Here is a 57,984-nt window from a genome sequence, read left to right as displayed (position 1 = left end):
AAGTGCATCCAAGCAGCGTACCTTCAAAGGATGCCGTATGCACCGTCCATGGTGCTGCAAAATCATTTTATGAAAGAACCTCGGGCTATGTGTGGGGCACCCCTGACCTGCAAACCAACCTAGTTGGTGCCCAGGGGTACGCTAGGGCAGGTGCACTGCGCCCAGTTATGTGACCCTGCAGTTGGGCGGCAGCTCACACACAGAGTGCAAACCGCAATGAACCCTGCACGAGCTGATGTGAGAGAAGCTGAGGGAAAGAGTGTGTGTGTATATGTATGTGATAGTGTTAGAGCGAGTCTGTGTTAGTGTATGATGTTTACGCTAATGCTAGTCTATGGCTTTAGCGTAAACATATTATTAATTGTTTTATATAGCGACAGGATTTCGCAGCGCTGTACAATGGGTAGACTAGACAATTAGAATATAACATAACAAGATGACGTACAAAAAATTAACTGGTGAGTAGGCCTGCTTAAATGAGCTTACAATCTAGCATATGATTTTAGTGTGCGTATGGTATGGTGTTGGCAAGTTTGTGTCCGTTACTGTACAGTGTTCGTAAATGATGTAAGCCAGGAGTCAACAAATTTGGTTTGGATCTGGGAGCCAGCCAAATAATTAATGATCTCCCTTTTTCTTCCCCAATAATGCTTTTTTAATTTTCATTTATTACCCCAGCTCTGCAGATAAATTATGATTATTAGGGTATTATGACATAAAACACACATTTCTTCAGTGCTGCACAATTGTGTACAGTACCTAGGTTAATCCCTTCATGATAAGGGGTATTTTAAAGACATAAGTTTGTATATTCAACCATTATTGTTAAAACACACTAACACCATACAGTAATGGGCGTGCTAACATTGTATAGTCACAAACATTAACACCCTACAGTAACACATACCTACTAAAACACACAATACATGCTGACATACACACTCTTGAAAATGCCATGCACACGCTACCCAACAACATACACACACTGTCTAACACTATACATGTATAAAAACATTATACACAAATACACACTGAATCTGGCATTATAATAGAACAGACATATTCTCTCTGGCACTATACATTTATGCGCAAAGTGACTCTAGCACTGTACATATGTACATATACACTCAACGCTCACAGATGGACTCCAGCACTATACATATACATTACTCCCATCAATATATATATACTGAGCCTGAATGTGGTATACCACAGCTTCAATCATCACAACAGTATAACTTCCGTCATTATGTAGTGATCCATACGCTGAGGGTGGTACAGTGTATCTCTTATCTCCACTGTGAAAGGGTTCAGGATTCTACTGATATACAGGCCACCTGGCGATGGGAAGGGATGCAGATCTTGTGACAGGGCTAATCCTGGGGGACTTCAATGCCTGGATTGATGACACAGCTTCCCAATTTGGGAAGGATCTCCTATACTTGATGAGTAGTCTTGGCTTCACACAAACTGTCACGTCTCATAAAAGAGGCCACATACTTGACCTGGTGTTCCAACTTGAACTTGAAATCTCTGCTGTAAAAGTAAACCCAGTAGTATGGTCAGATCATCACTGCCTAAACTTCTCCATCTCCTCAGAGCTAACCAAACTTCCCCCTCCAAGGCTAGCCAAACGTCGCTCATTAAAGGGTTTGACTTCACCAATCTTTTTATCAAACCTCAACCTAACTGAATTACTGGGCACCTGCAATGACCCCAACTTATTAGTCCAACAGTATAATAAGAGGGTGAGCGATACCTTGAACAGCCTCGTTCCGCTTCGCATTGAACCTATAAAAACCATCCGCCATGGTTAGACGACACCATCAGAATGCTGAAGAAAAAGGCCACCTGAAAGAAGGTGGCGTAAAACCCACAACCAGAATGATAGGCGTTCCTTAACCGAGCATATTACTGACTGCCAACTAACAATAACTAAGAAAAAATCTACATTCCTGTCTCGTGAAATCAGCCTTGCACACAACAGACTGTCCCAGCTCTTCTGCGCCGTAGAAAGGCTCTGCAAGCCATCTTTCCTGCATATCTCCACGAATCTTATACAGTCCAAATGTGAAGATTTTGCAGCCTACTTTTCAGATAAGATAGCTTCCATCCGGACCTCTATTGCAGAAGGACAGCCAAAGGCATTACAGATGTACAAAAAAGGGGGTTCAAATTCTCCCACCCTGTGGACAAGTTTCAACATCCTGGACATGGAAAAAATCATCTCAGTCTCACAAAACCTACAGTCAACCACCTGTAACTTATATCCTGCACCTATATATCTCCTCCCTGCATGCTCAGAAACAGTAGGCCCAGTTTCTACAAAAATAGTCCAATGTTCTCTGGACTCCAGAGTTTTTCCAGACCTACTGAAAGAAGCTATCGTGAAACCTCTTCTAAAAAAAAGCCTTCCCTAGGCCCACAATGCTTAATGAACTATAGGCCTGTCTCCAACCTCCCTGGGAAAAATCATTGACAAATGTGTGTTAATGCAACTAGAGGCCCACCTGTCAAGTAATAATATCTTCGATTCATTCCAATCAGGCTTCAGAAAACGTCATAGCACTGAAACTGCCCTGGTTCGCGTTCTGTCAAGTAATAATATCTTCGATTCTTTCCAATCAAGCTTCAGAAAACGTCATAGCACTGAAACTGTCCTGGTTCGTTTTCTGAATGACCTCCTGATGGAAAGAGACAAAGGTGATTATTCAATCCTGATTCTTGTAGATCTGTCAGCGGCATTTGACGCCATTGATCATAACATTCTTACTGAGGGGCTGCAAGACCTATGCGGGCTGGGAGGCACAGTTCTAACATGGTTTAAATCGTTCCTTACAAACAGGTCACTGAGGGTGTCATCAGGAATGTGTTCCTCAGCTCCCACACCACTAACGTGTGGAGTACCACAAGGATCCATTCTATTTCCCACTCTATTTGCCATATGCATGCTGCCGTTAGGGGACATCATCAGACAACATGGATTAAGATACCATGACACGCAGCTCTACCTTTCCTTTACACCAGGAACTAAGGATCCAACATCTCTTTTCAACAGATGCTTAGCAGATCTCTTAGATCAACAGATGCAAGCTAGCTGGTTAAAGGTAAATCCTGATAAAACAGAAGTCCTGGTGATCAGAGGACAAATGATAACTAAAGGAAAATATTAACCAAACTGGCATAGAATTCAGGGGCTCAGAGCTACTCAGGTCAAGTGAGGTGCGAAATCTCTGAGTACTCCTTGACAATGGTTTGTCACTTAAACATCAAATCTCTGCTGCAACAAAATCTGCCTTCTTCCATCTAAGGAATATAGCCAGGATAAAGCACCTAATCCCACCAGAGGATACTGCCACCTTAATCCATGCATTTGTGACATCTCGTCTGGAGTATTGCAATGCACTGTACATAGGCCTCCCAGGAAAAGAATTTCACAAACTGCAGTTGGCTCAGAACGCAGCAGCCAGACTATTAACAAATCAACCCCGCTCATGCCATATTACACCTATTCTACGGTCTCTCTATTGACATTTAAAGCCCTAAAGAACCAGGCGAGCTTCCACTTTAAATGGCCATTGGAGTGAAACTAAAAACCTCCATTTGTCTAAGTAAGCATAGGGATTTGGGATAGCGTGCAGGTAACTATTTTTTGGTGTTTGTTCTATGTATTTTGGGCTGATGAAAACTATAGCCATTGCTGCCGCCCAAGATGGGAGTTTGAGCGCAGGGCTTTCTTCTGTGTGTTTTGGTTAATAAAATTTCCTTTTTATGTCATTCATAAATTAAATGAATCCATTTTTCTTTCAGACTTTATTTTTTCAGCACAAATGATCTAGATATGTTTGCAAGAGTTGTCTCTTACACCTCTAATTTCCTTAAAAAATGTTGTTTTCGTCTCGAGCCAAGATCACTCAATGGACTTGGTGTGATCTCCTGTCCTTGGATCAACATAGTTTTCCTGGTGATTTATATAGAATATATGGAATATAATTTAAGTTGCTGTATGCCAGCCATTCATCTAAATTTGTTACGGATGCTATTGCACACTCCCTTTCAATAATGGGAAACAACGTTACATAGAAGTAGCAGCAGTCTGATCCCTGTTTTAGCCCAAACACCCATGGTTCATCAATTCAAGCTCCATGGTTCCTGTTGTTAATTACCGCATCTTAATTTTCTGAAGAAGGGCCTAATCATCTCTTGAAGTACTCCCACAAGTGTATTCTTGTTGACCAGCAAACCTTGCTTCATCTATTTAAATGGGAAGTTCTTTGTTTCTGGCCATTTGACCTCTTGCTCCAACAGAGGCTATAGCCATACAAACTTAACTGCACATGTTATACCAGTCTGTCATGGATGCAGACTTTCCTGTCAGGTTCATCTTCACATTTTTGGCTACTCCAGGATGAAAAAAATAAACAATATCACATAAACTGAGGTTCCAATGAAGTTTCCATTTAAATCTCTGTAATAGAAACATGCATTACCACTTCTTACTGGGCGTATAGCTTGGCATCCTTTTCAAGACAGTGTAAAAATCATTTTTTTCTGCATGGTAGCTCTACAAAGATGGCACGGCTCCATACCCATCGGCTCTTTCAACAAATGATAGTGTCGGAGAAATGTAACAGCAGTCTCTTCGTTAAATATTATGTCACAATAGAAATCTCTGGTTAACATCGTTTTTGGGGTCACCTGCCACAATAACTAATAACTCCTTCCAACTGTAACATTTCGTAAAAACAATAATAACTGTCAATATCTAAGTAGCACCAAAGCTTCTTCAGTTGGTAGAGCGTGAAACTAACTGCTTAGGTGGTAGAGTGCAAAAGCCGTTAAGGCACACGCTAAAGTGGCACCCTGAGCTTTCTGGTGAAGACCTTCATTGGGGTGCTGGTATTATTAGTGTGTATACCCCTTCATAACAGTGCTTAAACATTTTAGCTTTTATTGCTTAGAAGGGAACTATGACCATCACACCTTTTATCATATTTTAATTAAGTTATTAAAACCACCTATAGTTTGTATTTTTTGTTTGTCAATTAATATAATCGTTTTAAAGGTACCATATTTAGTTTAACCTTTGTTTACCTTATGAACTGCAGCAGAATGTGGAACCAAACCAGGGTGATCTATGTCAAAAGAAACTGGAGAACCAAGAGACTATATATCCTCCTTGTAGAGGTTACTGATTCAAGTCCTCCAGGTCCTGACAAACAGTCAACAACAAGCAGCTTTCAGTGACGATATTCATTAGAGCAGAGGAGCTTTATATATTCTTCCTACTACAAGTAATCACCTTTTAAGTATTTTGCATGTTTAACTCAGGTCTCATAATATATACTGCAAAAAGTCCATACAAAATGGGATCTATTCTGCATTAAAAAGAACAATATAGATTTCATTGTGCAACAGTAATTTAATATGAACGGTATGTGGCCATTGAAGAGCTGGAATACTCAATACTCAATTTGATATTTGGATGATCATTATACATTATTTTATGTACTCTGACATGTCAAAATTAATATAACAGAAACTGGGTTGTTCTTCATTTAAGAATTGTATTTTATAGAGGTGGTATAGATAATGACAACTGTAGACATAGAATACTGCTGCTATGAGGCTGTCATTTGCCTTCCATGGTCTGTCATATTTGCTTAGCAACCAGATACTGATCTGTGTTAGGCCTATTAGAAAAATAAAAATTGTGGCATTTCTCCAGAGACAGTACTAGAAACAATGGAAGCTTCTGATAGATAGATAGATAGATAGATAGATAGATAGATAGATAGATAGATAGATAGATAGATAGATAGATAGATAGATAGATAGATAGATAGATATGCACAAAAGTGGAGCCCTCTGTAGCTCTAAACCATGGTTACTCAGTTTATTGTACCGGACACCCCTTTGGGTTATTCCTAAGGGGTTTAGCAGAAACAGCATTTGGAATACTGATTTACAGGAGGTATTGGATGTTTCACTACAAACGGAGGGTTGCAGATCCAAAAGGATGGAACATCATCAGTGGGATGTGACATCACAACATCCCCACATAACATGGATGGAGCCATTCTATGACATAATGTGGGTTAGACAAGTGTCTAAGCAAAAAAGAAATTGTAAGTCAGTCATGCTAGAAAGCCAACCTGTAGTTATAGAATTGCTGTTGTTTATACATAAAAGGTCAAAATGTACACTTTTAGCAAACTTTAAATGACCACATTAGCTTTTGATAAATAAAGTTGATTGATCTCTGCAGCTAGGGAAGAATAGTGTGTTGCGTGCATACTTCCAATTCCTGTGTATGCAGACGCAGCCTTCTGCGATCATGGGTATCACACAAGGGAACAGTGCCTGCCATAACATGGGCAGCAGCTGCTGGTATAGGAAACAAGCTGCCTTTTTTCTAAGAGTTCAGACATCCTATTTTCCTCATTTTCTGTGGAACACTCTGTATACACAGGTGTGCAAGTCCTTTTCCTTTCATATGATGAGTATTTACTGAAAAAATATGACTGCAGAATATCCAAGTATTGTTATTTTTATAAACCTTTGTCTGTTACTTTGATTACCCTCACGCATTCAGGTTTCTATGCATTTTAACATAACAGGGTGTTTACTGTTATAATCCTCAGTCAGGCCCCATTACGTTAGTGTTGCTTTTTGCACATAGTGGGTGCATTTTTCCAGAACAATACTGAATAAGTTGGGACTTGAATTGGTTCCTTTGTGTTGCTTAGAGCACTAGTGATTCAGTAACCAACAAATGATATCATATGTGCATTCTAATTTAACCCCCACATAGCCAAACACATTTGAAGATGATCTTGGTATCCATTTCTGAATTATCAGAACCATACACATTTAGAATATTATCTGCTGTCATTGTTTATTAACAAAGTGGTAACTGTATAATGTGGAGAACAAACATTTTTGAAATACTGAAACAAATGGATTGAGTTTTGTTATTTAAAGAGCAGGTGAGCTGAAACAATGTTGACTATCCTAAGATCTAACATGGGGTTATACTAACAGGTCCATGCAACTGATTTATGCACAGACTCCCTAGATCAGGGGTGTCCAAGTTTTTTCTGCAGTGGGCCACTTCATCAGAATTGTATACGTGCGCGGGCCGCACTCATTTTTCACTATGACAAAAAATATGGCCTTTAATAAAATATGCAGATTAAAATAAAGTAAAATGACAAAAAACCTTTACTCTTCCTCTCACTGATTTCTGGGCCTAGAAAGTTTTGCGACTACAAATTCAGGATTCCCTAGATTTATTCTAGGGATAAACTAAAATGAAAATTCTGGACCAAAACATTCAGGGTTCACTTAGCCAAAACCGAAAATGACCCCCACCTTTAAAAATAATAATAAAAACTCACATTTTTAATAAAAGTAGGTAACACACAACTGGACAAAATTAGCAATATGACTTGGCAACCAGTAAATGCTGGCAACCCAGGCAACCAGTAAATGCTGGTACCTAGGCATGATGGGACTGTGCTCGCTGTGATTGCTGTTAGCAATCACACTCCTATCATGCCAAGTCAGCCAGTACATGCTGGTACAGGGTGGCTGTAAGTGATGTGCAGACCCCATACTGCTGGCAGCATCACTACACAAGGGGGGCAGCTAGCTAGGTTTCAGCATGTACTGGCTGACTTGGCATGATAGGAGTGTGATTGCTAACAGTAGTCACAGTCCCATCATGCCTAGGTTCCAGCACTTACACATCCATCCAGTAAATGCTGGAACCTAGGCATGATGGGACTGTGATTGCTGTTAGCAATCACACTCCTATCATGCCAAGTCAGCCAGTACATGCTGGTACAGGGTGGTTGTAAGTGCAGACCCCATACTGCTGGCAGCATCAATACACAAGGGGGGCAGCTGGCCAGGTTTCAGCATGTACTGGCTGACTTGGCATGATAGGAGTGTGATTGCTAACAGCAATCACAGTGCCATCATGCCTAGGTTCCAGCACTTACACATCCATGCTATCACACACACTCATTTATTCATATAATCATTCATTCACAGATTCATTCCCTCAATCACACACACTCATTCAAACACCCTCCCCACCCCCTTACCTGCACTGCAGCTCCTCGATGCCGCTTACAGACTTCAGCAGGGGGCCTGGCCTCCCTCTGCCTTCTCTGCTAAAGCACAGAGGAAGTAGGATGTCACGTGAACTCCGCTTCCTCTGTGCAGTCCAGAAGACCCTCCCACAAGTAAGTAGCAGGGCTTGAGGTGCGGCTCGCGTAAGATCGGTTGCCCAGACTGCCGATCTTACGCGGGCCGCACCTCGAGGTCTCGCGGGCCGCATTTGGCCCGCGGGCCGCATGTTGGACGCCCCTGCCCTAGATGGTCTCATCAGAATAGTTTATTGAGGAGCAGCTAAAGATACAAGAAAGTTTTGTGAGCAGTTCAAGAGATAGTAGGGGATTGCAAACAAAAGTTAAAGGCAGAAAGTCTGCCCCAAAAAACTCAGTCCTTGGTTTTGTCTGAGATTCAGGATACCTTTATAGTTATCCAATTCATATTTAAAATTACTGGGGAGGACTGGTAAAGCCAAGTGGTCCCATAAGCCACCGTGCCCACCCCTCTAATATACACATTTGCACACACACAGTTTTGCAGTAACACATACTTACACACACTCTAACACACACTCATGCTAACACAGAGGTACACATATACACTCATGCTACACACTTACACATAGACACTCATACTAACACACACTCCCTCTAACACACTCATGCTAATACACATTTACACATGCACACTCAGGATAACACATACACATTCACTCTATATACAATTAAACACATATTCAGTATATACTTACTCCATTCCTCTGTCATCATCTCTCTCACGCTCGCCTTGCCCTCACCCCTTTACCTTTTTGAAGTCTTCGTTTTGGCTGCTGGAGACACAGAGTGTTCCAGCAGCCAGACTTTCACTGCAAGGTCACCTGTCACATTTCCACCTCTGCAAATCGGTCTGTCCAAAGTCGGATTGGCCCTATTTTTAAGAAATTTATAGTAGCAAGCACACGTCTCTACCTCTACGGCTTCTCGTGGGAGGATAGCCCATGCTTTCTTTACCACTTGCACTATGGGACTAGTGATATATATTAAAATTCGGTACCATCAACAACAAAGGAAGTATATTTTAGATTGGTATTTTTTTTATATAGTTGCTAGCAATTGTTCTTTTCCGACAATTTACAGATAATGTTTTATACCTTTCTTAAATGACATCTGCTTATTCCATTCGACTTAAATAATACAAAACATGAGCAGGACCATCCTTTAACAAAGGTCAAAAAGGGTAGCTCTCTGGGCTCAGGGTAAACTAATGGGTATTGGCACTGGCCAATAATGCATACACTTTCTCCCTCTTGTAAACATACTTCCATAGGCTGAATGCACGACCACAAGCCACAATTTGTTGTTCTTGTAGGCTGCCTACTGAGGTGGCATACAGAGACAGTCCACCATTAACCTAGAATTTTATGCATGTAGTAACACCAGTAACAGGCTATGTGATTCACATAGACTTCCCATGAGACCGTATTCTGTGTTAAGGTAGACATGGAAAACTGAATCAATGTAAGTTACAGACAGAAGAAAATGAAGAAAGCCGTGACCTTTTAGTTCCTGGCACACACTTGCTAAGTAGTTTGCTAGGCATCTGGTAACAAATGTGTATAGATGCAATAAGGTACAGTTAACACAATGCAATGTCCTAGCAGTGAACATTTTGATATCTTGCAAAACACTGTTAATCCAGATATGTTATGTTTATGGTTAAAATACCAACTGTCATGCAAAATTACTATGCTTAAGGGTTAACGAGACATCTTGCATGGATACCAGAAATTGTAAGCTTTTTCTGAGGCCAGATCCTGCCATTAATGTTATCTGGAAACCTGGCCAGACCCCATCATAAAATCAGTGGGGCAGGAAGAGTATTTGGGGTCACACAGGGGACGCAGCACAGAGCATCCTGAGAGTTATGATTTGAGAAATAGGGTTATGTTTCCATAAGTGAATCATAACATGAATATGTTCTGTGTGCTGACAGTGAAAACTCCAGGATATGAAACATGGCAGGAGAGGGTTAAACAAAGACTTAGAAGTAAGAATAGGTCATCTAGCTATCAGGTAAATAGTGGGTTTTGGTACCTGTATGCTTGTAATAACACGGGGGACGTGATCATTCTGTGCTTTATTATACAATACTTAGTGTAACTAAGAATTCGTCTGTATGTAGGTACACTATATGACCAAAAGTGTGTGGACACCTGACCATCACACTTACATGATCTTGTTGGACATCCCATTCCAAAACGACTGGCATTAATATGGATCCCCCCCCCCCCCATTTCACACATAACAGCCTCTACTCTTCTGGGAAGGCTTTCCACAAGATTTTGGCGCCGGGGCGCAGTCAACAGGAAAGGGCCTTCACCACACTGGTGCCACAAAGTTGGAAGCATACGATTGTCTACAGTGTCTTTGTAAGCTGTAGCATTAACATTACTTTTCACTGGAACCCAAACCCTGAAAAACAGCCCCAGACTATTATACTTCCTCCAACTTTACAGAAGGCACTATGCCTTTTGGTAGGTGGTGTTCTCCTGGCATCATGCTTATGTGTTTGATTGTATACATGTTAGCACTTAAACTCAATAATTAGGATTAGTGTCCACATATTTTTGGTCATATAGTGTACATTGTGGCCTTTTTCACTGATCAGAGCTAGCGTTAGCTGTGGTTTATTTGAAGAGGATCCAGACACAGGTTACATGACTTGTAGAAAAGTAGGAAAACGTTTCATAAAAAAAAAACAGTTCAGTAAAACAAATTCATTCATAATATATTATAATATTTAATACCTTTTTTTTTTTTTGGTGACTAAATAGGCATGTCCTGCATGACCTGTGCATAAAGTTATTTGCAACTTTAATTCTAAAAGTAACATGTGGAATGTAAGTAAGTATTATATCCAACATCAGAGAAGATATACTTTTATACATAAACTAAAATGATCTTTTGTGCCTAGTTAAGCACACAATTCTCATTCAGACATGTATCATATTTATTTATTTATTTAGTTGTCTTTTTTTCTCTAGTGACGAATCATTTTGTCACCCACATGAAAAATACCCATGCAGTTGGTGAATCATATTTAACAAATGTGAAAGACCTTGAATGGCCAGTTACTGTATACAATTATTGAATAGAAGCTGAATTAAACCTAACCTATAAAGCCTATGATACCCCAACAGTTCGGAACAACAGTTCCGAATCTTGCACAGCTACATGTGTGTTTATGTGTGTGGACATTCAGTAGGTGGAGGGCAAAGCTTAACCAAGACTTTTTATGTGACATTGTGACATACTTAAAGTCATTTGTGTAACTAAATAAGGCACTTAGAAAATGGAATGATGAATTTTATTTGTATAGACATGTTAGTGTAACTTTTATTATATAACTATTAGGCTGCAACACACTGTGAAACACTCAACCCCTAGCAAACCCCTAGCTCCTGGAAAAGAAGAGCATTGGGGGAGGAAAAGGGACCTAATTATTTGGGTCCCAAAGAGTGACTAACACTCCTAAATAGGGACCCTTGGAAGGTATGAGCATACCTGGGAACTCACTGGTTTTGACCCAGAGAACTCCAGATGAAGCATCGCTTCTCTGTTTCTCTGGGTCAACACACCCACTCCCTGCCCATTTCCACGATGTCAGCGGGAACGCCCTTGACATCATCAGAAATGCCCCCCGATGTCAGCGGGACCGCCCACTGACATCAGTTGGCAGTCCTGGCCGCATCCCGCAAGGGAAGGCTCTGAGTAGCCGGAGCTCAAAATCTCCCAGGTATGGATATGAGCGAACAAGTAAAGTACAATGTTAGTACAGATGGATTCATGATCTCGTATTTAAAGAGGGACTGTCACTCTCACCACATACTTAAATCTGTCAAATCTATAGCTTATCTTTATTGTCAATTAATAGGTCAGCAATGAACACTAGTGATATTTTAGTTGTACAAAATAGGGGTTTACATTGCTGTTGTTTTTATGGTAAAAATCATACGAAAAGTATTAATTAGTAAATATATGGTACAGTACATTTTAAATCCTCTCCAATGAACATTACCTTTTGCAGGGAACTCTTTAACTCGTGAGTAGGGTCTTCTTTATAAAATGTCATTTCTAGTTCTGCCAGATCCTTTGATCCGCTGCATAATTTTTTGGCACTATATAAAACAGCCTAAACATTTTTTTAGAACAAAAAAGAGAGGAGGAAGGTGTCAAAATCAAATATTATACCTTAGTTTTATGTTTAATAATAACAACCATTTAGATGGAGATTTTAATGCATAGTTTAATGTTCTATGATTAATGAACACTGATAAAGCACAAATCCGTAAAGATAACTTGTGGATGCTTTGAATGTTTCACTGTGAATGTTTCAGGCACAACGGAATGTGTCGGTGTCATAGATGTGAAAACGAACACAGGGTTTGTTTGTTATAAAAAAAAAGAGGTAAACACTAAAGAATTTAGGTTTTTTTTCTGATTTTGGTGTAAAGCAATTGGTTAATGAAAGGGCCGAGAGTAGAACTTGTGGATCCTGTGAATGGCGCATTCCAAACTGAGTTTTATAGAATCACAATGCATGTTCCCTGGAGCCTGTGATTGTTTCAAATGCAAAATTTTTACTCAGCACCATGGAGAGGTGACCTCTATAATGAAGCATGCATAGCCCTTTTGTGGCCCCCAGAGTCTAGCATATTGTAATTAATTACTATATAAGATGTTTCAGTAAATATTTAACCATATGAAAGATATACATGTACATGTTAAGATAATGCATATATTTATTTTACATGTGTATATTGACATATAATTTGTATGAACCAGCTTCAAATCTGTAATAAAAATTAAAGAATGAAATACATAAGGACATGGAGTTTTCCTTATAGTTATGTAGCACCATTACTAATACTACCCACTGAACATGATACCTCTGGCATAGTGTACTGTTACCTACGGACACGTCTCGCAGGAGGGGAAAACTCACTATGGTTTGAATATCAGACATAGGCAGATTTTAATAATGTATTCCATGTCACACTTCATCTTTGGATGAGCCTCTGTGCTCACATGCACCTTTGCATTTGTGAACCTCGCTTTACTTGGGCTTCTTTGGCCTTTGCCTCACAAAACTTAACATACATTCATATGTATTTATAGCATACCTACATACTTAAAGGACAACCTTCACACAACCAGGAACTCAACACTTACACACACACACTAGGATACCCAGACACACATCTAACATTACCCAAAATTAAGGGGGTAACAGAAGCATTATTAAAAACTAATCTACACCCACCAGACAAGCCAGTAGGCTTGTTTCTCCCTCAGAAATCTTGTGGTGCTGCCACCTTTCACCTTTATATCACCTTTACCACACCATAACTTTTGTTATGTGTACTAACATACCCACACACACAGTCACACACACTAACATACCTAGACACAAATACTGTCACACACACTAACACACACTAGGATACCCAGACACACACAGTCACACACACACTAATAGACCCAGACACACACAGTCACACAAACTAAAATACCTAGACTCACACACATCTTTACCCCGTAAAGCCTTAGCCTGTATTTATTGCAACCTGCACACAACGTGAGCTGGCTTGCTACTTCTGTGAGATCACGCAACGCAAAGGTTTTTGGCGCCATGAGGTACCTAGTAATGTGTGCTTTGTGGACAGGTGTTAGGTGTATTGGAAACATGTACTTCCCGGTTCCCTCCATGTACACAGCCTGCTGTATCTCCTTTCTTCACAGTTCTTCGGGATCAACTCTCCACGATGGTCTTCAGACTCAATGGGACAGTACTATTCTATGCAGATATCTGATGCCCTGTATGTGAAGCCACGTATCGCCGAAAATAAGGCCGCTTTTTGCAGCTTTTTTGGCAATGCCGTATGGTAAGCTGGACTCCATTTGCTGCGTATATATATATATATATATACCTATATTCGTCTGCGCGATGTACGCCATCAATCTTCCTTGCCGGCACTTCCCACGGCGGAAGTGCCAGCACCGGAAGTTGAATACGTACTGCGTAGCTGTCCCCGCCGGCCCTGCAAGACCCCGGGGAGTCTGCACCGGTAAGTCTGGGGGGGGAACTCTTGGAGGCAGAGTGGCAGTATATCCCAGGGGGGGGATAGAGTGGCAGCATATCTCGGGGGGGCAGAGTGGCAGCATGTCTGGGGAGGGCAGAGTGGCAGCATATCTCAGGGGGGATAGAGCGGCAGCATATCTCGGGGGGGCAGAGTGGCAGCATGTCTGGGGAGGGCAGAGTGGCAGCATGTCTGGGGAGGGCAAAGTGGCAGCATATCTCGCGGGGGCACATATCTGTTCCACTAAGTGTTTTTTTTTTTACTAAGAATTTTTTTTCTTTAAAAAAGCACCTAACTTTTAGGGTGCAGCCTATATTCGGGTGCGGCCTATATCCGAGCCAATACGGTATATATATATATATATGCGATTACATTGCAAGCTACATTGTCTATGATGCAAATACTGCAGTGTCCTGATCTCCAGTAGGTGAGTACTGGAAACATTAAAGTAAGTAAAGTAAATAACTATGTGGGTTTTAGGGTAAAGTATTATGTATGCATTATTTACATTCTTAGTGCTTTATTAAAAACAATTGGACAGGGTGAATGTTAAAGTTCCCCCTTAACATATTTTTAAAACTTCTGTTTGGACACTGTCTTTTTCCTGTATATACTATGTACAATATATAAAAGTCTATACAGGGTTGAGGTAAATTTTAACCAAGGTTGTCAAAAGCACTCTAAATTTAGCTTGAAAAAACAACCCATGAAGGTTACTTTGTTGTGGGATATGTTTTGTTCTGTTGGCATAGGGTGATAAGAAAATGAAATAGAGGGTGGTGCTAGGTGTGCGACCTGGTTCTAAAAATAAACAAAGAAATACAATTAGACAATCTATATTCTCATGCAATGACTAAACTCCTAAATGTTGAGATTTTTGAGACGTTGAAGATCGTCTGGGATTTCCTTTTGGATCAAGAAACAGATACGGTATAATACTCCTAACCATTGGTTAATATGTTTCTGGGGATATCTTCAGCACAGCATTGGCTTTCTATGAACCTAGAGAGCCTCATAGGATACAGACGGGCCTTCTAAATGGAAAATTAGATACATTATTTGTTCAAGTAAGCTGGATAAAGGATTTGGTGTGAGATGGGGTAAATGAGAAGGTTGAAGAGGCCAGTGGGGCACCTCCCCTGGGTTAGCACCCCCCATATTAAGAATTTTAACATTCCATTTGTTAGATCTTTGTTATATCAGGTTAGATCAACTGTTTGTTTGTTTTTAAGATCTACTCTAAAATATGCAATATTAACAATCTTTTTCAGTGGGGGGCAAACCTGTAGCATAGGCCCCCCTGAACAAAAATTTCAAACTGTTAGTGATTATGATAGCTCTCCGAGATAATGAGAGGCTGCCCCCCCTCAACTGAAATTTGGATTTTTTATTGATTTTGGTAGATATTCGGTAGATCCGGTAAGATCAACTGTTTTTTTTGTTAGATCTATCACGCAGGATAAATATGCATTATCTCATTAATTGGACTAGATCTATGCATTATCTCATTAATTAGACTAGATCTTTTGTCTGATCAAACCTGATCTAACAGGGATCTATCATAATCAATAACAGTTTGTTGAATTTTTTTGTTATGGGGGGCTGGCTATGGGTTAGCCCCCCCTGAAAAAGATTGTTAATATTGCATATTTTAGAGTAGATCTAACGAAAAAACTGTTGATCTAACCTGATCTAACAAATGGAATAATCTTTTTTAATTTTTAATATGGGGGGCTAACCCGGGGGAGGTGAGTGGGACTTGTCCTCCTCCTCTAGTCCATAAGATAGTAGTCCCTTAGCAGGCTGTGAATGCGCCTGTGGCAGTCTTTAACTGATTAAACAGGATGGTTGCAGTGTGTTTGCATATTTATTGTACAGCGCTACGGAATTTGATGGCGCTGTATTAAACAATAACTAATAATAATTTAGATTACACAGGATAGGTGCAAGGTGTTTGATGGCTTCTCAGATGGAACCCATGTGCTTCTGCCACTGCACTTTTGATATGAGAAATGGATGGTTACAAATAATGCAGGTTATTCACACATTAACCACCAACATAATTATATACACACCAACAGGGACTTGTGATGACATCACATTCTAAATACATACACATTAATATGTAGTTGGTTCCCCCTTTGTAGCTATAACAGCTTCCACTCTTCTGGGGAAGGATTTTCACAAGATTTTGGAGTTTCTGTGGGAATTTTTGTCCATTCATCCAGTAGAGCATTTGTGAGGTCTGACTCACAATCTCCGTTCCAGTTCACCTCAAAGGTTTTCGATGGGGTTGAGGTCAGGGCTCTGTGAGTACCGTATTTGCTCGATTATAAGACGAGGTTTTTTTCAGAGCAAATGCTCTGAAAAATACCCCTCGTCTTCTAATCGGGGTCGTCTTCTAATCAGACCTCAAATAGAGGTCTGATTAGGAGACTAAGATCCAGATCCCCCGCACCGCTGCAGGGGACCTGGATCCTCCTGTCTCACCCCCCCCCCATCATACACACACTTACCGGTGCTTCCTTGCTTCCTGCTGTGTTGCCGGGGCAGCGGGTTGACGTCTACGCGATCCGCGTAGACAATGTCCGCTGCAGCCGGAAGGAGGTGTGGCTAGCAGCGGGGGTTGTCTGCGTCCGTCGCATAGACCTTCCCCGACTGTCAGAGATCAGAGTTCCCCGCACCGGTGCGGGGAACTTTGATCTCTGACAGCCGGGGAAAGTATACGCCACGGACGCATACAAACCCCCGCTGCTAGCCACACCTCCTTCTGGCTGCAGCAGAAGGCGACGTCAACCCGCTGCCCCGGCTGGAAGCATCGGTAAGAGAGGGGGGAGAGCGGGGGAAGGGGGGTGAGGGAGGGGGAGAGAGATAGAGAGAGGGGGAGAGAGAGAGAGAGGGGGGGGGAGAGAGAGAGAGAGGGGGGAGAGAGAGAGAGAGAGAGGGGGGGGGAGAGAGAGAGAGAGGGGGAGAGAGTGAGTGTGTGTGTGTGTGTGTGTGTGTGTTAGTTAAATGGGGGTATAGGGTGTGTGTGTGTGTGTTAAATGGGGGCATAGGGCATTTCTGGAGTGGCGTTAAGGGGGATTTAATAGAGCACTCTGCCTCCTGAAATGCCTTATACCTCCCTATATGCCACTCTGCCCCATAATATGCCTTTTAACCCCCTAAATGGCAGAGTGGCATATAGGGGTATAAGGCATTTCTGGAGGCAGAGTGCTCTATACAATGCCTTTTAACTCCCTTAATGCCACTCTGCCTCCTGAAATGCCTTATACCTTCCTATATGCCACTCTGCCCCATAATATGCATTTTAACCCCCTAAATGCCAGAATGGGATATAGGGGTATAAGGCATTTCTGGAGGCAGAGTGGCACATAGGGGGTCAAAAGGCATACCATGGGGCACAGTGGCATATAGAGGGTTAAAAGGCATATCATGGGCCACAGTGCCATATTGGAGTGGCAAGCCTGGGGGCAGATGTGCGTAACTGGGGGACAGGTTGGAAAATACAAGAAATAAAAACAAAAAAAATCTTTTTCTCAATCATAGCTTTTATTAAAAAAATAGTTTACATGAATTAACATTTACTGGTAAAACTTTTTTCCTTTGGGGTCGTCTTATATTCAGGCTTTTTCTTTTTTTCCTAAGTTAATATTCAGATTTTGGGGGGTCGTCTTATAATCAGGGTCGTCTTATAATCGAGCAAATACGGTATATGCATGTGTGTTATGGTTTTTCTCAAAGGTGAAAAAACACTGTACTACACCAGGCTTTAGGCACCAACATGCAGTGCTAGCAGTTTGAGGTCTGCAACTTATTTGCATGCAGAAAATGAAGCACTCAGGGCCAAAAATGTTTGCCATCACTGATCTATATCAAGGTTCTCCAAAAATCCTTTCCCCAAAGCCCAGTATGTTGTATTTCTGCCTCTGTCTAACATTAAAAGAACATTGTAATAATGCAGTATACCACACAAAGAATTACTAATGCACCAGGACTGCAGACTTTTTTTTCACAAAAGAACTTAGCGCTTTCAATCATGCTAAAAAGATTTATGAAGGTTCTTGTACTGTGCCCAAGCAGAGCTCTTGTGGTGTGCTAGTCTGCATTTTCTACTTTAAAGGCTAGAAAATGAGGAAGATCAATAATTTATAATGCTAGAATTATACCTTTAGAAATGGAACACGTAAAAGTGATTTGTCATTGAAAGCAGGTGACTGAGAACAGTATTCTTTGTTCGCTGTGCTAATTTCTAGGTGACAAATATCCAAACCAGTGAGTATTCTGTGATACATTTAGGAGTTCAAGTACCAATAGCAATGTTTGGGCTCAGCTGACTAGTTGCCTTTCAAATAGCTGTCTGGAATTGTGTACCTAGCCATGGTAGTGTGTGTGTCCCAAAGGGCTTTATAAATGGACTTATAGCTGTAAGGCTTCCACATAGTAATTACTTGCAAGAAAGTAGCATCCCTGCTGTGACAGAGGATTTTTTATGCCCTGTCTGAGATGGAACAATGACATAAAGCATTTGAATCTAAAATACAAGGGGTGAATTATCGAGCCATGACCATCAACAAGGAATTATCTTCAAACAGATTAAATTGTGTAATCATCAAGAAGAGGAAGAAGCGGACAATAAAGTCACTTGAAGAAGAGACTGTTTAGCAGGAGGCCTTAATGACAGCCTGATGTTTATTCCATCCCTGGTGCCTGACAGGTTACTATTTGGCAATGTAAATAATCATAGTACTATTCTGATCTTTGTATAGATTGTACTAGATCTTCATAACAGAATGTCCTTTTGTCAGGGTTAGAATTAATGGGGGTTTTGCAGGCCACTCTTTGTGGGTCCCACCTCCATGAATGTGTATAAGCCTCTGCTGTGAGACCCATCTCTATGAGGTCCTGGGCTTCCTCTGTATGCAACTTCCCAACACCTTACTTCATCTTAATAAAAGTTCTTTGACCTCCTCACAAATTTCCCTTTTTTTTTTTTTTTTTTTTTTGGGAAATACCTCTTTCTGGCTTGAATTCATAAAACCTTCAATTTTTGTTTGGCAAAAAGCAGAGGATAGTTCATATTGGATATGAGCAACTTACTTCCATTGATGCAAGAGCTATGATTGCAGACACTCCTGAGTACTAAGGGATTATAAAAATAGTGAATAAGACGTCTTCCCTAATCCCAAGAGCATGTTATATTTGGAGCTGAATCTATTAACAACCATAAACATAAATCATTCAAATCTTGAAACACCTCTTTAAGCACATGTGTATTACAAAGGAAGTTCTGTTTTACCTGCCCATTCAAAGGCTAGAAATGTAGTAAGAGAGTCTTGAAACTTTTTAAGACAAAAAATAAATAGATTGTCTAAGACGCTGGTTTGTTTCCTGCATTTGGAATATTTATTCTGTTACACCTGATGATCCTCTGCATATGGAGGCATTACCTCTAGTACAAATCAAAATTATTATACATACAGTTATTAAGGAGAAGGAATTAAAATATGCAATAACATGTTATATTAATTTAATTATACTATCATTCTATTTGAATGTATAAATATGAAAGGTTTGATGTAATTATAAAGCATGAAAATAAAAAGACAAAATTGCAATAAAAGCCATTTGTATCCTAATATTACACTATAAAACATTCATTAATTTTATACTTTCCACGGTTTGAATACAATATAAAGCTGAAAACGTGCTCTTCCTACAGCTTGTGTCTCCCTTCAACAAAACTATCTGTTCCCCCCTCCATGCCACAAACTTCTCCACATCACCCATTCTACAATAACTCATTCTGTCTCATTCCCCTCAACTTTAAAGGGCAGGGTCCTCTGCTCCTTCTCTGCCGGTATTTCTTGTCAACTGTTAATATTATTGTCAGTTTTAATGTTATTATTAATTTTCGCTCTCCCCCTATTGTAATAATGCTAAGGAATCTGCTGACATTGTGTTAATATATGTAATGTAAAGTTGTAGTAGTCAAGGAAATAATTTGTCTAGAGGGGATTTTATGTGAGAAGAGAATTCTCATTCATTGGATTGTCCCCTGAAATTGGCTCATCTGGTCACAATACTCCTTCTGGGTCTTTATAGTCCCTTGAGTTATTCAGTACATATACATTTCCACTTTATAGCATTAATTGTTTTCTGCATTACTTGAAGATTATGTACTTTTCGGTTTAGAAGTTTACTGGTAAACTCATTTTTGTCTGAATCACAGTAGAAAAAGGCTGAGTTGTTTTAAGTAGCATTCTTTATTCCAGATGCCCCCCACGGGTAGCCTATAAAGCAAATTGAGCAATCCTAATTTGCACTAATTAGTTTCCTAAACCCAAGTATGAACTGTTTATCCCATGGCAACATTATACTGTGTTAATAAGATCTGATGTACCCTGAAATTATGGAGTCAATTTATACCATAATAGCAGTACCAGTCTTTCATTAAATACCCCCTAGGATGTTTCATTGTGTCTTGCACTTGAATTTCTTATACATTTATCTGACACCCTTAAGACTCCTCAGTCCCACGATATTCCATAACTTCCCACTGAAGCTTTGAATTTCAAAATGCACACAGCTAAACTTAAAAAAGTGCATAGCTTTGATATCTTTGCTTCCATTTTTCTCTTGTCAGTATCCTTTGTGACATTTTTATTTCCTGATCCACTGAGCTCTAAATGGTGCCTTGGTCCCATTAAAAAGGCCACCAGGAATTTTCCTAGGAACCACAGGAGTCAAACACAGGACCGTTTCAAAGATGCCTTTCGTCTTCAGAAAACTTAGGAAAAGAAAAGGGGATTTTGCTTTCTAGATACGTCTGTAGTCTATTGTGAAGTGTAAAGGCTATGTGGAGCCTGTCTGTTTAAAAGGCCAAAAAGGGGAATGTTGCTGGGGTTCTTTGCTAAATTGTGAAATTGTCCCTTGGCAATATATTATTAACTCTTTTATATAGACATGTACTTTAAAGCCAATATAACAATATCTTTTGATTCAGTAGTTGTTCACATTTATTTTTTTGTTGTTCTTTTACTTCCATCATATGCCTTCTTCTATAAACTTAATTCTATGATTCATGTAATCTCTTAATGGCTGTTTTACGATGTCTCAGCAAGGGATTGTAGTAAGTTTTCAAAATATCAAACACATTAATGCGGATCTAGTGTAGGGTGTGATCTTTGCAAATGTGAAATATGCTAAATAATGTTTATTGTGTATTTTGATATTTTAGTCTGCGCTAGTATGCAGGGCAGCTGAGTGAGGTAACATTATTTTTCTATTCAAGCCACTGTTTGTTAATTTTGGGGAATCTTGTGCTGCCCCAACAGCAGCAGCACCGACAGATATTTTATTCTAGTAGCTTGAAGTCCACAGAACCCCTGAGATTTTAACTTTTATTTCATGTAAGAAAGCTTTAGGTACTGTAAGAAAGATTTACTTTACTGAGAGGGTGGTGGGTATGTAGAACAGCCTCCCAGCAAAAGTAGCTTGAAGGTCCACAGAACCCCTGAGATTTTTTATTTTCATCATCTTTGATTGCGATTTTTAAAGATATAAAGATAAGACTTTTTCAGTATACATATCTCTGGCATTGCAGTGGTTAACTATAGCCTTTTGCTATATGTAACCTCTTGCATCTTGCCCTTGATTGTTTCCTGGGGAGTTTGTATTTCTTAATAAGCAGCACCGCTTAGATTTATTGGACTCATGAATGCTTAACAAGTGTACATTAACCAAATTTTCTGGGAACACTGCCAAAATGCCAATCACATCTTGATTAAGCCTGTCTAGCTCCAACAAAAGTAACATCTTCCAATTAACTGGCAACTGCCCAGAAAATGTGTGAGTAGGAGAGACGACTCAGCTAGGCAAACTAATGAACGAATCTAAGGAATATTCCGAGGTTTTTTCTTTGTTTCATCTGGGACCCTCCTCGTTATTGGAGATTTGCACGAACGCACAAAATTGCCAATGTTTGTTAAAAATAAACTTTACAAAACTGAATGCACCTATTTAGTTATGATTTCATTTTCCAGAGCCAATTTGGCCCATTTTACAGCAGAAACATAATGCTTAAGTTAATTGATGATAAGATGAATTGTTTTCTCTCAGCTCATTTCACCTAAAATGTACAGTTTAGTGAATAAATACCTAGATCTAATCCCACTAAGGCAGGCATGTTGTGGGCAGCTGTAGAGAAGAAGAAGGGCTGAATAGAATGCTATAAGCAATGAAGTTAAAGCAAAAAACAAGTTGAAGACTTCCTGCACAGCCAACACTTATACTGAATCTCTTAATGTCTATGCCTGTTCTTGAAGCTAAAATTCTCCAATGTAGCCCATTTTGGCATATCTACCCTAAAGAATTACCACGTGCACTTTGTACAGATCCTAAGTTATATGTGCATTTAAACCCCAAAGTACAGAAAGCATTCCCCCTGTCTTACCTTAGGCAGATTTAAATCTCAATACAGATGAAAAATGAATTATCTTGAGGTATACAGACAAATTGAACCTTCTTTTAATAAGAAAAAGATGTTCCATCATTCTCTTATAATGGCCTTAATGTACTGCCTATGTACGTTACATCATATTCCGATTTCATGAATCACTGAAGTGGGATTGCAATGAAATCCTGCAATAGATCATCAAGTATGGGGATTACGATACAGGCATTTGCTTTACACTAGTTATATTAAATCATGCATGAGAAAAGGGAGCATATAAGTGTCTTCCTCAGTCGATCACCTGTTCCATTTTATATATATTGAACTATACACTCACTGGCCACTTTATTAGGTACACCTGTTCAATTGCTTGTTAGCACAAATAGCTAATCAACCAATCACATTGCAGTAACTCAATGCATTTAGGCATGTAGACATGGTCAAGACAACTTGCTAAAGTTCAAACCGAGCATCAGAATGGGGAAGAAAGATAGGACAGGTGAAAGAATAACTATGCAGGCTTTGCCATGCCGGGCACGAAAAGGTATGAGGCTAATCAATCTCCTTCATAACAATTTTCCTATAAGAGTTTAAAATTTAGCACTAAAATAGTACTATTGCAGTACCTTTGTAACTATTATATGCTTCGAAAAAGGGGGAATTAGTATATATACCAGGTCTGTCACTGGCTCCCCTGACGGTCGTGAGGTTCGTGGGGACAGCTGTCCCTGCATTTTCATGGTGACAGAGTCCTGACTCTTACCTTCTTTTGCCGGTGCCTCCGGCATCTACTCGTCTCCTCCACGGGGACCCCCTGCATATTCAGGGCAGCGGGCTCTTGGGAGTGATGTGGCACTATTGTCACTAGCAGAGGGCAGAAGTGGATGGAGCTTGCAAACCCAGGCAACCCAAGAGAGAAGGGAGGATCTAAACATATCTCCATCTCATCAGCCGCAGGCCCTCTACAGGTCAATGTCAAGGAGGAGAGGCCACCTTGTTTTGACCCCAGCTGCACTATAAAGAGCCTCAAGACTTCTATACCAGTGCTCAGTAGTTCTGTTGCCTCTGCTACAGTGAGCTTGTTCCTATGCTGTGCTCTAGCTATAGTATTTCTCTTTATTGCTCTGATTTGACCTTGGCTTGTCTGTATTGTTTATGATCCTTGCTGCCTGTCTACTAGCCTGTTTATCGTAGTTGAACCTTGCTGCCTACCTTGGACTTTGGTCTATCCTTCCGGCCCTCGTGCTCCCGTTTCTCCCCACGAGTCTATTCATTTTACTAGTCTCGGTGGTCAGTGGTGCCCCCCTGTCTACCAGCTCCAATTCCAGGCAAATTCTAACAACCCCAAGTAGATTCAATAATCACCTTATGTCTGTGTTAGGATATCATTAAAACTGGCTTAGTTTATAAAAATAAGAGAGTTTATTTTTAAACAAATCTGATATGCGTAACACAGGTGCAGCGCACAAGTAGGTCAAACACACAAAAGGACATGCAAAGTAAACACTTATAAAGGAGAAACTTTGTCTTTTTCAGTTTTGAAGATAAATAAAGAGATGTGCTACAGTACCTACCTGCTTATTGGGCCATATTTAATGCCAATATTATGTGTAATTTAATAGCAATTCCTACATAGATTGCAATGTAAAAAAAAAAATTATAAAAAAGAACAGTGATATCCCAGTTAATGAATCTTTGGCCAGATATCCCTGTTTTTATATCATTTTTTCCCATTGCAGTCTATGTCGATATTCAATTAATTGCGATAGATTCAGTGCCAGAGATAAATCTATCGCATTGTCTCGGACAAATGTGTTATTAAGAAGCTCTCCTTTGTAGTATCTGGTGGCATTGAAGGCATTGAGGAGCCTCTTCCTGCAGAGAAGATTACCTGGTATAATCTCTGCAGGCTGTGAGGATCGTGCCTCTGAACACTGATATCTTCTCTCGAATGACACATTGACAGCCAGACAAATCCAGCTAATGATATCCACTTAACAAAAAGCTGTGAATAGTGCCAGTGAACAAAAATCACTCCTATCCTCTGCACGGCTTGGACATTATTTATCGGCTGCAAAAAGGAATAACAGTGCGTTACTGTATCACATTCCCTTGCATGCTATAATGTGGAAGGAAATAACTAAAGGACGATAAATAGTACAGTAACAATTAATACAATAATGCTAGCACTTCAATATACTGCTACCTGTGTGTCCAGCGTAACAAAGACTTCCTGTAGGATCTGTATGGCGACCAGATCATTTTGTGAGGACAAAATGTCCAAAAATGGACCAAAATGTCCAAAAAAGGTCCAAAATGTACCTGTGAACTCCTTAAGAGGAGGCTCTTAAGGAGTTCACAGGTACATTTTGGACAGGACTGGATAGTACACACTGAGCAGATTTACTGTGCAATTTGGCTGGTTGGTGGAGGAGATATACATTAATGGAAAGGTATGCACAGCCGGAAAACAGTAGGTTAAGATTATTATTGTTATTTTTATTATTATTTATTGTTTTATATAGCGCCATCAAATTCCGTAGCACTGTACAAATGGTAGACAGGACATAACATGTAGTATATAACATAACAATTTGACTTAACAGAAACAACAGGTGAGGTGGGCCCTACTCAAAAGAGCTTACAATCTAGAAGATACCTGCCCCATGGTGCGTAATATTACATATATAAAATGAGTGGGCTATGATATATACATATTGTTCATTTAATATTATATATATAAGATTAGTGGGTTCTGATATATACATATTGTTCATTTTTATTTGTGAACACCATTAAATTTTAATTTGGAGCGCTGAACTGAAAAACTAGGGGTATACTCAAGGCTTTTCTGATGAAGAAATGACTTGTATACTAAAAGGGCTAATAATTAACACAATACACAGACTTTGTTTTAATTCATTACATTAAGTAATTATTACATCTAAGTAACACTGCAATAATTATTTTAATATTATTAAGGGACACGTTGTTACACCTGCTCCGTCTTCTTATTGAAGAAAACGATGGGAAATTTTGCTTACGTTCTAATCACACAGTGTTATTCCCAACAGATCAATAGATTTGCGTATGTGTATTTGCCTTTCTCTCACCCAATATGCACCCCAATCCCATTATATTTCTCAATCAGAAACGAAAGAACCACTCGCAGAGCCAGCCACAAGTGAATAGTGGATAAATAATTTTATTCACACTTGAGACAAAGAAATATTCAGTAAAATTCTTCAAAGCATCCAAAATGATCTAAAAGGGTATATATATATCTATATATATATATATATTTTTTTTTAAATATCCATGATGCATCAGACCAGTTTGTATTGGAAAACTTCCAAACAGTCAGCCCCGGGAATTATTAAGGCAGACACTAGTGTTTGTCTGTCAGAAATAACTCACCCACAGGGAGCTACCGTCTCTATTTGTATCGGAGGGGCTGTGATGTCTCGCAGCCACCAGTGAGTTGCATGGAGCGCAGGACTTAATTAACAAAATGGGCTTTCTGAGACGCACGCATCATCCCAATTGTACTGCAGACGAGGCATTGTCTATTCACTGGTGCCCTGTGAGATCTGTGAAACATTTACTTTCGATAAAAATAGGTTAAATGTCGGGCCAGGGTATTTAGGGGCAAGATGTTAAATGATCTCAGAAGGGCATCTATAATAAAAACAATAGATTTCATTTAGGAGACTAAGGGATTGCAATACAATGAATCTGTGTGTAGACTCTCTCCACCTAATGTATCGGTTTGTCTTAGTCTGTCAATTCTTGTCTTGTCATACCCCTTGAATTTATGTATTGTATTAAGCACTGCGTAAACTGTTGGCCCTATATAAATAAAAGATAATAATAATAATTTCTCCCCTATATCCTCTGATGGGAGCCACGTAGAAATATTCTAACAATCGGCATAAAACCTGTGGTTTTATTAAGTTAATTAATATTAATTTAATAAACTTAAGGAAGGTTTGCCTATTGAGCGATAAAAAGGAGCGTATTGCTATATATATATACTGTTGACAAACCATCTTGTTCAATAACATTTTAGGTTGTAAGAGGAGAGTTTTTGTTAATAAGGCGGAAAACATGATAGACAAAAAAAAAGGCAGCTAGCTAAATCTCCCCCCCTCCCTTCCCGTTTTGTTATTCCAGCTTCATTCATCCAGATAATAAGACATTAATTATTAATGAAGAATCAGCAATGTCAAAAATAAAATGGTAAAAGTGTTTCAAATGACAGATCTGATGTGCAGCCGTGCCCCAAACCTGCCATTTTGGGTGAGACACATGCTGTGCGTAATTATTATCTGAGAGCTGGAACCTGCCTGTCAACTCCCATCCTGATATGAGAGCTCATGATCGTGGAAAAGGAAGAAACAGTACAATCAACAGAACAAGGTATACAGACAGACATTAAAACTACAGCAATATAGAAATGCACATACAATATTTCTAAGACTAAATTCTAATGGGTCTCTCCTATGCCCTAATGTGCCAAAGAAGAGACCAATGCGCTCTTTTTCTTTCCATAGCCAACATATTACTATTCTATACCTTTAAATACATCTAGACCTTTCACTTATAGAAATCTAGACTAATAAAAGCTTTTTCTCACTATCCTTTGGGTGTCAAGTGTTACCCTGTAGTATGTGGGACACCTGTGTTGAGGTGGGTGGACCAGGCAAGGAAGTGGGCATGTTGGATGTTGTGTCAAACAGAAAACATGCTACAACATCCAAAGTGGTTGTATCTGATCTGCAAAAGGTGTATAAAGGCTGGTAATTTATCATTACTCCACAAGTGCAATTATAGGCATTGTTTCTATCATGCACTTGCTACACCCTAATACATTAACCATCTTGTCTTTCTTTTATGTCTTTAGTGTTAATTCACTAAAGCGTGTAAGTTTACTGGAAAGTTGATCCCTCAACTCACATGACATACTAACTCTGTGCATCATACAGGGCCAACCATGCTCTTCTTGTAGATACATCGTACTGGATTTGGCCCTTCATGAAACATAGTGATAGTTCAGATCGCAACTCTAAGGCAGACTCTTTAATAAATAAAAACATTCATAGTCAAGTATCCTTCTAAGATGACTTCAAGATTGTTCTCTTCATTTATTGATTATAATAACCCTTTCACGATGGGGGGAATGTACCAGAAACGTTATCAGAAGATGTCCCTTGAGGACCAGTGACGTACCTGGTGTATCTTTGTCAAATAGTTTTGTTTTTGTATGTATAGTTTTAATAGGTGAAACTGAAAAAAGGGGTTTCTTAATTTTCCCCACTTTTTTTAAATAGATTTCAAAAGAAACTTGTCCTAAAATACAATATATAATTTGAGGGAACACTATATATGGAAATCATGCAAAAAAAAAAATAAAAAAAAATGCTGTAGTTAATTTTGGAAAACATTGTAAAATAACTCTGGTCTTTAAGGGGTTAATATAAATACATTCAGACGTTCTGGATTCTACCACAAATTATTTCTCTTGCCCTCCTATTTCTGATGGGCTTTAAATCACTAACCAGGGTCACTCTTGAGTTACATTGTATAAGCAACAGCTAGAGAAAAACATTGTTATTATGAATATTGTTTGACATACTTTATATAGTGTTATGCTTCAGTCCTGTGTAACAAAAATGTTATATTGCTAGTAATAATAAGGGTAAGAAAACACTTTGACGCACAACCAATGTGCTCGATAATAGCATGTTCATTGTTCGGATTTGTTACTTAACAACAATGACTATTCTACAAAAATGTAAACAATAAATACAAAAATAAATAAATCCTAAATCAGGGTGTTTTATGACAGATTGTTGAGCAGAACATTGATTATAATGACTGCATATTGTGCGCCAAACTTTGGTCTGCTGGGGGGTATCTCACACTGCCAGTAGCTGACCAGCGTTCACGTCCCACCTGTTCTGCTCAGATGTTCAGCATCTCCTCCCCTACCAAAGGATTAAAAAAGGGTTACAAAGACAAATTATTGGCATATGTCTTATATACGGATTTCCTGTATTGTTTGTTTTGTTTTAGTTGTTGTATTTAAAAAAAAAAACAAAAAAAAACAAAGCAGATTAAAAAAGAGAAAAAAAAAAGGTTTAAGGGTTTGTGTATTAATAGTGACTTTGGTGCATAGTATGAAAAGCGGATTTATCACCATAGCAACCAATTGAATGATCCTGGATTCCATTGATTGTTCCAGTGATACACACCTCTTTTCAAACTTTTGCAGCAGAATCACTTTTTTATATTTATAAACTTAACCCCAATTATGCCTTAATGATGAAATCACGTTATATCAAAATTAGTATCTGAATGTCCTCCCTAGTCATTTAGTAGTCTAATGAAACGAAAGGCATGGAGGTTTTTTGTATGACTTTGACAGCAATACAGCATTGACTTAAACCTTTAATATTTAATATTCTTATCGGGCTTATAACATACAGGGAATTCTCCTATAAGGAATGGCTTCATTTGCTCCTGGAAGCTAAATGGATGATAGCTGGCTGTAGGGCAAAAACCCCATGGTCAGGTTGGGAGCAGCAGATGCTGCAACAGAAGTTCAACTCCAGGGGTTTTTATTAACAGAACGTTAAGCAGCTTTTGTGGATAACAGGCGGACGGGTCTGCTCCGGCCACTCATATCTTACGCGTGACAAGCAAATATTACTATAAATGAGAGTAAATATACAGTCAAGTGAATGCAATATATTGCTTTGGCACACAGGTTATGTTAAAGTGGTTATCTATATACTATTTGTTTATTCATAGAAGTATGGGCAAATTTAGGGGTTAATCCACTATAAATTCTCTTGCAATATAGAGGGCCAGCTTGGCCATACATACTCACTGCCCTTTGATAATGTTAGTTAAAGGGACTTTCCAGCCCTTAAATGTACTTATTGCTATGATTGCTGAGAGTTGTCTTTACATTTTTGCAATGCGCCCTAATGAGACCCCCACCAATACATGTGCACAAAGTGCTCCCATTGGCGAGAATCATCAGAACATGGGTTTTGCTTTTTCATCTTTAAAGAATACAAATCAAAGTACCCACCAAGTAATTTAATGTACATTTACTTTTGTTTGATCATCATGGACAGTAAACTGTTCCTTTAAGTAAAAATGTTTAAGTATTTAAAGATACCCTCCAGCAATCATATGCACCTATTGTGTGATAGCTAAGCATCACCTAATAACCTATAATCTTCATCGGAGTTCACTATATACATTTGTTATTCTGCCCCTTTCCTTTGGCCAAAGACACACATGTACTGGTGAATTCACCTCCCTGAAATGATTTTTTTCAGGTTGGGATGCCTGTGCATGTGTAATTGTGTGTGTTTGTGTAAGCATGCATGTGTAATTGTGTGTGTGAGCATGGCTGTGTAAGTGGGGTGAGATGGAGTGTGTATTAGAATGAATGTGTGTGTTAGTGAGTATAAGTAAGTCTGTGTAAGTGTGTTTACATATGTGTGCCAGAGTGAATGTTGGAAAGTGGGGGGCAAGGGCAATGATGGCACAGACCAGCTGTTGGGGAGCTCCAGGCAATTTTCACGCCAGGGCCCTGTGGTTTCTAGTTACGCCCCTGCCCACACCGCTAGTGCTGGCTTGTGTCTCGTGTGTAGAATCCCATTCCATCTAGTGAATAACTACTTATAGCTGCCAAAACGGGCACAAATTACCGTACTTGATGAGTGCTTTAATACATACCCATCTTTGGTAACAAATGCTTGGAACAACAGACTGTCTCTTATTCTCGCCTCACAATAAAACCCATCATATTGATAAAAAACTTCAATTGAAAAGACAAATGATGAATGTGGGTAATTTGTGGCGCTATTAAGTAAAAAAACACGTCCGCTCAGCTACATGTTACTCTTACAGCTGCAGAATCCCACCATGTATTTGCAATTAAATTTAAAGGGATCTCTCAGCTACCATATCCATGAAAGCGCATACGATGGCTGGAGAGTCCCTTTAAACGTCTTGCAAAGCGTACTTCCCAACATTTCACACGGTCCGAGAGGGGCCAACGGGGAATAATGTATTTTATTTACACAATTTCATTTATGACTAGATTTTGCTACATACACGGTATTGTTACACTGTAGAACACCAGGATACATTCATATAACTCAAATGCCCTCAACCCCTAGAAAAGCGAGGCATCAGGGGTGGAAAGGGGGGCAGATCCTTCTACACAGGGGCAGTTGGTTGATACAGGACCCCCAGTCCAGCTGGAGTAACACTGCTTACACCTGATTGGTCACAGGATAACATATACATTCTCCCTAAAATCCTCTTTCTTTGTAGCCTTAATATTTTTTAAATAAAAGTCTATGTGCAATTATCAGAATTTCTTTTATGCAGACCCAGAGCATCTATAGCAAGAACAATTGCTGCATTACATTCACATCTAAATTATGGTTAGGATCGTTCACTATTGCCATAGTAACACAATCATTGCCTGGTTGCATACATGAAATACCAAAAAATCGATCGAATGTTTTTTTTTATTGAAACCCGCACACCACTCCAGCTTCAATAGTCTGATGCAACAGCAGCGAAACGCATTTGGACGTGTTTTGTCCCTACCTCTGCCCTGTAGCCGAGTGACCTCACTGTGTCACATGCGCACTCGGATCAACGTTGATGTATCGCAGGAGCGCTAAGTGAGAGCACGTTACACGTGAGTGTTTGCAGGCGAGAGACGCGGTAGCCGTGGGGAAAAAAAAAAGCTGCTTACGAGCAATTAAGAACATTTAGTTTTGGGTTGGGGTCATGGAAAACTGCCCTCGTGGGGTATCCGTGCGAACTGCCATGTGTAATATAACGAAAAGCGCGACTGCAGCGTTACCAATCCACTACAGGTCATCAGCGGTTACATTCCGTGATTTCAGTTTATGTTCACCATAACCCCCATCACTCTTAGCCAGCCCCAGCAGTTGGATATGTTCTGAATGAGCACTTTAGGAGTTGTATGTCCTGGCAGCTCGAGTGACAAGTTGGAGGCACCAGATACACGCGCGTTAAAAGATGTGGGGTTTAAAAAAACAAAAAACAAACTCTTTATGAAGAGTAGATGGAAAGTGATGATTTAGACAATACACTCAACGATAATACATGTTATGCTAACTATCATACAGAATAATACTCCTAGTCCTAAAACCATACAGTTAAAGCTGTTACTGGTATACTATTAAAGATGGCTGTAATATTTCACTAGCCATAGGTTATAACAACTCTCATTCAACTTCAATATCTGGTAATCAGTGATATATAGATATATATATATATATTGTACATATTTGTCAATAAGGTGAACTGTATAGTGCATGAAATAATAGAGTAATGTATCCAATTTGAAAAAAAAATTTGTCCAAATGTTGACTATACAACGAAAAAAATATAAGAATGTAATTGACCTTTAATTAATTTAAATTTGTGCAATTGATTGATTCAGTATTTATTTCCATACGTGATCAACTGTATTAGGGACCCAGGTGTATTCCAAATACATTAAATCAACCTATTTTAATGATGCAGTCATCTTAAAAAAGGCAATATATACGTATTGACATGTGTTTACCCGCATGTGTTTACTGTGGGGGAAAGTTATCCTGACGCCGTTTTCTGGGGATCTGCATGTTTATTTCTATAAATAAACATCGCTGCTACATCGCTGCTCTTTATGTCTAAAGTTATTTGGCTACAATATTTCTAAAGATGAGATGGGGAGAAAACATTGGCTCTGTTGTTTATTTTGACCTGACCTTAAGGAGCTTATCTTTTCTATGTTGTTTTTTAATAAAAAAAAAAAAAATTAGAAGCCTAAAATGAAAATTTATAGTTTTTCAAATCAGGGCAAGTTAAATATGTTTTGTTCGTGCGTTTTGAAGAAAGACATAGCAAAAGCATGATAATTGTTCTGTTCCAATAGTGTAAAAGAGCCCTGGTCTTTAAGGGGTTAAGATTTTGGGTATTTTGCCCTATCTGTAAGGGCTGTTGGCTTGTTTTTACAACACACTTTGTAAAACTGTCCTGGAATAAGTTGCCTACCATGAATGATTTTCAGTGTAGCTTTGAAGTTGTTGGTGCTCAGAAAGTTAATGCCGGATAAATTTGTTTACTATGTTATGCATTTACATTGCCTAGAGTAGCCACAAAACAATACAAACGTAAAATATTATCCCTAATATATGTGTGAATAAGGCTCTGGAATCCACAGGGTTAACTAGCCTCAGTTGAGTTCCGTTCTCCTGTAATGTGATTGATAGCTATAGCTGTATTTTAATGCTTTGCCCAATGATGGAAGTATATCCCTTAAAAGCCTTTATTCTCCTGTGCGTGTATATGTGTGTGTGTGTGCGTGCGTGTGTCTGCGTGTGTGTATAGAGACCTTTAGGGGATGCGGATTTACTGCTTATTGCTCAGATACAGAGGTTGCAGCGCAGCCATCGATTTCTCGCACCTGGGATTTATGGCTATCCGTTTCTGTTCCTGTCATTTCAGAGAAGGAATGTCTCTTAATAAATCCATGCACCCAAGAAACCGCTACAAAGACAAACCTCCAGACTTCGCCTACTTGGCTTCCAAGTATCCAGAATTTCAGCAGCATGTGACTCTGAGCTTGGCTGGAAAAGTAAGGTATGTATTCCTAATATGCGGCTTTGTCTTTTAATCACTATAATGTGGCTGAAACGCTGGCTTTTTGCGTTAAGTGAACTGAGTAAATATAAATTGGTAGTGTAGCGTAGCAGACCTCACTGATCTGAGCACCTAATTGTGTTCATTTATCTTTTGCTGCTTGGTTTTGATGGTCTGTAGCTCAAAAACCTCATATTTTGATCTATGACAGTCTTTATGAGGACCTGGGAGGAGAACTTCGAGAAAACTTTGAAATACAATGAGAGTTTGAGCCATTTCACCTTGTAGCTGTTAGGGTCAAAGTGACACCCCCAAGATGAGTCTGAGATGGCTTTAGTGAATACCCCTGATGGCTCTCCAATAAGACACCAGGATTGGATTATCACATCTCTGCTCATTTCATAACTTAACCCATATAAGACAGTGTTTATACATAATTTTGTCTTTCTGAAGGTTTTCTTCTCATGGGATGGTTTATAGTTGAGGTGACAGACATGCCGTGCGTCCGAGTTTAGGAGCGACATCCCCTGTCCCTCTTTGCTCCCCTGATGTCCTTTTTTTCTAAAAGCTCAGGATGGTTGCTGGCTATGTTGGTTATCAGTGTTCTACAGCCCTAAAAGTCCAAATAATGTTAATAAACAGCAAATCATGTTAATAAACAAAACATTTAAATAAAATATACTCTAAAGCCCTCAGTTACACAAAAAAACTACAGGTAAGTCACAAAGTCACTTTTGGTAAAGCTCTGATCTGCCACCACTCCACTTAGTAATAAGGTTAGTAATAAGTATGGTAGCAACTCGGTGTTTCTAATAATGCTGTTATTACCTGCAAAGCTAATAGAAATAATAAAAATAACAGCGTGAATTCAAAAATAGCATCATTCTCCCAGTAAAAATAATTTGGTACTTCTATGAAGAATAGAAACAAGTATAAATCATCTGTATTGCTTCCTGGAATTTATACTTGAATGCATCAATTTGACGTGACCCTTTATTTTTATTTTTTTGAAACTTGGATTGCATCCACTCTTGCCTGCAATACATGCCAATGAAATAAAGGTTCTTTTTCATATAATAAATTGTTTTGCTTCTGGCCTCGTCCACACTGAATTCCAGGAGTAAAAATAGATTGATTCCTTTAAAAAGAGAATTGTTTCATAGATGAGTTCTAATTCGGTTTTGCTTGAGGCTTAGGGTTTTTCTTTGCCGTGGTGTGGAAATATGAAGCCATGTGATGTGCATTTCAAAAGAACAATGTTCGAGTCTAACCTTAATGTGTGCTATCGCATTCAAGACTTGCCATGTTTGTTTTGCTTTGCTCATGATCAACTATCGTCAATGCAAGATGAAAACGCTGATTTTTGTGGAACTCGATTGGATTGCTGCTTCAATTCGGATGGGGGTAGTAAAAAAAAATGACTTAAAATATTGCACGATTAAAGTATAATGGGCGAATCTCTAAATTAAGCCAGCCACCATGGTATGTTTTTGAGATGCATGCACCGTCACCTGCTTCACTTTTGATCTCTCCATCTGGATGAAATGAAAGTGGTGTTGAACTTTTTTCTTGGCTCTTGAGAAAACGAGGCTCACGCCTGGGGAGCCATCAGTCTGTATGACAAAGACCCCACAGGGTCACTCATGAACCCTTGTAACTGATAATACTAGATCATGTGATCAGAAAAGCAAGTCTGTTACCCCTGACAATCTTACAATAATAAAGCAAAAACATATCATGCATTGCTGAACTTGAAGGGTGTTAGTGGAAATTAATTGGAGGTTTGTATAGCAGTTTGTATATCCTAGGCAAAATTAAGAAATCCTAAGCAAAATAATTTTTCCCCACCTTTTTATATATTATATGTCAGTTAATGTTTGTGTGTATGGATAAAACAGAACAAATTCTGGGGATACAGCTTTAAAAATACTCTGTAAAGAGAATAAAAACCACAAATGGTGCAATAACGTTTAAAAGGTTTAAAACAGCCCCCACTAGTTGTTAAAAAGCTAAGTACCCTGTTTTTATATTTTTTCATTCTTGTAGAACACAGTTACAACTGTAATGTTTGTGTGTATCAATATGGTTTCAAATAAAACATTTTTTGGGTACTAGTTGAGTGAGCATGAAATCACATTTACAAGGGTAGTTCTAAAACTAGAAGAATCTGTATTTGCATGTTGGTGTTCATTCAATAACACAGTCCAGCCAGTGCGAGAGAAGACATCATTGTCCACGATATACCATTAATTCAAGTACAGAATATATACACACACCATTTTTAACTGATGTTTAAATAAAAACTCTTTGGGGTGTATTCACTAAATGGAGCGTTCTGTTTTAACTCCTTCCTGTCACTATACATTATAAATGGCCAACTTCAATGAGCTTCCAGCAGGAAGAGCTTGGCTGGCTACCTATAATGTATAGGTCATTTAGAGTCACAGAATTTTCCCTTTTTTTTAACTATTTTGGCTTACATTTTTGAATGGTTTTAAATGCTTTTACCTGTTTTACCTCACAATGGTACTTATTACTTTTTAGTTTAAACTTCAAGGACCCAGAAGCGGTGAGGGCCCTGACTTGTACCCTATTGAAGGAAGATTTTGGCCTGAGTATTGATATTCCTCTGGAGCGGCTCATTCCAACAGTTCCTCTGAGACTTAACTATATCCACTGGGTGGAAGATTTGATCAACTACCACGATTCTGACAAAACTGCTCTCCGTCGAGGAATCGATATAGGTAACTTCTTTTTCTGTGCTTAATAAGACTATATCAAGACTGTGCCCACTCTGCTGGCTGCCCAAACCCACCTGAGAAGTCTTTAACCAAGTAAAAGTTTACCTATCTTATATATTTATATGAGCCACTGATAGGCAGTTTGTATGAACAACCTGTTTAGTAATCAAATTGGGTTCTGCTGCTGTTGCCTGGTATTTTTTTTACATAGGGATGGATAACTAGTAGTTTGACTGCTTTTCAACTGCAGCTCTGATGATCTCTCATTAGATTTTATTGCTGTTCGAGGTAGAGATCTGAATCCGAAGATAGCCAAGTCTGTTTAGTACAATTATGAGTTGAACATCTTGACCCACTGGCTTCATTGTGAAGGACTCTGCCTAAAGAGTGTCAGAACTGGCGAAGTAGCACTGTGTAATATAACTGCGTTTTTACACGAGGCCTGTTCGGCCCATCTCACCCCAGACGTGTACCAGGTTTACTTCTTCATAATGTATGGTTCACATCTTCATCTAACCGCAAACACAGCTTTTAGGGAATACATCATGTTTCAAATGCTATACAGTCACAGTGTTTGATTTAAAGTTGTTTTTTTATGTTCAACAGAGTCCGTGAAACACTTTTGCAACTATATCCTGCATTAGAAACCTCATTCTTAACCAAACGCATGTTACAAAGCAACTGTACACAGGATTGGAATTTCTAGTAGGAGACATTTAATGTGTGAGGCATCTTTTAGAGTCTACTATCCCTGAAACCCAGATTTTATCGCACGATACCCAGTGCAGATACTTCAATGTATTGTTGGAGGTCTTGAAGCTTCATCAATTTACACAAACAACGCAAGGTTATTGTGAGCGATTTCCAATATTGTGTTACATGTGAGAATGATAGACAAAGAAGACACAGAATTCTAATGGCTTCTTATGGAAACATTGAGGTGTGACCTATGTCTGGGGTCTCAACCAGGAATCCTCAAGGGCGAATTAGAGGTTAAGCTTTAAGGTGATCTTTCACACAAAAGACACAAAACGTGTCATTGTGATTGATTATTTCTCTGAAATCCACATTTTTGCTTGTTATCAGCACCTGATCTCCACAGTTTGAGACTTAAATAGTTATTCACTCAGCAGGGGCCTGCAGTTTATTGATTTTTAATGTCTTGGACCCTGCTAGGTGGTTGGAATCATTAAACATCGCATTGCAGTTAAATCAAATGCAGTAGGATTGCGCAAGAGTGTCCAAGAATACTCAACAATGTTTTTTTAATGCATATATATATATATATATATATATATATATATATATATATATATATATATATATATATATATATATATATATATAGTATGCATATATACCACTAGAAATGCTACATCACATTTAATAAGAGAAGGCTGTCTGGAAGAACAGTCTGCTGAAACAGTATTATAAAGCAACAATACATCATCAACAGTTCTAATGCCATTGATCTGTTTGTTGTTGGCTAGGGTCATTCTTAGATGGGTGGCATTGTGCCATAATAAGGCTGTGATCCGATAATGTAGACGTACCCGTGTTAAAAGGGGAGCTGTCACATTCGAGATTCTCTGATCCTATTTCTTACGTTGATGCACAACATGTTGTTCATTCTATTCTATTCATTCTTATTTACTAATATAAACATTTTGCGCGGACTCCGATGCATTTCACAGCATGCGAATTGGAACATGCGTGCTTTAGTTATTGGAGTTAGAAAATGAATAACCTGTCTTAGTTTCATCCGCCCCTGACTGCCTGAAACTCAGACCAAGAAGCATGGATGGTAGCAAAACATCACTGCTCAGTAAGCCTACATGTGATTCGCTGATGGTCTACCGACCCAAGGTATGCTTCCTGGTTTCAATAGGGGCATCTAAGGAGGAGCAAAATGTAACAAAAGTCCCATTTTCTTACTCCGATAACTAAAGACAGGTGTCAGTGATTTGTATGAGCAAAATGAAACATGAAAAGAGGGCTGGAGTGCTCCTTTAATGGAAAAGTCCGTGAAATGCCCTGGTTATGTGTGTGATAGATGGTTCTCATCACTGCATTCAATTATGGTTTCAAGTGTGACGTTCTTATTTAATGTGTGCTAGTTGTAGATATGATCCTTAAGTGAGTTATTTCCAAAACCATTGGCTACTTTCTGCATACAGCTGAGTTGACACCGTAGGTTTTCAGAAGAAAAGGTAACCTATGTTTTGGATAAATCGCTCCGCAACAGTATCAGTATTAGTGGGTTTTATAACATTATCATAAATTGCACGAATATATTTTTATACAATTAGTCATCACTTATACAACTATATCACAGGCCGAATTTAGTCATAATAAAAATATATACATATATCATCCACAGCCTCTTTTAATACCTCCCCAATGTTTAATAGTTTTGTCTTAATGCAGTTTCTGTGATGAAAACACCCTGGATTTTTAGGAGTTTTATGCCTTTTATCCTAGAAATTCATAGGGCCAGAGAAATTAGTTTTGCTTAATTTATGTTCTGCAGATCTAATGGATACATAAGTATTGTGGTAGCATAATTCTCTGAACCTTCATGTCCTCCTTTGTTCTGGTGGGTTGGGTGCAGCTACAATACAGTGAGGGGCTGCACATACGCTACGGGGGATATTTTGGGGTTTGTGGTTCTGTTATTTCTAAATCTAATCTGCTGCGTCCCAATGTAAGAGATTCTCCACAGGGAACACAACAGCTCCTCACCTTCCTTCATCTGCTTTGGGAACTCCTCGAAATCCAACGCTGCTTCGGTGCTTTAGACTGTCTATTACCTTTGTGTGTAGCACTTCATTAACTGACCTTTCTATATAAACATCGCCGTTCTTCCGGTTGGCTCCATCTGTCCGTTGTTTTCTGTACTGCTTTTTAGGAGTATCCCCTGATGGTTTAGATTTTTTGTTAGATGCTTAGATGTCCGCGTTATCCATCTGCCTTCCCGCCTCCCCCTCCCCTTCACCTCATTGACACGATTTGGCTTCCTGCCGGCGGCCTCCCGCAGCTATTCCTCACCGGATAGAAATTAAACCTGGTGCCAGTGTGTGATGAGACTTGATGGGGTGCGAGAGACACAGACGACTGCCCTCCCGCCCTATTATTTCTCTGGCTACTGCGCGGATGTTGCTGGAACACACATATACGTATATACACACATATATATTTCAGTCTGGCACAGTCGTGTCGTGCTCAGGGATATCCTCGTAGTACATTCATTATGTTTTCGTATCTTTCACTATTTGTATTATAGTGTTGGCTTCATCTGCCGTACATTAACACTGCAACCGTCAGCAACCAACGACACTACAGTGGTCTTTATTACGTTTTTGGTAAAATGTTGACATTTAGCACAGTGTTATTGTAGCAAAAATGACCACCGATTTTGTATTTTTATTGTAAGCTTGTCACAATTGTACTTACAATGGACAAAACTAAGACGCTATATACCGCTTAGAACATTTCTTCTCTGCCTGTGTTGATGTATGCATATAAGCGTCTTAGCCTAAGAGAAGATTCAGTCTTTAGTGAACATTGATGAGGTGTGAATAATTGTTACTTTTTGGGGTACATCTAAGTGCATGTGTACATGTATACTCTAGATTGTGTGCTTTCCTTGTTAGGGTTAATTCTTCTATACTAATATTTTTTTGTATTGGATGAGAACTATTTCAATATTTCTGAAATTTGAATTATGTAGTATTTTTTTTTCTTTCTCTAGAAGAAACGTGGCTGTAATTTTATTTAATATGAACAGAGCCTAAAAGCAGTTTCTTTCCCCTGTTCGGTTTTCCCAAGCAATTAGGCAGAAATAATCGTAATACTGCATTGTCTGCTGAGGCTCGGGATCAGTCTTCCAAGGACACGTTTGCAGCGAAGTTTGGCTTCCCATACAACTTACTTCCTATAAAATTCTGCTCATTGGATCAGATTGATTTTTCCCTTTTAATTATGAGAACCTAATTTCATTGAGGTTTGATAAAATATTTTCCATTGTTTCAGAAACTTGGAATCCGTGATTATATTTATCCTGGGCTGGCTGTAATTGTATAGCCTCATTAAGGATGTTCCATTTATAGATCTCAACATAAATCTCCGTTCATTTTTTGACTACTTTAAAAGGTTATGTACAGTACGTGTTGACATTATCGTATTCTTATTATTGTTCTTGATGTGTTCATTGTTGACCATGTATATGTGTATCCGTATATTTTATGTGTGGATGTGGTCAGCTTCAGACCATAATTCAGCCAAGATAAGGCAGGTGTCCAGTTAATAAGAGATTAATGTGAGCCGAATGTAGAACATTTCCCTGATCATTACCCACATTGTCTTTTGTTGTCTTTAGGTACAGGAGCGTCTTGCATTTATCCATTGCTTGGGGCGACTCTAAATGGCTGGTATTTCCTTGCTACAGAAGTGGATGACATCTGCTTTAATTATGCAAAGAAAAATGTGGAGCAAAACAACTTGGCAGATCTCATTAAAGGTATCAGCTTTTTACAGATTGCGTGTCTGTGTCCTTGATGCCTCTCCTCTCTACTGAAGAGTTAAGTTTAAAGGGGAACTGCCGCAAATGAGATAAGACATTATTCAATCAAGCACTGAAAACCGTTACCTATGTTATTTCCGCTCATGGGTCCTTTCATTACAAAATGGACCCAATATGCCAACCAGTATCTCGTATGTCGTGTTACACACATCAGTTTTTACACAGCATTTGGTTGTAGGCCGAAGCCTTGTGAATGAGACCAAAAGGGTAACACGATTTTTTTATTACTAGTATTAGATTAACAATACATTTTCTGTTATTTAACCCAATCTACTAGACAGACACCCCAATTCCTTATCGTGCTGTCTTGTGTCAAACAATAGAATGGCTCGTTGTTAACCTAAGCGACCTAAGGACGTACTATTACCTCCTATAAAACAGGCCCTAGATGACCGAGGATGTAATAGCACACCCTATAGTTTTCGCACCGGCAGGGATGTTTTCCCACCGGTACGTGGGAGATCAGGGTGTTATTCAACACAGAGTACCATCCTCTGTCGGCAGGAGCAAGCATCGCTATTTTATGAGACCCCTGAGAGGGAGAAGATTGTTTTTGTGTTGCTGACTAATGGTAAACAATAATGGAATAATTACAGGCTTGCTTTACAAAACTACACAATGCATGAACGCGTTGAAAGCCCCAGCGGAGGTTGCCATGTATATTTGATCATCTATGGACATGGTGACTGTGAGAGATAAGAACAAAGCTGGCATGTGAAGGGCACGGCTCTGCATGCCTACCGGGTGTACCACGCAGCTGCATTCATGTGTGCTGCAGTGTTTGGCTAGTTTCTGGTGTTAACCCTTTAAATAGCTGTGTCAGCATTCTGTTCTGGTGCTAGAATTGCTCAAATTCATTCCTCTGTATTTTGGTTAAAGGAGCCTACATGACATTACAAAACAGAGTTACTCCCCTGCAGGGTTTTTACCTTTAACCTGGGAATTTACATGACAAGAATGTAATTCTGTTCAGGAATATTTTTATATATACTTAAAAGAGATTTAAGTATCTTCATCAAGATTTGCCTTCTTATTTTTTCCATGCTTAGAATCGTTGTGGCGCTCTATTGCACCACTAAGTATCTAATGTGTCTGTGGCTATGTGATGCCCCCTACTGTTGGATGCGGTATAAAGCCTACAGATAATCTTGCATTATTAACATATATGTGCGTGTGTTTGTACTTTGTATATGTGTAGCACCATGTATTGCCTAGAGCTATAGCGTAGTAGACAAACAAGCATTATAGTAGAGATTGTTGATATATAAATAATATAATAGGGAGAGGCAGATTATATACTATATAGGCCATCATATACTCACATTATAGATGCTGTTGTTGCCCCCAGAGCTGCTATCCCCGGGTTGACGATTTCCAACAATGTGGATCTAAAAATGTCTCAAACGTGTAACTGCCTACGAATATTGTAGTATTTTTGCTGTTTTTTGTATGCAAGTGAACGATATAATGAAAATGTCCTTTTTAGGTACTCATAGACTTTTGTTTTCTTTTAGTGGTTAAAGTTCCTCAAAAAACTCTATTAATGGATGCATTAAAAGAAGAGTCCGAGATTGTTTATGATTTTTGTATGTGCAATCCTCCTTTTTTTGCCAACCAACTGGAAGCCAAGGTAAAGTATCTTATGTTTGTTTTTTGGAAAAGGTATTTGGAAAGAGTAGAATAAATACTATTTTGTGTATTTATTCTTCGTCATCAGTTAAGGACTTAAGGTTGAGAAGAATAGAGAACGCTTCAGGACAGGGAATTGATTGGATAATACTGACTCTGGTGAACATGGATCACTAAATATCAGTGCATGACACCTTCGATTGGGTGAAATAATGGCGATTATAGTTGCATTTGTATTACATGCAGGATACGGTCAGAAAGCTCAACTCCCAAACGGAAATTATCATGCACATGAAAAGAGAGTAAAAGCTACTTTTTATGCATTTGAAAAATATGAAATTTTCCCCTACCTTTTTTACAGTTTTGTTCTCCCTGTGAAATCCATTCATTCGCTTGTCAAAATGTGTTTTAAAATTATAGCTTTTCTTTTTACTTTTTAATAAAGTACAATAAGAAACATTTTAATGACGAAGGCATTTTGTACACTTTGATTAAATGCTTCTTTTATTACAAACTTTATGCACAGTGTTGAATTCATAACTGAGAGAAAAAGCTTCTGGATTGTTCTTTGCAAAATAGAATTTGGTTTGAGTTATTTTAGGAAACTTCAGTATCTAATGCACATTTTGATTGACATGTTTTCATGTAGCTTTTAAAGACGCAGGCTGATCCATTTCTAATATTTTTTTATTCATTTTTATGTTTTTCGGCTACCAATGCATCTTACTGCATACAAGCATGCGTTCTTTGGTTATTGTCTTGCTTATTTTCTCACTTTGCAGCTTCCTTTGAAAGCAGGAAGTGCCGGAAGGAAGCATTCTTAAGTATGATTCCTCACAAGCAGTGAAAGCAGGCAGGGGAGGAGCTCTGTTTCATTTCTTAATCAATTTCTCCATTTATTATATGAAGTAGAGAAACAGTTTTAAGACATTTGGTGTATCATTTAAAAAAGTACATACAAGGTTCAGAAAGGAAAATTTTACAGTATGATGATACAATAGGTATCTACATATTGTACATGATAAACAGTTTGGCCATATCTCATGAATCATATGTTTCTCCCGAGGAATCAAACTGCAGCATAACTTTTGTTGCCATGATAACTTTTGTTATGATAACGTATTATAAACAGTTCCCAGAAGCTCAGTCAGTTCCGGTCCCAATAACGGTTTGAAAAGATGGGGAGTTTATAGTATTTCCACTTATTCTGTTTCATTTTCTAAGACCACTTTCTAAAGAATGCATGCCCCGGTTTGCACACAAATGCATTGGGGTCATTGCACAACCGACTCTAAAGTGCTTTACTTTTTGTTGAGGATTAGACTGTTCCTTTAACCCTTAGAGTGCCAGCTACATGCGTGGTACATAGATGCTGGAAAAGGGCTAGATTGTGAACCACGTACATGTGGCCCTTTCAGGGCAAAGCCATGCATACCCTTCGAATGAGATTACCAACGTTTTGTGTTTTTTGACAGGGAGTAAATTCCCGAAACCCTCGCCGACCACCACCTAGTTCAGTGAACACTGGGGGCGTTACAGAGATCATGGCTGAAGGGGGAGAGTTAGAGTTTGTGAAGAGGATCATTCATGATAGTCTGCAGCTGAAGAAAAGGTTAAGGTAAGTAAGAAAGTGATCAATAAGAGTTTGTGTGAATATTAAAGGAAGTCATTTGGTTTTGTTTCTACAAATGCTGTGTAAACGCAATGCTGATGTATCCGCTTCTTTTAACAATCGTATTAATGTGGGGTAGGGGATCTCTTTACTTCCTGCATGAGCTCAAAATATGTTTTGTTTATTTTATGTACTTTTATGAATATGCATATTACATAAACAATTTGTAGACTTTGGAAATAAGTTACTTTTAATAAAGTTCGGGGTGTAAGGGGGTGCTCTTGCATCGCAGGAAGGTGCTTACTGTTCAAGTTATTGTTGCATTTTCCAAATTCGCAGACAGAATGACGGACAATTTGTTTTGAACTTTAGATGAGCCAGCTTTCCAAAATGCACTTTACAGATTTTTACATTGCTTAAATGTTCCTAAACATCCATTTTTCCTCCTGGCAAAATGGAGCAACGTGGGTTTTGGGTTTTGTTTTGTTGGGCACTCGGTATACGCTATCACCAAAGAAGAGGAGATGCAATTAGTAGTTAAAATTATAGTTTTTTCTTTGCCCTTTGAAACATATGTTGCTGAAAAAGAACCTCTGCAACATTTTTTCTAGAAAAAATATATGTATATATACACACACACCCTCACAGTATATATGTTAAAATTAGTGCCACCTATACATTTAATTAAACGTTGGGGCCACCCGGTTTTAGGCTGGCTTAGGGCCTCTGCTTGCTCACAAGGTTAATCACTAATGATGAATGAAATCACTAATGTCCATCTAGCGGGCCTCTTGTTTCGCAGGAACTGAGTATTTAACTTGGTGCGATCCTCGTAAAACTCACATTGATCAATAAGAAGGAAGTTTTTTTATTTATATACTCCTATAGGGGATTGCTTCCTTAAGACTAGCTCAATGCCTACTTAAAAGAGAAGAGTATATAAACGTGACATCGTCCACACTTCTCTAATCTGGTTTATGTATATGATATATTACATATAGGGAAATCTCTTATTAACACAGAGCCCTTTTCTTTTAATTACATAATATTAATAACGTTTGGGGTCTTGTGGGGCCAATTAGTTTTATAGGTCTTCTGTGTCATGTATAATTATGATCTTTGTCAGGTTCATGCTCATGGGAGGAATGAATCTGCAGTTCTTTTGTGTTAATTGAGATTTATTGACTAAAGTGAGAATTTACAGATAATGCAACAATTTTGCCTCCCTGAGCATAGAAACAGTATAAAAGCGTACAATAACGAGAAAAATATTCTCTTTGCCATGCGAGAGGCCTGTGCTGTTGGATGTAGGTATTAGGTCCTCCATATGTTTGAGCGTCTCCTGTAAAAATAGCTGAGCTGACCTTCCATACTACAAAGTTAAGACAGTTGAGCTTTCCTCACCAGTTGAGCTTTCCATTATATGGGCCAGGCATACCCCGAGTAACACTAGCTTTAGTTAATTTTTACTGCCGGAAAACAATGGCGTACAAATGGAGCACATATGGTGGTAATCATTCTATACATGTGAGCAGACCGTAAAGGCCATATTTAAATACTTAAAAAGGGACATAATTGTAAATATGGAGTAGTTACCATTTAAACCATTGTGTTGTACTTTTATCATGTTTATCAGGGCTAGAGAAATGTATATAGTATTAAGAGACCTGGAAGGGCTGCATCCATTGTGATCAATAGAAGTGTCAAGGAGTTAATCTCTAGCGTTAAAATGTTTGTAGCCATATCTACGAGTCTAATGGGAGTTATCTGGCCATAGCATTTATTGCTGACACACGTGTGCTTGATGGGTAATGGGTAATGTGGTTTTGTTACTTAAATACTTATAGAAACATACTGTTTGACAACTGTTTAGCCCGACCGCTGTGACACTTTACTGTGAAGCCTAAGACCCCCGTGTAATCTCCCGCTCTGTCCTGAAATGTAGCAGCCAAGTGCCGTATTGAGCATGAATGGAGACGGCTGTCTTATTCCTGACACCTACATTTTACTGACAGCGAGCACAACAGATTCAGATGTTGTGTGATTAGTAAACAGATGGGCTTTGACTTTAATCCCGAGCACGACGGCATTTAGAGTAAAACCCTCCAGTGGTTTTTGTTCATAGAACCGGCCCCGGCAAACTGCTGCCAGGAGCAAATACATTGAGCTGTCAAAAGCGTGATCGAGGGAAACTGATATCAAGAACTGTCTTCCAAAAGAGGTTAAGGAGATCTCTTTTTGAAGGCTAATTATTTAGGGCTGCTTAGGTGTGAAGAGACTGCAGAAAAACACACTTAAAATAAATAAATAAATAAACTACACCACCGGTCTCTCTTTTTTTATAGTGAATTCAGTATATGTTTTTTTTTTTAATAATAATAATTTGGCTCAAGATCTAGCCCTTGTCATTTCCTTGGTAAGAAATAAAAAACAAATACTTAAGTGTATCCAAAACTAAAATGGAACATATTTGTAGGTAATATCAACATTCTTAATGTAACACCGTTAAAATGATAAAGGAAAATTATTTTAATAATTATCTAATGAAGTTTTCGAAATGTCAATCTTTCTTACACCGAGATGAGTTTTGGAGGATCCTGCTGACAATCCTGTTAAATTGCAAAGATTGTTGGATATGTCATCAGCTGATGAGCTTGAAAACGAATGCACTCAGACTCGCATTCAGTATATAAAGGAGCACAAATATAAAAGGTGTGAGATGAAGCTTTGCCTTCCGAAGGGTTAAAGCTGCTAAAGTATCCCGCGAGAGGAGCCAAGCATACACACAAACGCACTACATATAATTTTATGCAACATAATCCATATAATGGAATAATAACTGTGAATCAATTTTTGAGTGTTGACTATTCAACATGATTTATTACTTTTTCTAATGCCGTTAAATACGAAGAAGTAATGATTGATGGGATCTTGTGAATGTTTTTATATATTACTACATGTGTAACTCATAAAAAGTGCATAACGCCTCATCGCGAAGATCCAAACTAATCTGACGTGATATTGTGGTCTGGCACAGACATGCTTTGGTACACTGCCGCATATATCCATTGTTCTCTCCTTATTTACAGACAGTTTTGCTCATTATGTTCATTATTTATTTTAAGTAAAAAAAAGTAATAATAGAATATTTGACCCAGAAGGATAAAAATTGCTTTATCTAACTCCAAAAAAAAAAAAAAGGAATGTTTTGTCCCAAAGTCGCCCCAAACATTGGTTCGTCATAGTTGTAATTGTTTTATGTATTTTTTAGGTACCGTTTAGGTTTGATTTTCTGTGGCAGACTCCTGAAGTTTTTATATGTCAGAATTACCATCAATTATCCCAATGTGTTCTGCTTTCCTAGGCCTGTAGTGCTGTAGCAGAATGACCCGAAAGGGATTAATTAATGCAAATGAGTAGTTGTGTTTTGCGTGTTCACGCTGTTGCGGTGAAAAATGTCAAGATGTCTGGATCACGGAGTAAAAATTTCTGCATAATACAGTGACTGCTGAGCTACCTTTGGCTTTTGTGTTTTCCCGCGGTGAATTAAAGCTCCCCAATTATATACCCTGTCGGCTTTTTTATTCTAGATGGTACAGCTGCATGTTGGGGAAGAAGTGCAGTTTGGCCCCTTTGAAGGAAGAGCTGCGAATTCATGGGGTACGGTTTGTTGTTTTTTATTTGTTTTTTATTTTTTAACTGAATCTGTCTGAAAATCTCATATTTTTTTTTTTAAAGATGTTATGATTCCATTTTAGTGACAAATTCAGAATAATACAAAAATGGCGCTTGTTTAAATTCTTCACACACTCAAGGGAGCTCTTTCTTTGGACAGATGCTATTTTCATGGTCACTTCATGGATTTATTGGAGTGTGTAGGTTTTATGTTCGCTTACTACAGAGAGCTGCAGTCGCTATAACCTGATGTTGAGCAATGTGAGACGCCTCGACGTAGATTTAGAGTTTATTAACCGATTTGCATACGATTCATAAAACACACCGAATTCCTTGTCAAAGCGAGATTATCTGATATTTGTGCTTGCTCTTGGAGGTGTCCGTAATATTTGTATTCCTTATTCTGCCTTTTGCTCAACAATAGAATAGTCTTAATAACCTAGAGAGGCACCCTGATTAATGAAAGTCCGCGGAGCAAAGAATTGAATTGGGTAAGCCAGACTTCATTAGCATTGCCGTAAAGGATCAGCTCAGTGTGGTGTTTGAGTAGAGAGAGTCACCCAAAATATCAGATCACAGACAACAACGGCAGCCTTCGGGAGAAAGGAAGTTTATAGGAACAAAACAAAACCACAGAGTTTCCTTCAATGCTTAACTACATTTTTGTATTCAACACCATATATAATGCTTAGATATTTTTTTTGTCTCATGGGATTTCCCCTTGGTTGGTTACAAGGGTTAACCAATATTCTGAGACTTTTTAGATTATTTTTATTGGTCACTTACCTAAATATGAGTTTTTTGTTTGCACAACTATATATATATATATATATATATCGTCTTTTTTTTATTTTTTATATATCAATAGGTTCCCAAAGTTGCCCATACAGAATTTTATCAGGGGCGCACAATGCGTTGGGCTCTTGCATGGAGCTTTTATGACGATGTAATCATCCCGGTAAGTTTAAAACAAAATCATCTAACGCTACTAAACTGTGTAATGCAAGTACGGGTTGTCCACTGAACTTATATATATTTTGTTGGGTAATTAAGTATATGTATTTTGGAGCACATATTTGGTTTTACCTGTTAATAACCATGCATTGACTGCCTATACGCTCAAGCAAATCTGTCTTTCCCTGGTCTGACTAATAAACAGCATGCAGAATATGATGGTAGTATGTAATCATATGTATATGTAGCGTATGGTATTTAATGACTTCTAAACTAGAATGGCACATACTGTGTGTATATATTAGATATCTGCCTTATGTAAATACTGCAGGAGCAGCCATTCTAACTGTCATGGATGTGCATGATTATTCCTCCTTCTTAACTTCATTTTATTGATCTGGGCAGCCTTCAAATAATCAAGTGAAGAAGAAAAAGAGCAGAAAAGATTAGAGACTCTAGTTGTGTCACATTCTGCCACATATCTCATATTCTCGCTTGTAAACTAAATATCCCCAGAAACAGTCACTGGCTGACAAAAACCACATGCAAAAAGTAGTTTTAAGAGATACATTCAGATTATTTATTGAATCATTTCTGTATCTCCATCGTATTCTGCAGTGCTGTAAACGGTAAGAAGCAGTACATCTCATACTAATTCGGACAGAAAAAAGAGAGTCCTGCTCAGTAAGATCACAGTCTGGAAGGCGGTGGGGTGAAAATGTTTGAGTGGGGCCAGCCACTGTATATTGGTCTAAACATAGTTTAAATAAATAATATTACTAGACACCCCTAAATTACTGACTGATAAGTAAGGTGGGAGACACCTCGCAGCCTTTTTGAGTCTCGAAAAGGTGAGACAGTTGCCTGATCCTTAAGGGGTTAAGTAGCGTTCTGCTGTTCTGTGCTTAAAGTATTCAAACTGCAATCAGTATTTGCGATTTGAGCTACACCACAAAGATCTTGGGCTGATTTGTTCGAGAATGAATGACTTGTAGATAAAGAAGAAGTGGGGAAATTGATAGATTGCACAAAGGTGCCAGATAATTGTTCTGTATCAGCTCTGCTGCAAGTGGGGTGAAGCAAGTTCAATGCGTGTTCCATCATATAATTATCAGGGGTATAGCTAAAGATCTTACAGCTGTGTGTGTTTCTCAGCAGGTACAGAATCTCTACTCATGGGATTTGTTACACCGGGGAAAGGCTTGTATACACGTAAATGCCAAGAGGAGAGTCTGCCCTCTCCAAAGCATTAGCATTCCCTGGCGCCTTCCCTCATATTTCTGTTGGCTATTAGAATTTGCCCCTCACAGTCACTGGCATTGGCATGGCCATACCTGACAACTTCCCAAGTCACGCTGCCCTCAGTTCTCCCTCTGGCTTCATGAGGGGTGGGGCTATTTCTGCATGTAGGCAGGGTTAGCCCCCCAGAAAGTATTGAATGGGATGGAAAGTGGGCGGGGGGTGGGCGTGTCTAAATGTTGCCAGGTCTCTAGGAACAGACCTGGCGCTCTGATCACAGGAACTGAGAAAGGGAAGAGATGAAAAAGAGGAGAGATAATGAGGGGGGCGGAACGCAGTGAGTGAAAGAGGAGAGAAAGGCGCGAGATAGCGGCAGTAGCACCTTGTTTCCATCTGCACCCATCCTATTTAATGTAAATGTACATAAATATATTTAGATTAAACAGGATACGTTCAAGGTGTTTGCATATAGATATATATATATATATATATATATGTGTGTGTGTGTGTATATATGTATATATATATATATATTTTAGATCTTGCCAAAATATTGCCAAGCTATGTGATGTATGTGAGTGTGAGTATATGCTTCCGTGTGTGTTATGTTTTTTTTTAGGAATTTAGAGAAAGGACCTCAGTAAGTTAAGCATATTTGTAAAAATTGAGGCTATCTGTGATGTTAGAACATGCATGTTTGTGTATGTGTTATTTATGTTGTGAATACACAGGGTTTTATAAACAATACATGCTCGGTAACAACAAAATAACTAGAAAACCCTTTCCTACTACAAGACTGTCTTCTATAAATTCCTCCTTAACCGTGATGTCATAATTTAGTCTGCATGCTGTACAGTGACACTGCATTCTTTGTATGGGAAAGATGATGCACAAGGTTTTGCCTCAGCGGTTATAACCCAACATTAAAAATAGGGCTATGAATCACAAAGAGATTTGTTGTATCCTTACATATCACCCATTAATACATCTTTTTACGACATGTTACAAGTAAATCTAAAATTATGATAGCCCAGTCAATTTTTTTGCCACTGAAATATCGTAGCTAACATTCTTTTCTTCCCTAATAACATATATTTTGCCGTTGGCTCTTAGACACAAAGCAATGCGGCACACACTGGAAATATTAGTATCGCTTTGTATCAGAGACGCATAAGCCCCCTAATAGCTCGTAAGGCTTGGTGTTCCTTGTTCCTTCCACATAGCCCGTGGGGGTCCGTGCTCCCTGTCCTGCCTCTGATAAATGCCTTTTGCACCCCCCGCATGTGACAGACTGGTCTGCTAATGCCCATTTGTCTGAAGGATTAGACATGCACACTGATTTCTCTGTGCTTAACAAATTAAGAAGGCATTAGCCGACAGCCTCTATCACACCATCGGCATAATGAAAGAATGGAACATCTTGGGCTAAATGTCAACCTTTTTATTATTATTATTATTAACCAAGTCTTGTTTTTCCCGTCCGAGCCACGGTTAGAAACATTTCTTATTCCCTTCATCGATTTCAGGTTTGTATTCACCCTGGTTGGGGGTTAACTGCAGATGTCTAGTCTGGCAATTACAATGCAGAGACTTGGCATTAAATAGGTATGATTGTAAGCAGCCAGTGAAAGGTCTTGGATGACGGCTGACTGTGATTTCACGCCGAGCGTGGCTTGATAGAATTGATTGTTTTTTTGCAGTCTAACTATTTAAAGCCACAGTACACACATTTCCAATACATACGTACGTGCTTTTCTTGTGTTTCAGTATTAATCTGGGGCAGAAAAAATGTCTGCTAGATACTTTTGGACGGCACTGAAACCCACAGCCCGCAAAACCTAAATACCGAGCTGGGGAGGCGTTTTTAGAGATGTTTAGCTGAGTTAGTCTAGTGCCAATACTAACACAATAGGGCAGCACAGGAGTAGCTTCGGGTTACCAGAAGAAAGAACGCATATTAGCCAAGATTTCCAGAATAATTTAGGTGTTCGGGGGGGATCTTGGACAAAAGTCTGTTGTTGTGCGGTTTCTGCATTACATTAGTATGAATGCAGACTGCGCTGATAGACTGAAAGAGTTAAATGGCCTTCCCTCTTTTGCCTCTGTGTGTGTGTGTGTATATATATATATATATATATATATATATATATATAATATAATATAATATAATGGCTGAGCTTATGTGAAACTAATTGCTTATATATCAACAGTCATGAAAAGCTTTACCTGTTCCCAGAATGCAAGGGTAGAAATAATAATGATCCCCCTTTAATAACGGCAGATGAGGGGGTCAGGCTCTATTCTGTGACCTGCAGAACCGCAGATTCTGTCCCTGGCTACGGTATATATATATATATGTGTGTGTGTACCAAAAATCTTTATAATTGTGTAGCATTGGTATTGTATGCCATTTAACCCTCGGTTACCCAGTGAACAGAAGACACCATTACAATGCAAACGGGTCCAGCACTCTGCTGGGTACATTTTCTAAAAGTGAAAACCATTTGAGTGGAAATACTGACCTATTTCCGTTCCGGCTCCTGCAGTCACCGGGACTTCTTTAAATGTTTCTAGTCTCTGTGAATAATGACTATATTTGCTTTATGTTGAGACCTGGTCTGACCTATTTGGCCTCATTACCATTTAATAATGTGCTTGCCGGGGTATAAGCTTCCTGCCGTGATCATTTTCGTAGCATGTATATATATCATCTTTAATATTTTAGTCCAACAGAATAATCACATCTATTGGTGGGGGGGTAGGTAGCTGAATTTTGTAAATCACATTTAATTGTATTGCAGTCTGCTGCTTGTTGCTCAACTGATTTAAATGGCAAGACGATACGTCGCTTAGTAAAAGAGCCAGAATATAAGATGCTGAACATGCTTTCTTTTACAAAGCCGCAGACCGAGTCTCCAGTAACCAGCTTACAATATGCATGTTTTTCTGATAAGTCCAGGTTTTTAGCATACCCTCCAGGGATTGTTATACCTCTGATGTGTTTGAAAGGCATATTAAAGAGAATATGCTATGTTCAGTTGCCTGTTAAATAGACAGCTTGCAGAGAATAGGCTGTGGCACACAGAGAGAATGCTGAGTGGGCAGAAACGCTTATTTTCATTCCTTCTCCCCCGTGAAGCTCAGACATGTAGTATTCACTAACCACAGAGTCCACATGTATACATTTCTGCACGGGTCGGCTAGAATATACACGCGTGTGTTTACACTGCGGCACCCACATACCTCCCTCTTTGTTGCTTGCCCTTGTTCAGGAAGAATCAATGTCTGTTCCGAGGAGGAGGTTTCACAATAGAAATGTGCAGACTTTGCTAAATCCGTCGCAGCAGAACGGCTCGTTCATCAAGTTCAAAATGCATGCGCTCATATAGTATGCAAAAATATTTGCACATTTATCTGCAAGTTTGCTGCCTCAATTTTCCAGTTCAAGATCCAGAAATTCAAATTGTGTTCTAGTTTGCAAAAGCAGAATGTGCATTTCTTGTTAATATTTGCGTTCTGAAGTGCGGGGAAACAAAGGAACATTAAAGGGCAGCAAACACACTGACTCCTAATCAATAGTGCCTGTGGTAAACCGTAGAATGGCTCGGTCTCAGTCACCCAGCCTGACACTGACTAGTGAAAGTCTGATTAAATGATTCCATTGTACAGCCAGAAGCTCATTAGCATTGCCATAAAGTATCAGCTCAGTGTGGTGTTTGAGTGGGGAAAGTCTCCCAAAATATCACATCACTGACAACAAAAGCAGCCTCCAGATCAGCAGATAAAGGGAATTTATGGGGATAAAATGAGATATAATCAGGTTTTTGTCAATGCCAATCTACAATTCTGTATACAGCACAATATTTTATGATCAAGGAGAAAAAAAAATGTTTTCAGTGAAACATCCCCTTTAAAGAGAAGGTCATAAACACGCCAATCTTTAAGTACAAATAATTATCCTTTACTTTTCAATAACTTCAATTCAGTCAAATAATCACAACCTATGATCTTTATATTTATATTCACAGGTTTTTGCTTTACGTAAAATGCCTTGGCTAATCAGTGCTCTGTTTGGGTGCCTGATTGAGAAGTGGAATGTAATGGCTTGAAAACTTATATTCATTTACCAAGATAAAAAGCATAAATCATATCTTGTTTTTTCCGTTTTACAGTTTGTTGATCTGTGCAGCAGCATAAAGGTTATTAATAAAACAGATCGGTATTTTGCTGTGTAAAATGTGAATGCAGGAATGGGTGGGTTTAGCTTGTTTTTCACAAACGTCTCTTGTGGTTGTCTGGATCCATCTAGTGGTGTGTCGGAGGAACTGCGCCCTGAAGGAAAATGTAGTGAAGTGAAGACGTCTCCTGCCTTCTGACATAGATTACATGCAGACACTCTTCAAAGGGTGTTCGGCTAATAGTACCATTAATGGTTAAGGCCATATAATTAGTAAAGATCATCACTCCAGGCTCCTCACCTATGCTGAGGCAAATACATACAACCTTTGAGAGAATAGAAGGAACTCCAATGGATCTATTTGACACTGAATACTTAAGCGCAATACCCTTCTTGCTCTCAGCTTGGTGCTCCCATAGTCCCTTTGAGAGCCAAGCCTCACTCAACCGCCATTCCCTTTTTGATTTTGTGTAACTCCCCATTCAGGGGGTCAAAAAACAAAATGTTTTAGCATTTTAAGATTTCATTGTTCTGCTCGGGGGGGGGTTGATGTTCATTGCTGAATTGTTTATATCTGGGTTACATATGGATTGTAAACATATCCTTCCATGTGTTTTCATTCTCTTACAGAGCATTTCTTTATTTGTTTTATTCTGCAAATGATTAAATTATGTTTATTTGCTTTGAATTCAGAACCCTCCTAAGAAGAGAAAGTTGGAGAAGCCCCGGAAACCTATGATGTTCACGGTCCTTGAGGCTATCGTAAAACTGCTGGCGGCTAAATCTTCCCAAAGCTTGGAGGATGTTGGGAGCATCGCAGTGGTTACAGAATGGATGAAAAAGATTCTGACTGATCTCAGGGTAGGGGACCTTTGAAGTGAAAACAAAGCAAGAGTTGGTTCACATAATACCACCAGTAGTGATAAATGTAATTGCAGCAAATCTAGTAAAAGAAAAGTAGGTCAGAATCATAAAGGAGTTAGCAATGCCTTCTTTGATGTACGCTACCGTTCAAATGTTTGGGGTCGCCTAGAAATGTCCATGTTTTTGAAAGAAAAGCACATTTTGGCCATTAAAATAACATTGAGTGGATCACAAATACATTATAGACATTGTTAATGTTGTAAATGGCTATTGTAGCTGATTTTGAAAGGAATATCTTTAGAGATGTACAGAGGCCATTTATCCATCCCATCACTCCTTCTAATGGTAATTTGTGTTCGCTAGTCCAAGTTCAAGTTTAAAAGGCTGATTGATCATTAGAAAATTATTTTGAAATTGTTACAGTGAGATATTTCCTTGTTTTCCATGAAAGCAGCTAAGTGACTCCAAACATCTGAATGGTATATGTCTAAAAACATAAAACCTTACTCTGGCGTGAGATATTGGTGGCGATTTAACCAACTGAAGTCAGGTTTCATGCCTTCTTCACAATCTAAGCCTTTGAAGATTATACCAGCAAAAAAAATCTTCCAGTTTTAGATGATGGTCTCTTTTTCTAACATTTTTCCTCTGAAGTAAATCAACGTCCCTAGAAACATAAAATGTATTAGCAGATAAGAACCATTTGTCCACCTAGTTTGCTCAATTTCTGAATACTTTCCTTTGTCCCCTGGCCTTATTTTATATCTAGGATAGATTTATGCCTATCCCATGCATGCTTAAACTCCTTCACTGTATTAATCTCTACCATTTCTGCTGGGAGGTTATTCCATGCATCCACTACAGTTCTAATCTCAACGGAATCTAAAACGTTAAGCCAGTGACTTTGTTTTATGGATTCTAACTAATGATCATAGTGCCCACAACGCGGCAGTATTGCAGGTAAGGTTGTGCATTCCAGACTCTGGCTGGCAGTCAGGATGTGGCATGACTTATCTGTGTTATTCCCAACCAGAATGCACATCTGATTATTTGGAGTAACATGCTTGTGTAAATAGATTTTGTTATTAGTTTATGTGATTACAATGGTTGCAACATTTTTTTTTATCAGGTTCAACATAAATATGTCACCTGCAGTAATGTAGAAGAGAGCTTATTTCTCACAGCCATTGAAAACTCTTGGGTTCACATTCGTCGGAAGAAAAGGGACCGAATGAGGCAACTCCGAGAGCTGCCTCGTGCTCCTGATGACTTCCTGCAGACAAACAAGGAGGAAAAGCCTCTCCAAAAAGAAGCTGTAAAACAAGACGTCCAAATAGCTGGAGTGCCCCCGGAAGAGAATGAGACAGATCCCACAGCTGCAAACCCCACTTGCACTGAACCTGTATCTTCCAATCCTGATGACACCTTCACAGTGTCTCCTTCCCTGACCGGAGATGCTGATCCAGAAGCTATCGCAGATGTAAGCATGAGCTCAAAGCCAGAGGAAACTTCCCAGTTTGAAACCATTGAAGAGACTGAAAATGACTGCACAGAAGAACTGAACCTCTCAACTGAGGAGTGTGCGCCACAGGCTCAAAGCAGTGGCACTTCTTTTCTTTTTAAGTGTGTGATGAATGTGAAGAAGGACATAAATGATGTATTAGTTGAGATGCACTTTGTTGAAGGCCAGAACAGAGACCTGATGAACCAGCTTTGTACATACCTACGCAACCAAATCTGTCGGCTTGCTACCAGCTAACTTATCATATCCAAAGTCAAGTATTCAGTTCGCTGTGTTTTTGAATATTTTTTATACGTTAAAATAGCAGTATGTGTCCAACAATGGCTTCCCATAGAACAATATTTTCTTATACTTATTTGACTGTGCGTAGAGTGGTGATGCAACCAGAAAAAAATATTAATCCAACAAAGTATACTCATCGGAGGGTGGATCAGCGGAAACAGTCATGTCTGAGTTTTTGAGCGGGCTGTCCCTTCAGATTCTAATTGCTCAATCTACTCTGCAGAGTAACTTCTGGGAGAAAGACTCTGCAGAGCTTTTTAGGTTTAGTTTGTGCCCGTCACCCTCCAACCAGGCGAATGCCAGGTAAGCTCAGCCTTGAACCCTGCCTCTGGGAGAAACCATGGGAAATGTGCACACAGTACAGCCAGCCGTGTTGCCTTCTGTGAAGCAGCTGCCAGTGAGATAGGCAATTAGATTTAGTAAATAAAATGTAAAAAAAAAAATGTATGCTTAGCAAATCCAAGGAAAAATAGGCCAAAACTTCATTTTTCCACAAGTCAGACATTGCGGTAATTTGTTTGTGAGCAATGTATGTTTTTATTTCTCAATTATCTTTTAATTAAAACATTTCAAATTGCAAAACCTTATTTTGATTTGTTTATATGTGAATCTCTGCTTAACGGGACACTTTAATGGCGAATTGCCACCATTTTTTATTTCTAGTGTCAGATTAAAAATGTTTTCAAAAATATTGTACTGCTTTGTCTTTAAATAATTGTTCCAGTTTTTGAATAACGTTATCAGGCAGCGGCATCTTCGCCATTTGTATGTTCTAGATCCGTTATCTTAGCCCAATCTACAAGACAAACACCTCGACTCTGTATCATAAATAAAGAGTGGCTCAGGCCGTTGACAGTCTATGGAGGAACAGACTTCATTAGCATTGCCATAAAGAGTCATCTCACTTTGGTGTTTGAGAAGGGAAAGTCACACAAAACCCCAGATCTGCAGATAAAGGAAGTTTATTGAAATAAAATCATATTTTTATGCTCAAGGAGAATAATATGCTTCCATGCAAAACATTTTTTTTTTTAAACCATGCTCTTTAATACAGAATTGTGGCAGGGAGTGTAAATATTTTATACCGAACCTTAGTAAGTAATAGAGTGGAAATCTTTTTCTATAAGACGTTTAAACACATTACACATGTTCTTAATAGTTGGCTGCATGTTGATGTCTACCCCTCATGTAGTGCAGACTTTTTTTAAATTATCCCGAAAGCTGTCAGTTGACTGCGTGCAACAACACAGGCCTTGGCTTCTCCATTGTAGATTCACCATTGCTGCACTAAACTGAGAGT

General features: G+C 38.9%; 1 protein-coding gene across 1 annotated transcript; it reads left to right on the top strand.

Annotated features, from left to right (window-relative positions):
- The first annotated feature begins 33,252 nt into the window (after nucleotides 1-33,252).
- On the top strand, nucleotides 33,253-57,373 carry METTL16 (methyltransferase 16, N6-methyladenosine). Its single transcript, XM_053457164.1, has 9 exons — nucleotides 33,253-33,407; nucleotides 35,952-36,151; nucleotides 40,527-40,667; nucleotides 42,245-42,360; nucleotides 43,835-43,977; nucleotides 47,562-47,631; nucleotides 48,515-48,604; nucleotides 54,710-54,877; nucleotides 56,010-57,373. Exons 1-9 carry the CDS (start codon nucleotides 33,280-33,282, stop codon nucleotides 56,637-56,639), a joined length of 1,686 nt encoding a protein of 561 aa, XP_053313139.1. The 5' UTR covers nucleotides 33,253-33,279; the 3' UTR covers nucleotides 56,640-57,373.
- The last annotated feature ends 611 nt before the right edge of the window (nucleotides 57,374-57,984 follow it).

The sequence above is a fragment of the Spea bombifrons genome, chromosome 2 (assembly GCF_027358695.1).
Source record: "Spea bombifrons isolate aSpeBom1 chromosome 2, aSpeBom1.2.pri, whole genome shotgun sequence".
Classification (NCBI taxonomy): domain Eukaryota; kingdom Metazoa; phylum Chordata; class Amphibia; order Anura; family Pelobatidae; genus Spea; species Spea bombifrons.
This window is presented reverse-complemented; position numbering and strand designations above follow the sequence as displayed.

Bases quoted from the DNA above. Each gene is read 5' to 3' on its own strand.
- METTL16 (XM_053457164.1), top strand. From the start codon at position 33,280: ATGTCTCTTAATAAATCCATGCACCCAAGAAACCGCTACAAAGACAAA. The intron at 36,152-40,526 runs GTAACTTCTTTT...TGTTGTCTTTAG, and splicing joins CCGTCGAGGAATCGATATAG to GTACAGGAGCGTCTTGCATT. The intron at 42,361-43,834 runs GTAAAGTATCTT...GTTTTTTGACAG, and splicing joins CCAACCAACTGGAAGCCAAG to GGAGTAAATTCCCGAAACCC.